Source organism: Apodemus sylvaticus, chromosome 3 (assembly GCF_947179515.1).
Source record: "Apodemus sylvaticus chromosome 3, mApoSyl1.1, whole genome shotgun sequence".
NCBI classification, from domain to species: Eukaryota; Metazoa; Chordata; class Mammalia; order Rodentia; family Muridae; genus Apodemus; species Apodemus sylvaticus.
In genome coordinates, this window is record NC_067474.1 from 145,085,738 (window position 1) to 145,157,826 (window position 72,089).

The 72,089-nt window shown below is 49.0% G+C and overlaps 1 long non-coding RNA gene across 1 annotated transcript; it reads left to right on the forward strand.

The window, feature by feature from the left end:
• The first annotated feature begins 15,300 nt into the window (after nucleotides 1-15,300).
• Nucleotides 15,301-40,442, forward strand: LOC127680121 (uncharacterized). The gene is made up of 3 exons (XR_007976937.1): nucleotides 15,301-15,396; nucleotides 15,657-15,838; nucleotides 37,984-40,442. It is a non-coding gene; the product is annotated as an uncharacterized LOC127680121 (long non-coding RNA).
• The last annotated feature ends 31,647 nt before the right edge of the window (nucleotides 40,443-72,089 follow it).

Sequence of the window (72,089 nt, forward strand, 5' to 3'; positions counted from 1 at the left end):
CTTTTCCACTTGGGGGCACTGTCTCCTGAGCCACCTGCACAAGACCCCTGCAGCGGCTTCCTGGCCATTGGTGGGAGGTGTGTTCCCGGGATGGCCACGCCCTCCCAAAGAGAGGCTGGAATTGGGCCCTGGGAAGGCATTCTCTCTGGCAGCTTCCGCTTCTCCTCTCAGCCTCTCAGCCTCTCAGCCTCAGTGGTCACAGGTGCGCTGCATTTGCTCCCTCCGAACCCTTCATCGTCCAGATCCTTAATGAACTTAACAGTTAACCACTTCAAATTAAAACTTCCATGTTTGCCGGGCAGTGGTGGCACACGTCTTTAATCCCAGCACTTTGGAGGCAGAGGCAGGTGGATTTCTGAGTTCGAGGCCAGCCTGGTCTACAGAGTGAGTTCCAGGACAGCTAGGGCTACACAGAGAAACCCTGTCTCAAAAAACAAAAACAGAAAAACAGAAAAACTCTCCATGTGTAAACTTCCAAAGTGGTATACATCTCCTGGCTATACAGAGTTAACCCCAGGGCGGTCCCAGGGGACAGACCCTTGACATTGATCCGTCACAGTCTTGGACTGGAGCCTACCTAGCGAGGAGTCCTTCGTAGCTGGAAGTGGGATGTTGGTTCCACCAGTGGGATCATAAGTAATCAGGTCTTCTCGGGTGTCAGATGGCAATAAACGGCCAACCAAAGCAAGTACCCTGGAGCAAAGGGGTTTTACACAGGGGCAAGAGATGGTAACAATAACTTCATAACCTGTGGCATTTGACAGCTTCTCTCAAGGGTCTAGGGAGACTCAGTAACCTCAGCTCTGCCCACCACCTGCTGAGACTGCAGTATGCGAACCTGAGAGTCCCTGATAGTTGGAAAGAACACAGAATCATATTTGTTCTTCGGTCTCATGGATTCGAGAATGACAGTGTCAGCTATATCCTCAACAGTCTAGTCCCTTCTCATCCCTCAAAGAGGAGCCAATTATTGGTAGACACTAAGACACAAGCTTCCGGATCCCATTGCCAAAACGTTGGTGTCTCCTCCTCCTCCAAGGGCTCGCCACTAGCTGCAAGTGAGACATAAAAACGATGGGGTGGTGTGTAGTGGGCTATGCTGAGATGGAGTGGTCACTGGCTGCAGGTGTAATTCCCATATCCTATACCCAGAAAAGAGGGGAGGAGACAGGAGGCTGACAGTGTCTGCCAGGGTCCCGGGAGGGCACACCCCAGACCACGCCAGAGTAGGAGGCAGTGAATTCCCAAAGGGAGAAGCTCTTCATGTCTTTGCGCCCTGGAAGGATTCATCTTCTTCTTGCCAAGACACAAACTACCAAACTGCACCCATAGAGACTCGCTGTGGTTAGTCAGGAGTGAACTCAGCAAGGTTAATGGTGACTGAGGGAAGCCTGGGGCTGTCAAGGGTTGAGGTTCTCAGGCTCTGATCCTGAAGGCTGAAGCCCACCACGGCCAGCACCTTGCTCCGGATCGTCTGGATTCTTGAGCTGCTGTGAATCAGATGCTCACCCAAACCCAGACTTATGGAAAACGCAACAGATTGTGAGGATCAACCATCCTCACCCGAGGTAACAGGTGCAGTTCTGATGGGGACCCAGAGAATCCCAATGGCCTCCTGGAGTGAGAAATCTCTCCCTGGGGTGAAGAAGGCCTAAGCAGCATCTACCCCTCCCCCACAAGGTCCCAACAACAAACGGAAGTTCCCTTCCACCAGGGTTCACCCTGGAGAACCAGGGGGCTCATTAGTCTCACTTACAAAGCACAGGTGGCTAGGGGTTTGCAAACAGGAATGTGGCTGACTCCGAAGTATCTGTCCTGGAAGGTTAGCACCCAACATGGGGAAGGCTTCCCACAGCTACATGGATAGAGCCTTTTCCTTCCCTAGAACATATATTCTACCGCTCCCTGAGACCCATGCAGTTAGGGTAGAATTGCATACAAGTGGCTGGTATCAGTGACTGGATACTCAGGGATACCCCCTTCCCCCACCTCCTCTTTCTATGAGGGAATGTCAACAGACAACAGCCCCGTGAGATGCTCTTTGCAAGCAGCCCCCTCTGGTCTTATGATGGTGGTTGCATGAGTCTCCAGAGCAGGCAAGGCGAAGGATGGACCATTCTGAAACTATGGATGGGGATAACAGCTAGGAGAAGCTATGGTCCACAGCATGGAGTCCAGGGCGAGTGAGTAGGAACGTCCTCTCTCTTACTGCAGGACATTCTCCTGCTTTACCACCAAGTCTCATAGAGAGATCAAATCCATCCAACTTTTTATGTGGATGTCACATAAGCATAATCGTATGTGACTTTAAGAAGTCAATATGCTTCCCTGAGATTTGGTGATAATAAATCACCAAAATGACCAGCTGGTTCCAGATAAACACAGCCAAAGGCCTGATTACGCTGTCCTGACAGGATGCACAAGTCCCCATGCAGGCAAACCGTTGATCATATTGATGGCCACATTCAGAAGCCTCCGTACTAACCACTCCTCCGGAGTCACTCAATAGAACACTATTTTGATTTTTGTCTAGATTGAAGAGCTTCTCTGTCACCCTGAGTGGGGAAGTGGGTTCCATGCCATGCAATGCAGCTGAATAGTGATATCTCTTCCATTATCAATTGATTTAAGACAATGCTTGCAGCCCCCCCCCCCATACACACACACACATACACACACTTTAGGGAGATAGCCCTATCTGACAGAAAATAAAATGTGCTTAATTTGACCCAAGAATTTGGGTAATGTTCTTTACTATTATTTGGTGGACGTAACACATATCCATGAGAAATTTTCTAGATTAGGTTCACAAAAGTGCAAAAATCCACGCTGAATGTGAGTGGCACCATTCTATGGGCTATCTTAGGGCTATCTTAGGGCTATCTTAGGGCTATCTTAGGGCTATCTTAGGGCTAGGGCCATAAGAAAGGGAATAAGAAGGAGATACAGAAACTAGAAGAGAAATTTCCGTCCCCCGGGTGAACCATCTGGTTTGCAACTTACAGAGACTTCCATGACATGCTCTATTCATGTCCCAAGGGCAGCATAGCCATTGGTGTCACACCAGGAAAACAGAAAAGCCTCCACTTCCTCAACTGTAAAGCCAAACTGATCTCCTCCTCACAGTTTAGCTTTATGACACAGGCATAGCACCGAGCGAATAGACAGCAGGCTCAGAAAGTGGCCACTGAAGTCACCCTGCCTGGTATTTACTTCCATCTGAGCTCTGGCTGTTCTCCGTCTGGCCATCTCAGCCCCAGGACAGCCTCTGTGCCTAGCACATAGTGGACACTGAGGGTGAACTTGGAGCAATGCCTTCCCTGATGCTGCCCAGGCTGCTGTGTCTCACACACTACTCTGCTTCAAAGCCAATCTCTTCACTGCCCAGCGTGCTGAGGTCACCTTCTGAGCCTGAACCTCAGACTATGTGTGAGTCCTTTGCATCCAGCAGACTCCCAGGCTGTGCTGTTGACTGCCACCCCGATGCATGAGAGTCAGAATCCCGCCTCTGTGAAGCCCCTGATCCAGCATCCTTGTCTATTCATCTGGAGCCTCCCAGATAACTGGACACAGAGCTCACTGCACATCTGGGCTTGACCCAGCTGCTCAGCCTCCCGTCTGTCCTGTTTGCCTCCCACTGCCCCTACCCCAGGTTCCTTTCTCCAAACAGAAGGCAAAGGATGAGAAGAGAAATAGGCTCAAGGCAAGTGCCAGTGCTTGGCCCTCCTGACATCCTAGTTCTTCTGAAGCTGTTTCAAGGGACCAGAAGTCTAGAGTAGAGCCGCAAACTTCACTGATCTAAAGCAAAACACACATACACAGCTGCAACACGAACAAGAAAACACTCAGCAATAAACTGACAAAAAAGGACAAGATTTGGATGCTGGAAAGTCCAGTCTTGGTGTACTCAATTAAAGGAGACCCAAACACGCAGAGAGAGTCTCTCCGTAGTCACCACGTGCTAATAGACACCACATTATCTCAGCTTTCTCCAACTGATCTACCCGTGTAAATGCAGCACCAACAATAGCCCGGAAAGGTTGGTTTTGTTTTCTTTAGAAATTGACAAAGTGACCCTAAAATTTATGTGGGAATGCAAGCAATTTTGAAAAACAAGCAGAGTCAGAGGAGTAATACTACCTGATTTAAAAATGCTTCATAGAAGCCCACTAATGAAGGCAGCTCAGCGTTGGTGCAAAGACAAGTGGGTAGATCACATGCAAGAGCTCCAGGCCAGGCAAGCTGTGTGTTCACGGTCAATTGATTCTCAGCAAGCACACAGCCAGGGCAACACAGTGGTAGGGTACAAAGGTTGTGTGCAAATGAACGGGGTATTTGCATATAAGAGCCAAAGCCTTGACACGTCGAGAACAAAATAGAGGAGTCAATTTTCATGATCTTGTGCCAGGCAGAGTTCTTATAAATGTCATCAAAAGCGTGGCCCATGACCACGAAGTCATGGCACCAATGACCCTGCTGAAATTAAAACCTTTTGCCCAGAGCCTGGGGCTGTGTGTAGCTTAGCAGTACAGGGCTTGCCTCATACGTCCAAGGCCGTGGTTAATACCCAGCACCCAAACTGATGGTTAATATTAATCCTTAGTTTGACAGGATTTAATAGCATCTTGGAGACAAGCCTGTGGGCATATGATAGACCTGTCGGACTCCATTTTAAGGATGGAAGCCATTTTGTTATAAGGCCAGAACAAGTTCATTTCTATTTGCTGAAAAATTCCAAGTTGACCATACTTTAACCTGTTTCTAGAATTTGACATGCTCCCTACGGAGTCTGGTACTCCTTGAATATACTCTGATAAGAAAAGATGTTCTGCCGAATAACTTTGAAATGTTCAGACCAGTTTCTATATACCCTAAATCCCCCAAACCTTGAAAACCCCCTAGTCTTGCAGTTTGTGGCGGGGTGCTATATAAGCCCCACTTTTTTCTAAGTTCAACGCTAGTTTCTCAACCCCCACTTTAGGACAGATAGTCCTGTCTGACAGAAAATAAAGCTTGCTTAATTTGACCAAAGAATTTGGGTAATGATCTTTACTCTCATTTGGTAAAATTAACACGTATCCATGAGGAAATTTCCAGATTAGGTTCACAATAGTAAAAAGATCCACCCTGAATGTGAGTGGCACCATTCTATGGGCTAGGGCCCAGATAGATTAAGAGGGAGAAGCAAACTGAACATCACTACTCATCTCCCTGCCTACTGACTCTGGACACAAGGTAACCAGCAGCCTTCAGTTCCATGATCCATCATGATGAACCATACCCTTAAATTGTGGAGGCAGAATGAACCCTTCTGTGATGGTTACCTTTAATTGACACATCTTGACATAGCCTAGAATGACCAAGAAGAGAGATTTAATGAGGAATTTCCTACATTGGTTTGGCCTGTGAGCGTTGCCTTAAGTCAGCCAATAATAGAAGACCCAGCTTACTATGGGTGGCACCATTCCCTAGGCAGGGGTTCCTGAACTGTATAAGAGAATAAAAATCACGCTGAGTGCACACAAGGAGCACATGTGTATCTACTTCTCTCTTCTCTTCATGTGAGTGTCATGTGACCAGCATTCTTGCCACTGTGACTCCCCAAAGTAATAGACTGTGGCCTAGAATTGTGAGTTGCTTTGTTTGGGGATTGGAGGTAATTCTACAACCAAAATGAAACTGGAATACTTTGGTTTCTTGAGTTGCTTTTGCCTGGCATTTTGTCATAGCTAGAAAAGCAACTAATAACACCTCCCTCCTGAGTGGGGGAAAAAGAATCTTCTTTTGTTCCACAGGGAACATTAAGAAAATAAAAAGACAAGGCACAAGCTTGGGACACCCTTAAACAAAGAATTGCAGGCAACCAAGGGATGCTGGAAGCAGGGGAAGTCTTCCCCATGGATGAACTCCCTAACTGGTTATCTAAAACCAAGTGGTCAGCCCTCAAATCATGCCAACGCTAAGTGGACTGAGTGGGGTGACAATTAAATAAAAACGGGTCAAGAATTAGAGAGGGACCAGGGGGAGGGTAGGAGGAGTTAGAAAAGTAGAAATGATGTAATTACATTTTAATTACAAAAATTAAAATTAACTTGAAACGAAAAACAAAAAGTTCCCTGAAACTTGGGAGATACTACACAGAAGCAAACATGCAGTTGCTAAGAAGCTGCAGAAACCTGCTCAAGAGTGACATTCGTAAGGCTTGCTATACCACAGTGAGACACAATGGCCATATACACTTAAAGCCACAGCCCCAAGGGCTGTGAAGAGTTGTGGAAAAGCAGGACCTGCCATCCAAGGAAGGGATAGAAATCACACAGCTGCCCTGGCACAATGGCATGACAGCTTCCTTTGTGTTGATATTGGTTTGGTTTGATTTAGAGACAGGGTCTGGCGTGGTCCAAGCTGTCCTTGAACTGAAAAATAGAGCTTGAACTTCCAATCTTACCACCTCTGCAATGCCTTGGATTGTAGGCATGCACCACACACACACACACACACACACACACGTTTTGTATGGTGCTGGGACTAAAAGTCAAGGACTTGTGCATGCTGGCTGGCCAAGCATCTGCTCACTGGGCTACGCTTCCAGCCGTGGTATGGCAGTTTCTCCAAAAGACAAACAATGTTCTTACTGTAAGACTCAGCAGCTCCATGGCCAGTAGTCTTCCTGAGAGAACTAGAAATATATGTGAACAAAGATTCCTACCCAACCTGTAGCAGCACGACTCAAACCCTGAACCGACCCCAGCGTCCATCAGCAACTATACACATGACTTGTGTCTAAGTCGGCGTTTCTGTCGCTGTGAAGAGGCACCATGCCCACAGCACCTCTTACCACAGAAAGCATTAAATGAGGCTGGCTTGCAGTTTTGGAGGTTTAGGCCATTATCATCATGGTGGGGCGCATGGTGGCAGACAGGCAGACACGGTAACTGAGAGTTCTACATCTGGATTTGTGAAAGGGTAAGTGGGCCTAGCTTGGGTTTCTGAAACCCCAATGCCCACCTCCAGGGACACATATTCTCTAAAAATCACACTCCCACTTCAACAAGGCCCCACTTGTAATCCTTGTCAAATATCAACACTCCCTAATGACCAAACATTCATGCACATGAACCTACAGGGGGCATTGCTATTGAAACAACCGCAGTCTGTCCATCCAGGATGCCTCAGCCTTAGAAAGGAGTGGGCCACTGCCGTGACTCTCACACAAGCATATCTGCAGGAAGTTATGCCGGGAGGTCAGACACTAGAGACTTCCTTTATGTGATCTGTCCTCCAAAAAGCAAATGTATAGGGGCAGACATCAATCCAATGAGTTCTGGGTGTTGGAGCGGATAACTGTACAATAGCTTTGCGATGTAAATCTCCCTGTTTGTCCAAAAACAACCAAGCTTGCAGATTCTGTCTGTGTGGAGCGTCTGTAATTGCTCGAGCTGTGTGGGGCCTGGAGGAGGATTGCAAATGGAAGCATATGAAGAAATACGACGATATTTCTCAAACCTGTGCAAACTGCAGAGAGTCTTTGTTCAGGCCTGGTCTCTCCTTGGGCACTAGCCAGAACTGGACACACACTATCGTTAAAGAGGTTTTTACCATACTATCCCCTGAGAGCTTTGAATAAATTCTCATGGTGGTGCTGCCTCTTGACATAACATCAGGAGACTAAAGATGAAGGCGCGAAATAGTACCCATGGGTGTAGAAAGTGCATTTCACAAAATCCAGTGCCCAGAAATTAGGGGAAAATGAACCCAGCTCTCAGAAATCTGGGAGTCAGGATACATTTTTCCCTACTTAATCAGAATGGGTTACAAAGGAAGAGAGTCCAGAGCTAACATCATGAGACTAACATGAAGAATAAGCCAAGTACAGCCTCGTCACCATGCGTGCTCTACTCCACACTGGAAGTCCTTCCCAGGACAGTGAGACAAAGACACACGGTGTATGTGTCCTCAAAAAGAGGAAGGAAGCTGTCCTTGCTAGAGGTGACATCGTGGCCTAGAAAGTCCTAAGAAGTCATGCAAAACAAAAGAACAAAACAAACTAAAGTCCTTCTAGAACTAGGATGCTAGTACAGCAAAGTCACAGAATACAAGATTCATATAAAAAACAATTATTTTCTGTATGCCAGGAATGAATTAGTTGGAATTTTAAACATACACAAGCATGCACACATACACACACATGTGTGCATGCACACACAAGCATACTTATGTATACTTAAATATCATTTATAGTAGCAACAAAAATGAAATACCTAGATATAACTCTAACAAAACATCTATAGCAACCACACATAGAAAATAGAAAACATGAGGGAAATTCTCAATTATCTAAATGGAAAAGACCTTCCATATTTGTAGATTGAAAGATTCAATATGGTTAGGCACTATTTTCTCCCAACTTGAGATATAGATTTCACGCCACCCCAAAGTCTCTGTAAAATACTGTGTAGCTATTGACCAACTGATTTTAAAATTTATGTGGAAGGGCAGAGGACCTAGAGTGGCCAGCACAGAGACAAAAAAAAGCCAGAAAAGGAAAATTGAATAGAGGATGGGGCTGAGCCAATCTCAAGGCTGACTATAAAGCTACAGTAATCAAGACAGCAAAGTTAGACACACAGATCGATGAACCAGGACAGAGAGCCCAGAAATAGACACACAAATATAGTCGGTGCATTGTGGTTTTTTTAAACAGAGGAGAGAGGCAATTTAACAGAGGAAAGATGGTCTTATCAACCGGCTGCTGGGAGAGCTGGACCCTGGTGTAAATAAAACAGAAGAGAGCCTCGGTCTAAAGTTTAGATCTTTCACAGAAATTAATCAAAACTGAGTGCAGAATTAAACATCTTAAGTACAAAATGCAAAACTATAAGAGTTTTAAAAGGAAATGTGGAAGAGAGGTCAAGGTGATCTTGGATCTAGTATTATATTTATAGATACAACACTCAAAATGGGGCAAAATGGAGCATAGTTGGGGGCTGGGCAAGTTGGAACCTATCTAAATGAAAAGCTTCGGGCTGGGAGCACAGCTGGGGCAGAGCAGTTAGCTGGGAGCACATGTCCCTGACCCCAGTCCCATCCTCAGCAGTGGGAACTAACAAACAAAACTGCTGTGCAAAGATGGTTAAAAAAATAAACATCAGCTGGGCATGCTGGGGCTTGCCTTTAATCTCAGCAATCAGAAGGCAGAGACAGGAGGATCTCTGTGAGTTCCAGGCCAGCTTCTGCATAATGAGTTCTAAGCCAGCCAGGGCTACATACATAGTGAGACCCTGTCTCAAAAACAAAGAAAGAAAAAAAATCTGGAATAACAGAAAAAGATATTGTAAAAATATTTATAAAATATAGATTCAGTATAAGGCATCCATAGCCAAAATATACAAAGAATCCTTCAAATTCAATGGTAAGAAAATAACTCAGTTGAAGTTTAAGTAACTTATTCAGTTGTGTTTGCATGTGTGATCATGGCTGCACGCATGCCACCACACTTGTGTGGAGGTCAGAGGTCAACTCTCAGGAGTCATTTCTCCCCTGCTACCTGGTGGGCTCTGGGAATCAAACTCACATCACCAGGGTTGTGTTCAAGTACCTCTCCCTTCTGCGCCCTCTTGCCTGCCCTGCCCCTGCCCCAGAAAGGAATTGAAAAAATCTGAACAAACTCTTCACCAGATGTTGATGGCCAGCAAGTTGGTTTTTGTTTTTGTTTTGTTTTGTTTTGTTTTTGTTGTTGTTGTTTTTCAGAGCTAACATAGAATATTACAATAGGACTAGGTAGTTGAGCTGTTATGAAGCAAATTTTTTAAGGCTCAAGGATCCTGAAGAGTCGGGAATCTCTAAAGGGATGTCCCAGGATATGAGCTGGGTGTGGTGACACAAAGCCTTTAATCCCAGCTCTCAAGATGCTAAAGCAGGTGAATCTCTATGTGTTCTGCACTACCCTGATCTACAGAGTAAGTTCCAGGACAGCCAGAGCTACATAATAGAGAGCCTGTATTTAAAAAAGACTCAGGCTGTTCTAAAAGGAGATTCTTTAGGATTCAGGAAGGAACAACTCAGAAGGCTCAGGAAGTCCCTTAAACTGAGCAGATGCACAAGGCTTCCCCTTCTCCAAAGTTATTAATTAAGGAGTGCCGAGAGTTCCTCCCGAACCAGTGAAGCACTCTAACCTGTTAAGCTGCTTGAGAGTTGTGCAGTGAACTCCAGAATTCCCAGCTATGTGAACTGCCAGCCATGCTGGGGAAGGCTTTAGTGACACAGCTGTCTCCGAGTCATTTCTGCTCCTGGGAGTGATCCCGTACCATAGTCCCATAAGTAATTCCAATAAACTTCATTGGTGATATGCATACTCGCCTGTCTGAGGCGAGTAGGATTTGTTCACATGTCCCAGGAAAAGAGTCACACAATATCTCCTCAGGGGTGTTTACCTGACTGGCCTCAAAACAGATGTCTGTACAAAAATATCCGTGCAGATGTCAGTAGCCACTTATTCGTAATTTTCCAAATGGCAAGCCCTTAAGATGGACAATGAGGTACCTATACAATGGAGTATTACTCAATAATAAATATATACGAGTGGGTGTGGTATAAAGTTCTATAAGAACAATGGTGCATTTTAACACATTTGAAGAAATAAAAAAGGAAAGTCAAGATCATTACTGGTCCTGGATTTTGGCAGCAAATGAAAAGAGGAAAGGAAAAGAAAGGAGAGGAGAGGAGAGGACAGGAACATGACTGGTCCCAGGCATGGCAGAGGAGAGGTATTATAGAATGTGGGGGAGCATAGCCACAGGCAGGGACACTTGGGAGTGTCCAGGGTGGACATGGGCAGACTGAGCTGTGCCCTATGAGAAGAGTGGGGGAGGGGTGGAGTTAGGCAGAGGGGAGAGAAGGGAACCAGGTACAGCAGCCCAGGGAGGCAAAGTTACAAAGAGGGCAGGCACCAGAAATGGTTGAATTATATAGGGAAGAGCAGCCCAGCCTCTCGGGCTGGAGAATTCAAGAAGGGGGTGGGGGCAGGGTACAGCAGACAGAAAGGTTCTATAACAGGTAGGGACTGAAATATAAGGAGAACCTGGTGGCCAGATCTGCTTTGGTATGTTAAATAGGCACCTCAGCCATTTGTCCCAGATTTGAAACCTTAACAGCACTGCTAAGAGGAAGAGGAACAGTGTACTCTCTGACTCCGTTTTTGAGATGTTCTGGAACACATGAGACCTTAGAGATGGTAAACAGCTCGACTTCCTGATCAGACACACCTGTGCATCTCAAAGGCCTGCCAGACTCACCCAGATGAGGGTGCGGTGTCCCAGCTTCATACCTGCTCCTCTGTTAGCACCGTGTCCTTAGATGGCTCTGCTGGTTTCCATTCAGTGACCCAAACTGGAAACGAGATATCCTCACCTCGACACTTCTCTCCCATTTACCCAGAACACTTGGCCTTGTTAACAAAGCAGGCCAACACAGTAGCAGTCCCGAAGTATCTCTACTGCCTGTCCCCTGCTGTACATTGGTGTCCACTTGCCAGGAAGCTTCATAATTTCCTGTCATGTCATAACTGTAGTCTCTCTGCCCACCCCCTGCGTGTGTTTCTGTTTCCCATGAACGTAAGAAATCGTCTCTAATCATGACATCACCAATACCAGCATCTCACGTTTCCTGTGCTGGAAAAAGAGCTCCTGGCATCTGGGACCTCACAGTGCCCAGCCCAGAACTTTCCTGGTCCTCACTAGCCACAGTGGCCTACCTTCTGTTACTTAAGCATGCTGTGTTCTGTATCACCCCATAGCCTTTGTGCCTGGAGTTTCCTCCTCCATGGCTAGCTGTTCCTAAGTTCCCACCAAGCACAGTTTGTATTCAGAAAAATAAAAGAACCCAGCAACTGGAACACTGCAGCTCTTTCCCAAGGATCCTACTCCACACTAGACACAGCTTCCAAAACAAGGAGGACAGGGCTGGGGGACTTAGCTCGATTGGTAGAGTACTTGTTTAGCATACAGAAAGCCCTGGGTTCAAGCCTAGTGCCACACAAAAACCAGGCAAGGTGCCACACATCTGTAATCCTACACTTGGTAGAGCCAGGAGATATAAAATTTCACGGTTCTAATCCCCGCTACATGGTGGATTGAAAACCAGCCAGGAGACAGGAGACCCTATCTCAATGAATTAGTTAATTAATTAGGGAGAACGACCTTGGGTGAAATAAATGTTGTGAGGAAAATCGGTGTCCTCTCTCTTCAGGTTATTGGCCTTGTTAACAAGAGAATTTAAGAGTGGGCTCCAAAGGAAGTTCGAGGACAATTTACTAAAGTTTTAAAGAAAAGCTGCGGAGCAGGCAAGCTGTCATCTCAGTAGCTGCTGGAGAGGAAGATGGAGAAGAGGAAGAGAGAAAGCAGTGCCATTTAAGTCAGTATGCTTCCACCACTGAAATCAGCCCAGTGGTAGACATGGAAAAGGTGAGGGGCTTCAGAGAAAAGAGTAAGGAAACCCAGTGCGTCTGGGGAACCATGATTAGGAAAGAGCTAGATGAAGAGAAAGGAAACACTATGGCTTTATGAATAAGGGCCAAGAAGCAAACGTGGGCGGACATAACACAGCTACACACCTGGGGCTCCATAACCAAATGCCCCAAGGACAGACGCCTGGGAGGAGAGTACAATATCTCTCTAAAGCGATCAAGCAGTAACCACTTGGCTCTTCCCTTTAGCAGGGCGGTCCTGAGGGGCGGGTCCTTGGCCAGTGATTGGCTGAGCCCAACAGGAGTGCAAATAGGTCTCCAAACCCAAGTGGGTTTTATTCCTTTGGCTAGGAGGAAATAGCTTTGCCCAATGGGCCTTCAGTGCTGTGTGTTGGGGTGGTGTGGACGCCTGCTGAGGCTACTGAAAACTGTAACATGCGTGGCACTGCCCTCTCTTTGCCTGTGGTCTCTGGGTGCACCTGTAGCTTGTTTCCATTCGTATTTTATGGGCTGTAGTTTCAAAGACCAACATATCCACGTGTTACCCAACAGTGCCCACAAAGCTCCGTTCTATGGTATATGTCCAGTGGTAGAGGAAGTTGGGCAGAATGGCTGAGCCACCCCCATCTCTTAGCACCCCATTTCTGTGCCCTTGCTTCAGAGCCCTAGTCAGATCTTCTCAGGGGGTGTAGATGTTCCTCACACTGCCCAAGGTGTCTGCTCTCCGCAACACTCTGGAAGACTGGCTCTCTGGGAGAGCCGGTGGTTCCTTTCCTTCTGAGCGGGCCCCTTGTCAGCGTTTGTCCCCACAGCACTGAGTGCACACAGCTTCTTACAGAAACTTGGAAAATGCTCACGGGATTGTGCAGAGCCTGGAAGGAAAACAGAGGCTGTTTTGAAGAGTTGCACTGGAGCATGAAAGAAACGTGTTTATAAATCAAAATCAACTGCCCAGGCACTGGAGAGCACAGCATTTCAGGGAAGGGACCGCAGACTCTCTGGGATTTTAGGGGCCTTTTCCACATCGCAAATAGTTCTTATTTGCAGGTTGTTTCACACACACCCCTATGCGTGTATAGGGCTAGATATGATATGGATCGGCAGGAGGGGAAAGAAGGGAAAGGGAGAGAGAAAAGAAGCCGGAGACAGAGACAAGTGCTAGGAGAAGGGGAGGTGTGGTGGGGAGGGAGGGAGGGAGGGAGGGAAGGAGGAAGAGAGGGAGGGAAAGAGGGAGAGAGGGAGGGAAGGAGGAAGAGAGGGAGGGAAAGAAGGAGAGAGGGAGGGAAGGAGGAAGAGAGGGAGGGAAAGAGGAAGAGAGGGAGGGAAGGGGGAGGGAGGGAAGGAGGGAGGGAGGGAAGGAGGAAGGGAGGGGGAAGGAGGGAGGATAGCAATTGGAAGTTAGAATCAGGTTAGGGTTGGGATGAGATGTAATTTTGTTTTTTTGTTTGTTTGTTTTATTCTGCGGTTTGCCCCCCCACACTCACACTAGTTATTAACTCTAAAGCACCCACCACGCTGGTGACTCCTCCATGAGTTTTATCCACAGCTCCAGCCCCTTCCCCTCCTTCCTTTCTTTCCTCCTTGTCTCCCTCATCTCTTCTTTCTGTCTCCCCCACCCCAGCATCTCTGTCTGACAGGAGTTCTCCCCAACTTCCTTCCTCAACCTTCCCACTCTCTGGAGTCACAGGCCAACACCACCAGGCCCAGCTTGAGTCCTGAATTTGAGAGTTGCGAACAAGTGACAGAAGAGAAGCTGTGGGCCTGGGGAAATCTCCCAAAGAACTGGGGCCGGCAGGGGCAGGCCCGCACATGGAGGAGCCAGAAGGAGGGAGGAGGAGGGGGTGTGGGGGACACAGGACACTGGAAGGTCTAGGTGGTGAGAGGGGAACAGACCTCAGACCGGAGGGATGTGACGCCATGCTAGTAGGGCCACATGCCACTAAATGTTGTTGGTGACCTCGCAGAGGGGAGGGAGGGAGAAAAAGGGGGAGAGGGAGACATTAGAAGGGGCAGCAGGGTGGTGCTTTTGTGTTGTTGGCAAAGGAAACCAGGGAGCCTTGCAGTTTGCTGTGGACTTGCTTGGAGTAAATGATTAGAGCATTAGCAGTGTGCCTGGCTACCAACGGAAACAATGCAGAGAGGAAGGAACACTGATCACCAGGCATGAAGGGGCAGGACCCTGTGTCCATGTGGCCTTGGACAAGGCCCTGGGAAATCCGTGAGGGCAGACTGACTCAGCCCTTGAAACATGTCCCTGAGCATCTCCCAGTACAAGTGTCCATCTTCCCAGGATTCATTTCTGTACAAACAGTACCGCGGGCATCTTTATTGCACTGTCTGTATCCTCCCAAGAGCGGCTTCCGTTATTTAAAAACACATCACGGGCATTCTCCCAAGACTGAGCCTAGAGGCCAAACTCAATCATTCTAATGGCTGCTTAGTATGAGATAGTTCAGATGTGCCAACATTTAGGCAACTAATCTAAATGATGGACATGTAGACAGGTTGGGTTTCAAGTTGCTAGTAACACGAGATGAAGATCCTTGGGGAATTGTATACAGTATTTTTGAATGATCGACTATTTCTACAAGCTAGGGCATGCATTGCTCACAGTTTGTATTTGGATAGACTGTCCTCCACCAAGGTTACCCTAATGAGCATCCCAGAAGCCAGAAGCCAGAGAGGAAAAGGAAGCAGGAGGAGGGGTGGCTGGACTGTGGACTTCTAACAGGAGGCTGGTTAAAGCAGGTCTGTCCGAAATACAATGATCCCACCCGCCCTCCTGGTGTCGCTAGGATGTGTTCATCCAGCCAGACTGGGCACTGGAGAGGCAGACAGGGGACATGGAGGAGAGAGGCAAGCAGAGGGGACAGGAGAACATATGTGGGGACCTGCAGGGTGTGCGAGGGGCCCCGAATTCAGGTGCTGGAGAGGTGAGGTAAACCATATGCTTCCGGGTCCTGGGCAAGGACTCTTCTTGTTACTTCCTGGTCACAACAGGAAATGTGTTCTTGCGCAGATCTGAGGGCGCAAGGGAAACAGGAAAATAAAACTGGAAATGATGGGTGGGCCGAGGCTGGTGGTGCCCTGCTGACAGTTACCTCCATGTTTTACAACCAATGAACCCCTATTTTGTTGACGATAACACTCTTTCTTTCTGCTTTAAAATGTTCCATTCCTTGCTCCTCTACAGGCAGTCATGTGACATAGTGTAACCAATGAGATGTGAGAACACTAGACAGTCCAACCCTATGCCTCCAGGCCCAGAAGTGGAAGCAGGCCATTCTGGAAAAGCCCAGTTAGACTGGAACCTACAGGACTGGATGTTGGGTGAGCTGCTGCTCATGTTGACCTGGGACAGGATGCTCAGTGCAGGTATGGCTATGGGATCCCAGAATGGTCCACACACCCTGAAGGTACAGAGGGATGGAGGAAGGACAGACGGATGTGACCCTAACCACTTGAAATGAAAGCTTCTGTCCTGTGTGGAGGGAGACCTGAGGCTGGTCCTGATCTCCAGCGAGTCAGCAACAGGACCTTCGAGGAGCCCTGGCCACTCTCTGACAACTGCCTGTGCCTTGGGGAGAGCAAATTTCACCCTGTACAGGACAACTCTATTCAAGGGAGGGACTCTTACTGTGTGATTATTGGGTTTCAGGATGTTAATGGTCCCACCCAGGATGGCTGCTCAGGAATCTATAACCAGCAAGGACCGTGGTGTGGTTGGAGAACTTAGGCTAGGAGGCAGAAGCCCTGTCTGCCCTGGAAGGCCTCTGCTGGGCCTCGCTCTCCAGCCATACAGTGCAGGGCTCCATCTTCATAGATCTAGGATTTGCTTTCCTGACATCAGAGACCAGGAAGAAGGCTTGCAGCTAGAGGGGGCAGAGGTTGGGACCACCTATAAACCAGCAATATGAAGGGCAAAGAGCCATAGACCCTCCAGGAGACATCTCAAGCTCTGCTAAACAGTTACTGAGATAACATCTACCCATACACAGAAGTCAGTGGAAAAGCCCAGGGAGGGGCCCAGGTGACTCAAGCCAAGGTAGACTCGGGTCACACAGGCTATCCTGCCTGAGTTCAGCAACAGACCTCCTTGCATTTTTTCTAAGTCTACAAAGGCTCTAGACAGACAGACATCCACTGGAATGGACTTTGGGAAGACATGAGTCTCCCAGGAATGGGCTTTGTGAGCACAAGATAGTTGCTTAAGGCCCCTGGGTCTCTGGGGCCTTGTCTAAAATCACGATGGCTTTGGACCACGTGCCTGTGAAGGTCCCTCCTGCTCAGCAGTGCAGGATTCTGGAACTAAGAGAGTGCCAGCCAGCATCTCATCGAAGGACTGGGGAGATAAAACACGGCAGCCAGGCACTTTAGATCTTGGTTTCATTTCAAGGGCTTGTTTTTCTTCTTCCTTAAAAAAAAAAAAAAGATCTTTTATTTAATCTTTTGAGAATTTCACACCTGCAAACAATTTATCTCAATCATATCCACCCCCAGCATCTCCCTCCCACCCTTCAGGGACCCTCAATACATCCCCCTCCACCTACCTGTCTTCCTTCCTTCCTTCCTTCCTTCCTTCCTTCCTTCCTTCCTTCCTTCCTTCCTTCCTTCCTTTCTTTCTTAACTCTCTGACTCTATCACTGCTTCTGGCTGGAATGTTGGCTTGATTTTGTGTACAGGTAACTTCATTTACAGTGAGTTCATGAGTGCAAACAACCACGTCATATCCCAATGTTTCACAGTGTTTCACAATACACACACACACACACACACACACACACACACAAATGCACACGCACACACACTCACTCACTCACGCACTGCCTCTTACCTTCTTCTCAACATCTCTTCTGCTAATACCCCTCAACACTGGGGCTTAGGGGTTTGATACAGGGATATCACTTATTCCTAAACCTTGGACAAGTTGTGAATCTCTGACTTAACTCCTGCCCACTGCAAAAACAAGCTTCTCTGACTAAAACTGAGGGCATCCCTGATCTGTAAGTATAAACATGAATATTTACAAGGTAATCTGGCAACATGTCATTTAGCAAAACAACCATTAGAGGCTCCCCTCTAGAGCCTTCGGCCTTCTGAGCCTGGGGTCTTTTGGCCAAGTTTACAGTACCAGACATGAATGACCTCCTGTGGAGCAGGTCACAAATCTAATCTCAAAAGCAGTTGAGTGTTTGCAAAACCTTCGTGCCACTGTCACAACCGTGGGCACATCCTGCCTGGCAGGTCAGTATTGTAGTGTGACACTGGGAAAGGCCAGTGATGGCTTTTCTGATCCAGCAGCCTATATAGAGCCTTCCAGCTCTTTGCTAGCTGTCCAGCAAAAGTGAAGTTTACAGATCAGTTCTAGCTTAATTTCTCTGTGTCCTAGAGTCAAAGCATGCTGTGTCCTCACAGTAGAGTCTGACCATCTAGTTATAAGGCATTGGCTGTGCCTGATGCTGTTGTCTGGGGGCTTCTGGGGCTTCACTGGCCAATAACTGTACACATCTACCTCTGAGATTTTCATTCGATAACACAGAGCTTCTGAGAGAGGCATTGTTTGTCCATGTGTAACATCTGTATGGAGAGAATATCTTGTGTGTTGTATGGATGCATCACCTGTCAATTAAAAAGCCTATGGTCTATGGCTTGAGCAGGAATGGAAGGTGGAATATTTAGGAAGAGAAAGAATTCTAGGACAGAACGAGTTGTGAAAGAATGGCCCCGGAAGATGTGAGCACAGGTGACCAGCCAGCCATGTGGCAGGATGTACGCTACAATAAATGGAATATTTAATATATCTAGTCAGAAAAGACCCTAGCTACATGGCCAAGGTATTTATAAATATATTTTGAGGCTGAGTCTTATTTCTGGGAGCATGGGGCTGGGAGGAAAAATGGGGCCTAACTTCTGCACATCTGTGTTCAAACTCCTTTTTAATATATGTATATATTTAATATATGGCACATATAAAATATATATTATATGTCTAATGAATATATTATATGCCTAATGAATAAATTATATATTTAATGAATATATTATATACCTAATGAATACATTATATACCTAATGAATATATTATATACCTCATGAATATATAAGATAAATATATGTTTAATATAATATATGTACTTTTGAAAATTAGCTTATGAAGTAGTAGGTACCCATAAGTTCCTCACACTTTGGTAACCCACTGGCACACTTTTCTTCCCTTATTCCTTATCCCCATTCTTTCTTCCACCTTCAGCCCAGAAGAAGCTGACTGTGGTTTTTGCCTCCCAGAACTCTCACTGAGAACTTTCTCTCTCCTATTGTCAGCCTGCTCTGCTCAGGCATGGTGAACCCTGAGTTCCCAGGATGGCCCAGGATTGCCCTATTTATCCGTCTCTCTTTAGCCACCCATATCGTCTCAGGGGTAGGGCATGGCCAGTGGGAACTGGTGTAGCATCTTTGGTCTCTCTACTCATCCCTGATCCTTGAAATACAGGAAGAGCAATCTCTCCCAGAACCATCATCCACCTCACAAGTCAGAGACAACTCCCTTGAAGGTGAGTCTGTTCATTGATTAACTTAACCACGTTGTCAGACCACCTTGTAGGACAGACCTGAGCTGATACCATCATGGGCCCCGCATTGGTGGGACCGCATCTGAACCAGGTCTGCTCAGGTGCTTGCACCTCTTGCCCCTATTTAAACACACCCTGAAGATGAACTCAGCTTCCCTTCATCTGTCCCTCTTCCCACTGAAGCCACCCTGAGTAAAACTCTCTCTGTTTTTCACTGTCTCTTTAACGGGATAGGTGTGGAAGTCTGGCCTGTTGGGGCAGCCAGGGTCTTAAAAGTGTGCTGATAGCTCTGGTCCTTGATCATGAGCTGAGCCCAGCACAAAACTTTGCTGTCTCAGCCTCTCCTCTCATCCGTGGGTCAGGGTCACATCCTGTTACCCATTTTCTTCCCACAGGAGAAGCTGCTGGAACTGCCCATAATGACACCTCCCAGGGCAAGGGCACATTAGTGCCAGACTCTAATGGACCAAGCAGCCCTGTCACCACCAGACCCAGAATAACAAGGGCTCCGGAAGGCTGCTGAGTCAGCTCCAGGGCTCCTGCTGCTGCCTTGCCTTTCTCAGGCAGAAGGCAGCTGGAACTGGAAGGCCACTGGCTCCCTTTAAAGGGGACCAGGCAATGAAGCGGCAAGTGTCACACGGAATGATTTAAGAGTCCAAGCCAAATGTAGAGAGGGTTTTTTAAGTAGACCTGTTCTGATGATGTGCAGATTAAGAGAGTAGGTGACTCAGCCAGGATTATACAGCAGTTTAGCGAGTGTTAGACTTAGTATTGCCCAAGGCTGAGTTCAGTGGCTCCTTTTCCCTTGTTAGTCTGGCCTCTAGGTCTTTCTTCAGAGAGCCTTTGACTTTCTCTCAGCCTTCCCAGTTGTTCTTAGTCAGTCATGGGCAGGCCATCCCACAGACTCTCTGTTGCCTCCAATCTGATCATGCTGAGGTATAAGTTACCAGTACAGATATGAGTTACAGCCAGTACCTGTCACTTTTCCACCATTAGCCTGTCCTTCTGCTGCAGACAGAGGACATGTAGGTTGGGCATTAAGGCATCACCACTGCACTCTGATGCCCAGGGCCCTCTGAGCCCTGCAGCTGATTCTGCCCCTCTACTCAGAACTAAGAGACTCATCTACCCCCCACTCAAGATCTGCGCCCCCCACCAGCTTACCAGACATATCTTACTTCCTCTGTTTGGTTGATGGAACCATGGATAAATCTGTCTGTCACACACCTGTTACCAATGTCTATAAAATAGAGTCCAGTTTCCTCTCATCTCCAGCAGGGCTAGCACCACAGCCATCTGGTCTACCCACCATGATGCTGCCTCATGGGCCCAAGGCATCTTCTGAAATGAATAGCAACAGGAAGGCTAGAAGTTTAGGGTATCAAATCATCACTCACCTCTGTCTCACTCCAACTTCTAAGCCCCCAGCTGAAGTCACCAATAGTTGTCTGATACAAGTATCTGAAACAAGGCAGACATATGCTGCCAGTCCCCTGGAGGCATCCTGGACCCTTGGGTCATCATCTCTGTCTTCCAGGTGGGAATAGAACAGCAACAGATGCATGTATTCCCATCTCCCTAGGAAACCTAAGCATCTCCCTAGAGATGCCCTATAAAAAGGCCTCTACCCCCTCCATCTCCAGCTCAAATCCCAGCCACTAAAGAGCAGAAGACACAATATATCAACCCCCCCCATCCTATCTGCAGAGACATGGATGGATTGCCATGCCCTCCAGCCACATCCACATCAATCCTCATCATCTCCTCCTGGTCCACATCTACCTAACCCATACCATTGGTCCCACCACATACATGTCAGAGATTGTCTCCTGGAACCAGAGGCCATGGTGGCCACATGCAGACATTCTGTGGTAGCCCAGCCATGTTCTTCAAGGGGCTTGTCTGGACACAGCTATGGGGCACAATCTGCAGAGAGCTCTGTCTACTTGGAGCAGTCTAGCTATCAAATATGCCTGATTACGAAGAATCCTTCACAGAGGCTGGCATGACTTAGGATCTCCACACAGGGGTTGCTGGGTGCAGGCAAAAACATATGACCATCAGTTAGCAATTTGGGTAACATGCCATGACTGTCAGGAGAACTTAATTAAACACTTACTTTGGTTAGTAATTGTGCATGGAATTCAAATGAGCATGCTTTCTGGACCACCTAGGAAGGGAAGCTGAAGGGCCTTGCTTCAGGTGCAGTATGTGGAAGGAATCTGGTCCACGCCCCGGCTACCCAGATGGAGGTGGCCCATCTCTGCACACCAGCATGACTTCTGATAGCCTGCTATGTTTGGGATATGAATTTTGTCCTGCCAAATGCTCATGGGGACAATGGACAGGCAGCAGTGGCAGCCTCGGGGAACTTGTTAGTGGCATGAATCTGAAGCTTCTAGATCTTTCAGATTACCCTCAGCACCTACCTGAGTCTCTGGCCGCCCCACCAGGTCCTACATACTCTGTAGTCTGGACGTCCCTCCACATTTGTCTGTTGATTGGCCTCCCCAGGCTTCCACCTTCCCAGATACATCAGCAACCAAGTGGCATTGCGGTTTGCCACACAGACTCTCTTGAGTTGATCTATGTACAGCCACTAAACAGTGTAGTAGAGCAGCTGACTTTTTCTACCTATACTGTGTTCCTTCCAGAGGACTCCCCAGGGACCCCTATGCACATCCTTCGGGCCATTCCCTGTGAGAAAGATCTTCTACTCCTTGCTGCCAAGCTGCCTTATCCAACTCTGTCCCTGCTACCACCAGCTCTTGGTATTGAGCCCATACTGTCTCCCTAGAACCTTCCTCGGCCTTGGGCTTCTCTGTGGTCTGGGTCTGTCGAGCTACCTACCAAACTGTGAGGCAGGCAGTGCTGTCGCTCTGGGATCTGTGGTGATGGTCTTTCCTCTGTGGCTGCCCTCCATCCTCGGCTTGTGGTATTCATCTATCTTCCATTTACCCACTTCCATTCCCATATTACAGTGTGCTGGTCTACCAAGACAATGCCCACACAGAGAGAGCCAAAGGTCATGATGGTGACAAAGTGACAGAAGCCCCTGCCCAGCTCACTCCCCACCCACAGATGAGGGCTCTGGTGGATGGTGGCCATGCTGGGTCCTTGCAGCTTCTTATGCTGTGAAAACATATCTGCCTCTGTCAGAGCCGAAGTGATGTCTCACTCAGGACATAGCTGGGAAGGGCAGGGCAAGCCCTTTCCTTGGGAGCTGACTCTCTCTGGGGTAATAGAAACTGATACCCAGGCTTATGCTGAGAACCCACAAAAGTGATATGTCACAACATGGCCTCGCTAATCATGGGATGAGGGTGGGGTCCAGATATCACCCTTTTCACATATCCAGCCATCCACAGAGGGAGTACACTAGCAAACATAGATGGATAAGGCCCTGGGTCAATGGAGCCTTCCTTGGGTTTGTGGGTGACTGGATGTGAGTTTGGGAGGAGTCAACTCAGTTCCATAGCTGTGTCTATGAGACATATGAACTAGCCACATTTCCTGCCGGTCGTGGGTCCCTGCACCCTCTAGACCTCACCATCTCCTCTCTGGGTCAGTTTCTCTGGAGATGTGTGAAGGGAAGAGTGAACACAGCATGGAAGCCTACACCCTTCTCCAAGAAAGGAGCTGAACAGGAGAAAGGAGAGGTGCAAGAAGTACCACCTCAGCATGGCACAGTGAGGGCAGAGGTCCAGGACATCACACTGCCCTGGGGAATGGAGAGGCAGACACCGGTGAGATGGCGGCCGGAGGAACAGGGCACAGGCCTCTGACTCAGACTTGGCCTGTGTTGCTTCTCTGCTTGATAACACGCATTTCAGTTAAGGCTCTCTGGTGGTTGCTTCTGGTCTCCAAAGAGTGCTTTTCACAGGAAGATCCATTCCAAGAAAGTACTTAAAGTCTGTGCAATTAACCAGAACTAAGTGGCCCTTTGTTCACAGAGAGGCCTTTACCTGTGACCCAGATGGTATGATACTGCCTGGCCACCCTGTGGGGAGCCCTGCAGCCACACACGCACAGCAAGAAGCCTGAGCCCTTTAGAGGGCTTTCTCTGTTTGAAATTCAAGTTCATTTTGGAGTCTAAAAGGTCAAAGGTGGAAAGTCACCCCAACCCTTTTCAGGGGTTTCTCTGTTTGAAACTCAAGTTCATTTTGGAGTCTTAAAGGTCAAGTGTGGAAGGTCACCTCAGGTGTGATGAACAAAATACACACTGCCCACAGATCGCCCACTGGAGAAGGGTGCTTCCTCCTTAAAGTGTGACTGTGCTGGGGCACCGAGCACCCCAGATCCTCCTATGGTGTGACTCAGTTGTCCTCACAAGCGTAAGGAAGCCTGGGATGTCACCGCGTGCTACAGGTCTCTGGTAAAGGCAGGTCAGGAAGGGGACTCTAATGTGGCAGAGACCCTTTCTGGAGGAAGAGCCCCAGTGGAAAGGAAGGGGAAGGGCTGAATCACTCACCCTGAGATGAATGGCGGAGAGAGGATTCCAAGACTTGAAAGTGATGGCGGAGAATGGCTACCAAGGCCCTATCTTATAGCAATGTCCGCAATAAATATACTGACACTAGCCCCTTCCCCCAGGACATCATCTGTGCCTAGCCCAGATGTGTATTACTTCATTTAAGCTCTACAAACTCAGTGAGTTGGTGTTGGGATCAGCTTCGGCTGTCAACCTGACACCAACCTAGGGTTATCTGTGACAAGAGAACCCCAACTGAAGAACTAACTGCTCTGATGGTCCTATGGGGAAGTGTCCTGATTGCTGATTGATATAGGAGGACCCAGACCATGGTGGGTGAGACCATTCTTAGGCAGGTGGGCCTGGCCTATATAAGAAAAGTAGCTGAGCAAACCAGAGGACTCCAGCTTCTCTCTAGAGTTCCTGCCTCTGTTTCTGCTTCAGTTCGTGCTCTATCTTTCCTCAAAGGTAGACAGTTATCTGGGAATGTAAGATCATGGTCATGGTGTATATCACAGTAATGCAAAGCAAACTAGAACAATGAAACTACAACCATTTCACAGATGGGTAAACTGAGACTCTGAAAGGAGACATCCTTTACTCTGCAATACCCACCTTGTAATTCAAATCCAAGTCCCTTTGATGACAGAGTCTTAGCCCAGCACAATTGTGACTCCTTCTGTCTGGTCTTGAACACCTTCCAGGATGGAGAACCCAATACCTCTCAGGGCATCTGAGGCCCACTGCCCATCTCAGGCAGCCTTGGCCACTGGAAAGCCCCTCCTTCCTTAAGCTATAGTAGAGATACCTAGTTTTAAAAGAATCTATGTATTTCAGAGGAAAAATCAAAAACCTATTGAGATTCAGAGTTTGGACGAGTTGAGGTTACGTACCAATTGAGGAAGGGCTGGTCTCTTCTCAGTATTACACCACTGACTTGTGAATGATGTCCATCCCTCTCTGGTGGTTTGCATGAGAAAATACACCAGAAGCTTAGAGATTTGAATATTTAGTCTCCAGGTAGTGGCACTATTTGCGAAGGTTTAGGAGGTGTGGCCTCACAACAGGAAGTATCTCACTAGGGACAGGCTTTGAGCTTTTAAAGCCTCAAGCCATTTCCAATGTGCTCTCTTCTGTTTCCTGACTGCAGTTCAGGATGGGAGCTCTCACCTTGCTGCTCCCACTGCCTAGTGATTTGCCATCATGAGCTCTCACCGTTTGACACAGGAAAGCCAAATAAACCCTTTCTTCTATAAGCTGCCTTGTTCAGAAAGTTTCACTACAACAATAGGAAAGTAACTACGATATATTCCTAGATTTGTCTCTAAAATCTTTCATTTGGACACAGTTGTAAATACTTTCCTGCAGTGCTGACTGTTCTTTAGTCATGTAGAGAAACACAGCTTTCTTCTGTTGACACTGCAGCCTCCAACCTTCCTAAGCTACTTTAATTCTAGTAACTCACAGACTGCATTGGATTTTCAACACAGACAATCACTTTCCCAGAAGCTGCATGTTTGGCTATGCATTCACTTCTTCTTTAAAAGTGCCTCTTTATACTTATTTTCTATGCATAGATGTTTTGCCTGCGTGTATGTCTATACACCACATACATGCCTGATGCCTATGGAGGCCAGAAGATAGCATCGGGCCCCCTGGAACTAGAGTTACACATGGTGGTTAGCTGCCATGTGGGTGTGGGAATTGATCCTAGGACCTCTAGAAGAACAGCCAGCATTCTTAACCACTGAGTCCTTATTTTTCTGTTCTTATAGCACGAGCTAGAGCCTTAGGCACAAGGTTAAAGAGAAGTAGATACAGCAAAGGCTAGGGATATAGCAAAGGTTAGGATGTAGCAAAGGCTGGGCTGTAGCAAAAGTGAGGATGTAGCAAAGCTGGGCAGTAGCAAAGGTTAGGATGTAGCAAAGGTTAGGATGTAGCAAAGGTTAGGATGTAGCAAAGGTTGGGATGTAGCAAAGGTTGGGATGTAGCAAAGGTTGGGATGTAGCAAAGGTTGGGATGTAGCAAAGGCTGGGATGTAGCAAAGGTTGGGATGTAGCAAAGGTTAGGATGTAGCAAAGGTTAGGATGTAGCAAAGGCTGGGAGGTGTAGCTCAGTGATGGAACATGTACAAGGCCCTGGTTTTGATCCGTAGAACCCATTGTAGGGAAAACAAAGCATATATACTTATCTTGTTACTTATTTTTATTTTAACTATGTTTATATGGGGGGGGGGCATGATGTACATGTGAGCTCGGTGCCTGCCAATGTCAGAAGAGAGCAACAATTCCCTTGGAAATGGAGTTACAGGCAATTGTGAGCTAGCCACTCAATGTGGGTACTGGACCCTGAACTCGGCCCCTCCGAAACAGTGGGAACCAGGGATCTATCTCTGCAGCCACTTGTTCTGACTTTTCCGGACTATTAAATGTTATGTAGCCACTGATTCATTTTGTGGTGTCCTTTATCAGTTGGCAGGATCTCTCCCTCCCCTGCCTGGTTTGTTGAGAGGTTTTATGAGTGATCTAAATGGTGAATCACCACTTTAACATTATAGCCCTTCCTGATCTCTATCTGCACCCAACCCTTTGGAAGAGGGCCTTGCTGCTTTTCTCCTAGGAGGCAAAAGAGCCTTGTTCCACAACCCTTAAGCCTGGTGTGACTCTGTGGTTTGCTTTGGCCCATAAAACAGAAGCAATGTTCCAATTCTTAGTCATTTTTAAATATGCTCAATAGTTGCTTGAAGTATGGTAATTGATAGAAATGATTGGCATGGAGTAGGAAGTGATCTTCCTCCCTTCCCTCCCCACAAGCACAGATCTTAGGGGACAGCCTGGTATGTCCCACAGGCCCACAGGTGAAGCACTGGGGTTGGGGAGGAGTGGTAATGTGGAGGGGAAGAATTGGCCCTGAGCCCTTACTAAGGTTTCCATGGGGAGGACAGGACAAAGTGGGTAGCTATGATAAGTAAGCTTAGAATCAGATAGAGAAAGCTTAATGCCTTTGCCTCAGAGGGCTGGTCTCTAGACATTAGTACCCAGCCCCAGCGAGAGAGGTTAGGACAAGAGAAATGTTGGCTTGATGTGTCAGAGTCAGATGAAGGAGGCCATTGCTGTCTGGGCTCTCAGCTGGTTGTTTTATGTATCAAAGATGGGCTCATGGTGAGCTATGTGCTGTTTCTGAATTAGCTAACCCTGGGAGGAGCTGTTTCCCCAGAATAGAGTTCCTGAATTCTAGAGCGCCACTGAGCCCCGTGGCACAGCACTCACCTTGCATTCCCGGGGCCCCAGGTTCAATCCCCAGCACTGCAGGAAAAAATAAATACACAGATTGGAGAGATGACTCAGTGGTAAGATTCATGCAAGCAGGAGGGCCTGGTTATAAATTCTAAGAGTCTCTAACCTCAGCATGCCAATAAAAATAGAAGATGGAGACAGGAGACTCCCTGGAAGCACCTGGGTTAGCCTGGAGTACACAGCAGCAATCGACAAAGAGACTCTGCCTCAAACAAGGTGGAAGGTTATCTAACCCTGACATGTACACACACACACACACACACACTCACACACACACACACACACACACACACGCGCACACAGATATATACAGAAACACACACAGAGACACACACAGAAAGACACACACAGATGCATACTGATACACAGATATACACAGAGACACACACAGAGATGCATACACATACACACACAGACACACATAGACACACAGATGTATACACATACACACAGAACACACAGACACACAGATTCAAACAGACACACACAGAGACACATACAGATGCATACACATAGACACATTGAACACACAGGCACACACATACATACACAGAGACACATAGAGGAAAACAGACTCAGCCTTACATACACAGACACACACAGAGAACACACACGTGCCAACATCCACACAGACACACATACTAGCACACAGACACACAGACATACAGAGAGAACACAGAGACACACACAGATACAGGCATACACTAGCGCGCACGCGCGCGCACACACACACACACACACGCACACGCACACGCACACGCACACGCACACACACACACTATAGAAAGCACAATTACCCCCTTAGCTTCAGTGTTCTTATTTCCCCATCTGAAGGAACTTTGGGAAGATGGCAGTGGAGACTTTTAGAGATTAGGGCACAAATCGCCTCGAGCATTGTAGAAAACTTATTATGTTTGAAAGAATAACACAAATAGGAATATAAGGAGTTCTTGGAAGTCAGCCCACCCCTAAGTTTTCCATTTATACAGCATTAGCCAAGAAAATAGATAAAGACAGTGGAGATCTCCTAACAATAGCTCAGCACCAATGAGAGTTTTACAGAAACATGTTGTTGTGTTTGTCTGGTCGAGGTGGCAGACTCCGCAGCTGGGCTGGAGGGGGAGGCGCTGGGATTTGGTGAAGTCTACCTGAGGGTTAGGGACACTTGTCTCTAACAGAGGCAAGGAGTTACTAGAGTAGGTAGTATTGGAGCTTTGAGGTGGGAGATCCTGGGGAGAGCGGCAGGTGAGCAGGAGACGTGGGTGGTCTTTTCCCTGTGGGTAGATAGAGGGTTCACTGCTGTGCCATGCGATGCGGCAGACACCTCTCAGAGGGAGCAAGAATCTTCCCCCACCTTTCGGTTGTTAGTGATTGCAGTAACCTCTAACAGACTGTCCCTTGAGTGTGGGAGTGCAGGGGTGGACTTCTGGGCAGAGAGGAAGCAATACACCAGAATTCAGGACCAAGCAGATGGCAAGCAGAGAAACGGAATCCAATCTCTAATAGGAAAGAAAGAAAAACAAAACTGCCCCAGTCCTGTGAGAGCGTCTGGTGAAGCGGGCTTGGCTGGCAGAGGGTGGGGGTGAGGAGTGGATAAAAGACATCACAGATGGTGAAGTTGGGATGACATCATGAGCTCCTGAGCTGGAGCAGACTTATCTGAAATATACTAGTTGAGAAATTCTTTTTTGTTGTTTGGTTGGTTGGGTTTGGGTTTGTTTTGTTTTGTTTTGTTTTGTTTTGTTGGGGGTGGTTTGTTTGTATTGAGACAGGGTCTTACTATGTAGTCTTAGCTAGCCTAGAACTCACAGACAACCTCCTGCCTCCGCTTCAGTGCTGCTGGGATTAAAGGCAAACACTACCATACCAGCTTCAGAGAATCCTTTTTGAGTGGATGCCTGTTCTGGTTACTGTAGGTCTCAGTGCTTGTCACGTTTCATCGAAACAATGACTCACATGGAGGATTCCAACCTGCCACTTATACAAACACAAAAGCCAGAAGTGGCAGCTCATATCTCTGAGAGACTGAGGCAGGAGGACTGCCATTTGTTTTAGACCAGTCTGAATTCCATGATGAGTTCCTTGGCCTTCCCCGCTTGGGCTAAGGGGTGAGACTGGCTTAAATACTGAAGCAAAATAATTTTATACATAAATAAATAAAACGAAGACGCCATTCAGACCAACACTTGACGGAAGGCATGCAGCTACACTTGACACTCTTGGTTTCATGGAAGCGTGGCAGCCTGCGGGATGACCCCTGGATGACATTGTGTGTCATCCTTCCAGCCTTTACAAGACAGTGGCAGTGGCAGTGGGGAGGGGGACTGATATGTGTATGGGTGTGTTAAAGCCTGTTACAGAACACTCCGGGCTCTGGAAGTTACTTAACAGGTTATGTCTCTCAATGAAACAGGTGATCCGACAGGGGCGGGAGTGCCATGGGCCTCTCTGGAAAGCTAAGTGTATGTCTTGGATTTCACCAGCAGAATCTTTCTGCTCCTTAGGAGGAAAGGGACATTATCTTAAGATCTGACATAGCGACATCAGCAAGCACAAAAACCCATGGGGCAATTTATTCCCAGATTGTTTTTTCCTTGAAGGAGACAATTTTTAGGCAGTGACCCAGTGGTTTATAATACATTAACGATGGGACCGTTCGTTGGCCTCGGCATGCAGTGCTAAGGTAGCCATCTGATATTTGGTCAACGAGTGTGGTTCATTCAGTGTTGTCCTGCATCGGGGATGACCCGGCTAAGGCAAAGGGAAACTAGAACATTCTGTAGGGTTAGGGTTCCCTCAGTCAGGACTGTCACGTGATCTGGATCCTCTCATGGCTGTTCACTGGGTAACCCCAAGGAGCTCCCCAGGTAGCTTAGGATTCTGGGGCGGTACCTGGCATCTGACAAGAGACTGAGGATGGACTGACATTGGATTTCCCCCCAGCCACTACCAGTAGAATCCAGATGTGGTGCCCTGCCTTATGAAGAAGGCCTCAGTAGCTATGAACAGCTGTGAGTGCTGTCCCCACGGTCGGATCTTCTTGAACCCTTGCTCCATGAAGACTCCACCCAGTCAGCCAGTCGCTATTTCAGTGTTGTACAAGAAGGCTAAGAAGGACCAGGAACTCTGGCAGCAGAAAAAGAGGTGGCCCAAGTCTCTAATGAGGCAGGCCACCAGAGTCTGTTGACTTGAACTTGGAAGCCATACTTGTAATAAGAGGCACCTCCACACCAGCATCCTCACAGGACCGGGATGTTGGTGCTGTGCCCTTAAAATGAGTCTCCTCCATACACCATGCCCGTGCCTCCTCAGGACAGGTAGAGCCAATAAAGAGCCCATCTGTAGAGTCAGGGAGAAGTGAGAGAGATGCCAAGACCCCGCCCCCCATGCACATCCTGGAAGAGGTGTACCGTGTCACTTCAGAGGTGAAGGCCACAGTCACATGGCTGTTGTCATCAGAACCTGGCAGAGCTCAGCAGCAGCAGCAGCAGGGCCCGCCCCGGAGTTTTCTCTGAATGACAGCATGAGGCATTGACTGTGACAATGACAGCTGTTGGCTGGGACCCCTAATGGTTGGACAAAAGCTTCAGATTGTAATAATCCTCTGTGAGGGGCTCTTTATTTTTCTATGTCTAAAAAGAGGCAAAATTAACTGAGATGGGGGACCACTGGAAACAGTCCCTAACTTATAAATAACTTATTAGCATTTATACAGATGTTTTAATCACGAAAGGACCTCTACTAACTTACCTTGGGCCACATTAACTATTTTAATTGGGTGAGTGGAGTTTGTGGGATCTATTTATATCAAGTCAGCCTGTAAATGCCAAAGCCTTATTTATTTACTCTTATTTATTTTTCTTTTTCATTTTTTTCTTGTTTACCACACTGAGGATTGGACTGAGGGCTTCACACACTCAAGGCATGTTCCATACATTACATGTTCTGTACATGTTCAGCCCCATGGAGTCCTATCCACAGACTTCTTTCTACATGTTATTTTGAAACAGTGTTTTACAACAATGCCTGGGCTGGCTTCAAACTCATTCCACGGCTCAAGGAGGCTTTCAACTTTCAATTCCCCTGCCTCTACTACCTAAGTAACTGGGCTTCTGGGCCCTGAGTCATACCTGTCTCTATGAGTAGAGTCATATTGACTAAGTCACATGATGTGGAGCTGCCAGTTCCCCACCACTAACAAAACCCAGGCTATGTCTTTGTCTGGGGGATTTCCTGAGGGCTCCTCTGTGGACTCCCTGGCATGCTGTCTAACCTGGCTTCAAGCTGTCTCTTTTAATGAACTTTCTCTCCAGGCTTAAAGGGAAGTCTCTCTCTCTCTCTCTCTCTCTCTGTTTCTCTCTCTCCCTCTCTCCCTCCCTCCCTCCCTCCCTCCCTCCCTCCCTTCTTTAAGGCCCACCATGCTGCCTTTGCTATGATGCATGGCTCCTTCTAACTTCTCCCACCTCAGGACCCCATCATGTGGCCCAGCATGGTCACCCCGAGGCTCTCTCTCCTAATAAAGCTGACCCTGAAGAGTTATTTCATAGCATCTTCTTTCCCAAAACCACTACTCTGATTCTAACATAGTATACACAGTTCTTATGTATTCTACCCATGCATCTTAGTTCATTTTCTCCTTGTGTTGATATTACTTCTTTTCTTTTTCCTTCCTGTTTTAGTCTTTAGCTATGTTAGTTTTTACCACTGACTAAGCAGAGGAAAAAGAATGAGGACAAGAGGCCTCCTGGCTTCTTTGGGACAGCACTCGCTCCATGAGATGTCCCTGTGCTCAGCATGATGGGCATGCAACCCCATCCCACGCACATGCTCTTCCTCACACATCCCCATCCACCTGTCACACACACCACACACCACATACACACACAGCACACCACATACATACTATATACATACCACACGCACATCACATACACACAACCACACTACATACACACCACACACACCACATGCATACTGTATACATACCACACACATACACACCACACACCACATGCATACTGTATACATACCACACACATACACACCACACACCACATACATACATATACCACAGACTACATACCATATACACCATGCACACCACACATACCACACATACCACATACACAACACACAATACATACTCACACCAAACATATCACATATACAACACGCACAACACATAACACACAATACATACACATATACACCACATACACAACACATAATACATATACACACCAAACATATCACATATACAACATGCACAACACATAACACACAATACATACACATACAAACCAAACACAACACACATACCATATACACATACCACACATCACACACACACATATACTATAGAACACACACACTACATACACACACATACCACATACACACCATACACATATACACACACCACACATATACACACACCATATCACAAATACCACACACACACAAACACATACACCAAACATGTATGCGCATAGCACACACCACATATACACACACCATACCACACCACACACCACATATACACACACCGTACCACACACACACCCCATATATACACACCACACACACACACCACATACATACAACACAGACCACACCACTCACATATGCACACACATACACACAAAAACACACGCACACACCGTCCCTCCACACTCATACAACTATTTCAACCTTAAACAGAATCTCAATTCTTCTCTTCTCTAAAATATGCCTTATATCTGTGGGTAAGTAAATGTGTAAATATCTTTCCTTTTTCTTTCCTTACCTATCCCCATATCTGCCTATCACTAAAGATACCTTAAATGCATTTGTCATCATCTCTGGGACCTGTCCCAGATTCATTGCTGTTGGTGTGATAAAACACCCTGACAAACTTAGGAGGAGAATGGGGATGTCTGAGCTCATAGTCCATCCGTGGGGGACATCACAGAGACAAACGTTTAAGGTGGCTGTCCCATCACATACTAGCCACGAGCAGAGTGCGGATGCTTGCACTTCTCTGAGCAGAGTGTGCATGCTTCTCTGCTTGCCCTCCTGTGCTCAGCGTGATGTCTGTTTCCACCACAGTCCAAGACCCATTGCCTAGGAAACAGTGCTTCCCACAGTAACTGGGGTCTTTCCACATCGAGTAACCTCATTAAGATAATTCCCCATACAGCTGGAATGGTAATAGCTCAACAGTCAGGAGTCCATACTGCTCCTGGAAATGACCTGAGTTCAGTTTCCAGCACTAAAGCTGGGCAGCTCAAAACCACACAGAACTCCAGCTCCAGCCGCACGCCTTCTCCTGGCTTCTATTGGTAACTGCAACCATGAGCACATAGCAGGAACAGACACACATGCATCCACATAATTAAAGATAAATATTTGATTTAACAGAAAGGTAATTCCCCATCAATATGCCCACAGGCCAACCCAATATAAACAATCTCTCAGTGACTCTCCTCCCAAGTGAGTCTAGGTTGTATCAAATGGGCAATAAAGCTAACCATCACAGGGCCTTTATCTTTGCCCATGAAGACATGTCGGGACTGGCTGCTGTCTGTTGAGTGCACATGAAACAGAAGGGAACCAACTCAGCTGGGGCCATGCTCAGCCAGCCAGCTCCAGCTGAGCCACAAGCTGAAGAGCCCTGTGTAGACCCAGCCAAGTCCAAACAAACCCACCACAGACGGGCGACGCTGGGCTTACCTACACACTCCCAAGCTAAATAAAGGCATATGGCAGTGAGCGGGCGACCTGAGGATCCAGAGCCATTTCCCAGCATGCGCTATGGATGGGTTTGTCATGTACCAGCAGCTAACAAGTTCTCTCTCTCTCTCTCTCTCTCTCTCACACACACACACACACACACACATATTCTCTCTCTCCCTCCCTCCGTCCCTCCCTTCTTCCCTCCCTCTGTCCCTCCCTCCCTCTCTCTCTCTTGTGTGTGTGTATGCGTGTGTCCGCACGCGCGCATGTGTCTGTGTGTGTGTGTGTATGTGTGTGTGTGTGTATGTGTGTCCCCAAAAACTAGACGGGTAGCTCTGCATACCAGTCTAGGTTCATAGAGTACCTAGGCTCTCCCAAGTCTCTCTTTACCCCAACCTTTTATCCTAAAATTCCACAGCCGTCCCTTCCATGTTTAAAGGTTACTGTCCTCCAAGGACAGAGGGATACACCACATCACCAATGAAGTGAGCCCAGGACCTGCCATCAGAGAACTTACAGGCGCTTTGAGAATTAATTGATTGGCTTGACTGATTGGTTGACCGATTGGTTGATGGCTGCAATGGACTGAAATATAGTGTTGCACCATTCAGCAGATGAACTACCCAGCCTGCAATTGGCCTACAGCCTCCACACACAGCCCGAATACACAGAGCCCACACTGTGAAAGAACAGGTGTTTCTCAGCCAGGAGTGAACGGCCAGGCTCGTGCCACGAGGGAGGGATGTCACCTCTGAGTCACAGAAACTGTCACAGAGCTGTGCCTGGTCCTCAGGGGGCTTGCGCTAGCATGCAGTGTGGCAGGACCTGACATTCTGCAGACTAGGCTCAGGGGGAGCCCATGGGTCCTAGGTCTCTCACCCACTACAGGCTTCTTGCCTGAGAGGCAGGGCAGGACAGTGGCTGGCAGCAGATTGCTTCCAGACGCCTACAGTTTACAAGGGAGCAAACATTTCCCTGCCTGTTGCCTTGCTAAGCACTGCGGCCAGTAGGGTTATCCTGGTCCAATCCTGTTATGAATCCTGACCTTAGGGAGCTGGGTGACCCTAGCTGGTCACTCAGCTGCCCTGGGTCTCAGTTTGGTCACCTGACAAGTACATAAATAGTACATCTCTCAGAGTGACAGACACCAGGGGGAAAGTCTGCATAAACGTTGTTACTTCAACTTGAGGCAACCCATTAGAATGCTGGACTTGTTGGCATAGTCCTCCACTTCTGTCCCTAGGAGGAGGTTGGCACTCCCTCCATGCTGGTCTCAGACTCCCTCCTGGGATCTTTCTAGGGATCCCTGCTCCTGTCTCATGTCCTTCCCACTCTTCTCTGGCCCTTCCCATACCGACTCTTCAGTGCTGTGGTATCATTTCAAACTGGGTGTTGTGTTTTACGGAAAGATTAGGAGAAAAGGAACATGTTTGGTGGGTGTGTGGTAAAGTGTGGGGGAAGGGTGCCTCTGTGGGCCCACGCCTAGGCATCCCTTGCCCCTGAGGGACCAGCCACAGGGCATGAGGAGGGGAGTTGAGAGGGTAGTAGAGACAGAGAAGGGGAGAGAAAGAGAGAAAGAAGAAGAGGAGGAGGGGGGAGGAGGGGGAGGAGGGGAAGGGGGAGGAGAGGGAGGAGGAGGGGAAGGAGGAGGAGAGGGAGGGGGAGGAGGAGGGGGAGGAGGAGGGGGAGGAGGGGGAAGAGAGGCCAGCCAGAGCCCATGAGCACGTGGAGAGAGAAGGGAGAGAGAAATGGAGGGGGAAACAGGTGAGAGGACAAAGCAATAGCAGGAAAGCAAGAGAGAGAGAGAGGAGGGGCAAGCAGCCCCTTTTATAGTGAGGCAGGCACACCTGGCTGTTGCCAGGTAACTGTAGGGCGGAGCCTAGACAAAATACTAACACTGGGTATGAGGGCTGGAGAAAGAGTACCGAGATACAGCACTCACCTAGCTGATGGAGGTCCTAGGTTCAGTCTACACACACACACACACACACACACACACACACACACACACACACACGGAGAGAGACAGACAGACAGACAGACAGACAGACAGAGACGGAGAGACCAATGGACAGACAGACAGAAAGACAGAGACCCCCATTGCTGTCCTTTCATGGGTCTGGGAGTTCTCCTACCTGCCAGGCTGAACTTGAGAAGAGTGGTCTACACCTCATCCCCCCTGGGCCTCCTACACCCCTGCTGTGGAGACGCTATCATCTCATTTGAACAATGCAAAGGAAGAAAGTGAAACCTAGTGGTGACAGCCAGGGCTCCTGGCCAGAGTGTCCTGAGGCGAGCTTAACTCTCTCTATAGCTCCTGATATGTTTGAATCTAAAAATGTCCCCCGAGGGGTCATTGGTAAAGGCTCAGTAGCCAGCTGATGGGCTTTTGGAAGGCAACTGACTGGGGGGGGGGGGGGAGGAATTTAACTCCATCACTGAGTTCATCCTCTGGAGCCTCATTTGAGGAAGTAGTTCTCTGGGTGAAATGAAGAAGGCAGTCACCCATTGTGGCCAGGTTATCTATCCCACAGGACCACAGACAGGCCACTGTCCTGAGTCCTTTGCACAGCACGGGGGGGGGGGAGGGGTGCAAATCATAAAGGACAGGAGAGCCCCCTGGATCAGACTTGTTTCCTGGAGCAAGGCGAAGAAAGACAGGCTCAGTAGAGGGAAGGTGGGGCTGAGGAAGGGTATACCTCATCCCTAGTCTCTCTACTTTCTCTGCTTCCAGACAGCCACGAGGTGAGCGGCTTCGCTCCATCCTGGCCTCCTGCAACCATGATGCTCTGTCCCACCACAGAGCCAATAGATTCAGCGGGGCTGGCCATGATTTGAAACCTGAAGCCGAGAATAGTCGTCTTCTCCTTGTAAGCTCTTTTCTCCAGCACTTTGTCATCACACAGAAAATTGATGAGCACAACCAAGCCTGTGCTGCCTTGCACCGTGTTGCTCCTGGAAATGGACGGAGCTCTCCCCGCGAGGCATTTATGATTCCGGGGTTCCCAGAGGAAAGGCTCCTTGGACTCTGAGGATAGGGCATCAGGCGGCAGAGGTGTGTTGTAGCGTGTAATTTTAAAACAAACAAACAAACAGCACTATCCCGCCTTTTCTCCCAGCTTAGCTCCGAGATCTGCTGCCGCCTGGCCCCAATCCCAGCATGCCCCGGAGCTGCTGCACTCCAGGGCTCGCTCTCTTTTGTTCCTCCAGGCTTAGCTCCACCAAGCCGCCATCACCGACCAGCTTCTTTCTCTACCCACCTTTGCTCCGAGGATGAAAAACACTCAGACAGTTTTATTACTGTAGAACTTGCCAGCTAGCACGAATTGCTGAGCACAGAATCTCCTGCCCTAAACGTAACAGCTACTCTGTATGAGCTAGCCTGTATGAGCTAGCCTGTATGAGCTAGCCTGTATGAGCTAGCCTGTATGAGCTAGCCTCCACTGACCTCCTTGGCTATCCGCAGATGGCAGAGACCGCTGGTTCTAGCTTCCCTGAGATCTTACACAGTTGTTTTGTGCTTCTCCTTCCAAAGCCTAGCCAGAAAAAGCCCCTTCTCTTTCCCTGTGTCTTCTTTTCGTCCCGGGACCCGGAAGTCCCACCTGTCCCTTCCGTCCACCAATTGGCTCCTGGCCTCCTTTATTGACCAAATCAAGAACCAATTAGGGAACCGGGTCTTAATATCAGCGCCTCCTCCTAAGGTGTGTGAAGTCTAGGAGCCTCCACCTGGGCCAGCCGCCGGTCTTGTCTCCCCTATCCCCATAAGCTAATGGTCTCAGGGAAGTCACTTACCTCCCCCTAACCCTCAGTTTCCCCACCTGTAAAGCCTGGGCTGGAAACACCCACCTGCTCAGGGTTTCCATGTTTTGATGAACTCTGTGTTCTCAAAAGTGACAGGTGTGAGTCTGGGTGTGGTGGGAGGGCCTGGGCTAGACATTGTCTACTGGGATATGGAGAGGTCTGAATCTGGACCCCGAGTTCTAAGGCCAGGCTCAACCCACCTTTCTCCTTTATCCATTAGGGAGGGCATCACACACAGCTCCTCCCTCGGCAACATATTCTTCACAAACATTCAAAGACTCTGGCGTTGACCAGGGTGCTCACCAGAGGAAAGACTGTGACCTTGGCTCTAGACAAGGACTCCTCCCATCTCCCTCTCCACCACCCCCACCCCCAAAAGAAATACCACCTCCATCCTACAACAGCCAATGCATTTTCAGAGCCGCTGATGGTGGGCTGGGTCCCTCTAAGGACTATTGTGCCTTCTCTATAACGACATTCATTATGCTGTCCGACATCAATACTGCTCTCGGGTTAATCTGTTTAACTTAATGAGGCATTTGTTCTCAGTTAGAAAACTCCTGAAGAAGCATGTTTGCTCCTGATGGGCTGAGCCCGTGAATAGATTAACACAAGGCTTGAAAAGGCAACCAGGAAAATGAATCTAACTGGCCCCTTTTTCTATTTCAGGTGTGGGCTAAGGCTGGGCTAACTTTCATTCAGATGATCATTTCTCGGAGGAAGGAATGGGTCGACCAAGTGACTTCTCCACACTGACTTGTCAGCCTTCTGCTTCTGATTTTCAGTTATGAAAAAAAATGTGTGTAATTGGGAGGAAATGTTCCCAGAACTGAGCGTCAAGGGAACAGAGTGTGAACTGGAAGTTCCCATATGACAGCCGGGCCAGTCCATGGGTCACTGTCAGAGCCCTCACACTCAGCACCCAGTGGGTGCTCGTGGATGTTCTCTGAAGGTGTGAAGAAGGTGTGAAAGTTTGAGATTAGCCATGGCAGACCCTGTCACCTGAAGAGTCCCTTGGGGTACAAAGGCAGATGATACTTGAGATCCTGGACACATCTGGAAGTAAACTATGGTCCCTGATTCCTGGCCCAAAGAAAAAGACAATCCTTGAGCCAATTCCCTCTAAAGACATCCTATGGATCCTCACAAATCAGTTTTCCCACAAGCACTTAGAGCCACTGCTGGCTGGGAGTCTGGCCAGTACACCCTGTGTCCTCCAGGAACATCCTGTGGGCTGTCTCAAGTCAGGGAAGTCAGGCAGTGGAAGAGATTCCTCCCCACCTCCACTGGTTCTGCTTGCGAGTGACCAAAGCTCACTGGTCATTGGGTGGGTTCATTCTGCCTTCCGAGTCCAGGGAGGCAGCTTCTGCCAAGTAGGCAAGTAGGCAGCTTCTTCAAACCTTACTCCTGTCCTTTGCCAGCTGCCAGCATTTGCAGAAGTTCCTCCACCACACTGGGACAACATTTACTTAGTTGTAAAATAAATGACAACGATGTCATATTCTTTACAAAGACATTAGAATGAATCAAGGGAAGCTGGACGTGGTGGTGCTGCTGCCACCGCAGAGCACGGGAGGATTACAAGTTTAAACCCGGCCTGTGCTGCATGAGCAGTGTGAGGCCAGTGAGCTGTCTACGTAAAATTTAAATTACAAACTAACTCTGTTTGTAAGCTGAAGAGTGGGCATGTGTGCGGGATCTTTCCCAGTGTGTGTGCAGTGACTTACAGAAGGGTCTGCAGGGTGCCCTCCTCGGTCTGTGTGGCTTTTACCCTCCAGCTTCTTCAGCGCTACTTTCTCCGATGCTCATCTTGTTTCCAGAGTGACTTATTCCATGAGATGCATTTGAGCCTCGAGGCTCGCCTGTCCTCCCTCTCCCAGCCCCTCCCACCCTGTGCACATATGGAGTCATGACAGTGATCTGACAATGACTTGGAGGAGAACCTTGGCCACCACTGGCAAATGCTGTCTCCATTCGGTCAGTGGTTGTATGGAGGCCTGGAGACGTGGCTCTGTGAGCAGAATGCTTGCCCTGCACTCCAAAGTCCTGAGTTCAATCCCCAGCCCCACAATAAATAGGAGGGTGGTGGATGGCTCAGTAGGTAAAGATACTTGCCCCAAAGTCTGATGAACTGAGTTCAGTCCTGAAACCCACATGTAGAAGAGCATGAATTCCTACAAATTGTTCTCTGATCTCTTCATGAACACTGTGACACACATGTATGCATGTGCATAAACACAAACACATATATACACATACATAACATATATGCATACATACCTTCAGACATATATACACATACACGTATACAAGCATATACACACAGATTTCAAACATACATACCTACACATATAAACATATACATACACATACACATTCACACATGCACATACACACATACACTCACACACACAAACACACAAAATGCACATCATACATATACATACATACATATACACATACATTCACACACACATCCACTCACACACATAAGCACATGCATACATACAAACATATACACACACACACCATAAATAACATTTTAAGAGAGTGGTGCTTTGTGCATGTAATCTCAACACTCGGGAGCTGGATGGACGTAGGGGTCAGAAGCTCAAGGTCATCCTCTACAATAGAGTGAACCTGAGTCCATCCTGGAACTCATTAGACACTTACAGAGGAAGCCAGGTAGATGGTGTGGTTCAGAAATCCTCTCTGCTAGGCAGTTCAAGACCACAGTAGGCACATCTTAGTCAGGAAGCCCTCACTGAACTGTCCTTTCCCAAAGGTTCATGTCATTGTAGTTTCCAAAGTGGGAGGCACCAGGAGCCTGGCACCCTGATGATTCTGTGATGGATATAACATGAGTTATATATAACAGAGTGTGCCCTCTGTTACTTGGCTATGAGGTCTAGAGATGGTCACCAATCTCCTCTTCTTCAGGACCTCGGACAGCGGGGTTTCCCCTTAAGAGTCAGTCCTAGTTTCTGTGTTTCCAGTACTTGGGAGCTGTGTGCTTTAATGCGGTGGGAAGCGCCTCTGCATCCGTCTATGTTAACGGCCTTGCTCTTCATTTTACAAGCCAGGAAATGTCAGAAGAGTTGAACCCAATAGCGACACCATCTAATAAAAATGTCACTGGACGAGAAACCTTGAATCTTGGCTCAGCTGTGTGTTCATTCAAGTAAAATGACTCCCTCCTCTCCGTGAGCCATGGAACTGCATGGCCCCCTGTCTTCAGGACGCTTTCTGAGAAATAACACTTTGGATTTCATTCCCCAATTCCGCCCCCACAAACTTGGGAGGCTCCTCACCAATGTCCACCAAGTATTCTGTCATTTCTTCCTTCCTAGGTAGGAGATTCTTAATGAGTAGCTAAGCAGTGTAGCCAAATTTATGAGCAGTAAACTGATTAAAACTAGTCTAGAAGCTAGTAAAAACATCAGGAAACACTGAGATGGTATTAAGTTAAAAACCTAACTCCCAGTCTTAGATAACATTCCACGAGAATGTTTTACACACACACACACACACACACACACACACGTGTAGATGAGGAAGCTGGGACGTGGAGAGAGCACAGGGCCTTTGAGGCTCTGCTTAGGGAGTAGCAGAGTTAGCACCGGAACCAAGAGCTATCTCCAGCAAGTCACCATCTACAGATGTTCATCCCTGGGCTGTAGATCAGGAGTCAGTCCTGCCTGAGGTGACAGCTGACAGCAGCAATGACTCTGTTAACTGAGTCACCGTGCACTGGCTACCTAGCACTCATTCACTGTTCCCCTGACTCCATCATTACTCCACGAAGTGCAGCACCCCCAACACACACACACACACACACACACACACACACTCAGATCTGTGTTAAAGGTGAAGAAATGGAAAGAGGGAGAGAGGAAAAGAAAACAGGTCAAAAAAATAATAAATGACTGGTGGCACAGTTCGGGGCCTGATCGCCCACCAAGGCTGTCACAGAGAGAGATCAAGGTTTAGACGTATGTGGTGAAGACCACATCCCCAGCTTCACTGAGTGACTTGAGTCTGAGTAATTTTAAGGAGACGGTAACCTTTAAAATGGATTTTCTGTTTGTAGTTTTTTAAAGGACATTAAAAACTTGGGAGAAAGAGATGGGGGAAGAAAAGGGAGGAGGAGGGGGAGGAGGAGAAGGAGAAGAAGAAGGAGAGAAGGAGGAGAGGAACAAGAAGAAGAAGAAGAACAACAACAACAACAACAACGAGAACAAGAACAGGAAGAAAAGAAAAAGGGGGGAAGGAAAGAAGAAGGAGAGAGAGACTTGAGATTTTCCAAATCAAACCCCTCCTTCAGTAAACATTTCCAGTGGAATTTGTAAGCTGGCGGTAATTACGTTTACCTGGGCAATAGATCAGCAGAATTTATTCTGAGTGAAACTGAAAATCAGTTTGGATCTAGAAAACTAGCTTTGGTGGAATCCAAAGAGACAACTCAGCCTGAGATGGGTTGCAGAGTTGATGCCTGTTGGCTTTTGCTCTTGCTGAGAACATCAGGAAGAAGGCCCCGGACGTGGTGGCTCCTCCAGCCAAGCACAAGGTGGGAACCCCAGTCAAGCCAGGCCATCGTTCTGGGGCCGAAGTTCCTGAGAGCTAGCTGCATGGCTTTGAGCCCACTGCTGCCCTGCTCTGTAACTCAGCTTCCTCCGTGTGCAAGGCGAGTGTCCAGTCTCCCTGGTCTAAGACAGTACATGACAACGAAGCTGAGAGGTGAGAAGGCAGATGAGGATGCACGCCCGGGAGAGCACAGGGAACACCTCCACGAAGCTGTGATGCTCAGCCCTGGTGGCAGAGGCTCAGAGCCTGAGACCTTCACCTCCAGCAGCTCCATCTACCCTGGGACCATGAGCAACATTATCCCTGTCTCGTGAATGTAGTACCCGAGACTCCCAAGTGACAGGGTCTACCCGAGGTCACACTGTGAGTCAGAGAAGGAAAACATGTTAAAATGGACTCCAGTAGTTGCATACCACAAAGGTACATAGAGATGAGGCTTCCCCCAAGTGTTCATTCTACCTCTGGGTCTTTCCCAGTGGCCTTGGTTTCTAACAATTTGTTGATGTGTGGATATACATGTCCATTGTCTTGATGTGTCCTACTCATGGAGATTGGGCTAGTATCCTCCAGTCACTAAATTGTTTGCTGCCACATCAACTCTGAATGCTCATCTTTGTTTTCTCCTCTGTATGTCCTCCATCTTTCCTCTCAAGTCCAACTGCCCTTATTTCGTTCCTCAGAATAAAAAGCGCCACTCTCTCTATCTCCAACATTAGTCTGTGAACCCCACAAGGGTAGTACTGTGATTCATCAAAGACTGAAGCTCTCTGAAGAATTCCTGACAGAGAGACAAGGTCCACAGTAAGTAGTTCACATGAATGAGCAACTCTTCTGGCAAGGAAGGTCCCATGTGGGCAGCAATTCCATGCTAGGCCCTGATGACATCACAGGGCAGCTTGAGTGTGCATCTCTGAGGCCAGGCCCTGAAAGGACCCAAAGTCAGCACTTAGGAACAAGGTATCCTACATCAGTGTTCCAGGGGTGAAGACTCAAAGAACTGAGCATCTGGACTAGAAGGAGCTGATCCAGCCGAACAGGCAAAGGAGATGTGGAGTAGGCAATCTGGGAGCAACGTTGGGTCTAAACACTGCTAATGGGAGTGTAAACTGCAGAGGCAACTCTACAGACCATTGGCAGTGTCTGCTGATGATCCTGTGTGTGAGCTGGACACAATGTCGCGATTCCACATGTGGATGATACTGTATATGACAGGGATACAATGTAGCAATTCCACATCAGTGCCCATGCCAGTGCTTACATCAGCCCAGCCCTGGAATGCACAGGATGGCAAATGATTTGCATACTTGTCAAATACACAATACCCCACAGGGACAGGAATGAACAAAGTCGTGTTGTGCACGGCAGCCTGTGAACATTGCCAGGTCTAATGCTGGAGCCACAGGAAATGGGGTGCAGAGGAACTCGGGGCAGTGTGTTTGTATGACACTCATGTATCACAGTGCTAAAAGCCAGGAAACTGATTACTGCCCTGGCTTGAGAGCAGAATTAGTGACACTCAGGAGATGAAGGCACTTCTAGGGGACTGAGGACAGTCTCATTATTGACCTGTGTGCACTTAGCCCTGCAGATATGTTCACTTTCAGAAAATTCTAAAATTCCCCACAAGGACTTATGTAGTTTCTTCTAGGTAAGTCCTCTGTTAAATTATGGTGCCACAAAAAGTAGGCTGTAAAAAAAGCCCATATACCCAGGGATAGAGCAATGGCTCGGTGGCTAAGAGCACTCACTGCTCTTCCGGAGGACCTGAAGTCATTCCTAACACCATGTTGAGGCGTTCACAATCACCTAAAAATCCAGCTCCAGGGATATAATACCCTCTTCTGGACTCTGTGGCCACCTATCACGTGTACACATGCGAGTGTGTGCATGTACACACACACACACACACACACACACACACGTACTTTTTTCTCAAAGGACTAATAAAGAACTAAAATGGTGGCCAGCAAGATGGATCAGCTGGTGAAGGTACTTTCCACCAAGGCTGATTCACGAAACCAACACGATGAAAAGAGAGAATCTAATTCCTTACGTTGTCCTCTGGTCTCCAGCCACACAGAAGGCATGGCACCCACTCACCAACATACACACAGGATGAAGGAGGGAGAGAGGAAGGAGGAAGGGAGGGAATGGAGGGAGGGAGGGAGGGAGAGAGGAGAGAGAGAGAAAGAGAGAGTGAGAGAGAGAGAAAGAGAGAGAGAACAAGAGAGAGAGAGAGAGGGAGGGGGGAGAGAGAGAGAGCGCGAAGAGAAGGGAGGGAATGGAGGGAGGGAGGGAGGGAGGGAGAGAGGAGAGAGAGAGAAAGAGAGAGTGAGAGAGAGAGAAAGAGAGAGAGAACAAGAGAGAGTGTGAGAGAGAGAGAGAGAGAGAGAGAGAGAGAGAGAAGGGAGAGAGAGGGGAGGGAGGAAATCTAAGTAACTAAAACTCCCAGAGGCAATGAGGCTGGCTTGTAGTCACAGCAGACAGACTCACCCAGCACACTGTGTGACAATGAAGCACCTAGCACCGAACAAACTGACAAGGGACTGAGACACCGAGCAGATGAATGAGCCAAGGAATAAAGAATGAGTGAGCAAAGGAAAAGATGACTGAATGCACGCTGAAGTGTGGATGAGTGAATGACCGGAAGGCTGCAGGGCTGAAGCAGCCACTGGGCCCTGAGGAACGGAGAGTGTAGAGGAGCACGGGGAGAAGGAATGACGTACATGGAAGAGGGGATGAGCAGGCCAGGGTGTGGAGTAGGGAGTGAGCTAGCATCGCGGAGCACGACAAGGAAAACCACACTGCCCAAGACACAAACGGATGGAGATAGGGCGCGAGACTCCATGTCTCCCTGCTTTCCTGTTGCTGTAATGAATACCCTGACAAAGGCAGCCTAAGGGAGAAAGAGTTTACTTTAGCTCAGAGACTCAGAGAGGAAGGCTTGGCAGCAGCATGAGGAGACATAGGAGAAGAAGCCAGGGTGTGCTTGTCAGTCCTTATTGCCAACGTGATACAAGTCGGGGTGATCTGGGAAGCAGGACTTCATCTGAGGAATTGCTTAGGTCAGAAGGCCTGGGGCCATTGCTGTTACAGTTCATCTTGTTGATGATTGAGGCGGGAGGCCTCTGCCCACTGTGGGCGGCACCATGCCCGGCAGCCAGGTCTGGAGTGCATCAACAAGCTAGCCAAGCATGAACCAATGAGAAGGCCAGTAGGCAGAATTCCTCCCGTCTGCTTCAAGTCTGTTTGAGTTTCTGCACAGACTTCCCTCAACAATGGCCTGTGATCTGAACATGTCAGCTGAAATAAACTCTTTCCTGCCTGAAGTGGAAACGCATGGTTTCCTTGGAAAGCTAGTTGTGTCGGGTGGCGTTTTGCTGGGGCAGACACATGAAGGAGTGTTTTCCTGAAGCGGACACAGGTGAAAGGATGTTTTACTAAAGCAGACTCGTGAAAGGACATGTGATGAAGGATTCTTCCTTACCAATACACATGAATTGGTTCACCTTACATTGCATAGCTGAGCTCCATTTGTCATGACTGAATATAGAGAAATGCACCAAAAGCCTTCTGGTGGTGTGCTGGCGACTTCTGAACAATTCCACAGACTCGGGCTGATTGTCAGAGTGATGTCAGCTGATACAGACCCAAGGAGAGTTTTGTTAAGACAACTCATGTGTTGAGGCACGACCTAATAATGCCTTGAGTCTTCCTTCCAGCCCGGAGTCTCCTCTGAGGGCAGTTGGTGAGAAGGCACAGAATCAGGGACTCAGACTCTGGGAGCAAGTGAGAATTTGGAAGCAAGCTCATTTATTAAGTCTCTGGAAGCCTATATACCCTCCACCCATGTCCCATTGGTCCCAAGCAAGCATGTCCTCCAAGTGGCAGTTTCTGATTGGCTGTCACTGTCTGCATCACCAATCTCTAGGCTCTCAGGCAGGCTTCAGTTTGGCCCTTATGCAGAAGTTGCACGGGCCCCACTCTTTATCAATGTTTATGTGGAAGCACCACTGCACTGGCAACAGGGCCTTTCTGTTCCTCCTACAAAGACCCGTGGAGGACCCATGATGTTTGGAGGGAGTATGAATAGAACCAACGGATAGTGACAGAGGCAGGCTTGCATAGCTAGCTTTGCAATGCTTCTTGGTCTCGAATCTTCCCTTTGTTGAAGAGGCATGGCAAAGAACTTCTCCTGGCGTCCCTGGTGGTCTTGCTGATGAGAGCCGATTCGGCTGAGGCCTGGCGGTTTCTGCTAGGTCATGCCATCGCTGCTAATTTGTGTTTGCTATCCTGACACTACTTAACTGAAACTCTGGTGTATTCGTGAAGTGTTTGCGAATGGATCGAGCTGCCGCTGCTGACTCCTGTGAACTGATCTGCTGATTTCCTGACAACTCAGATGGGATTTGCTCCAAAGAATAATTTATAAACGGGTCCACTTCCCCCGTATACTAATAATCTTTCTTTTTCACTCCCTCCAGTGGGTGGGGGCTAGAAGGGAGGTTAAAGCATTTAAGAACCCATAGTAAAAGTTTTGAAAAAATCAAAGCTTACACCTGCCTTCAGTTTTGCTTTTTTTTTTGTTTTTGTCACAGCAACAGAAAAGTAAACTGGAATAAGTAGGCTGGCTGATCATGTCGCATCCACTCACAGGAAAAAGAGAAAGAACAGGAAGTAGGACTAATCTCTGCATTCCCCACCCAGGAACTCACTACTTCCAGCAAGGCCCCACTTCCTGAAGGGGTCACAACCTTCCCACACAGGGCCACCGGCAAAGGACCGAGTGCTCAAACAAGTGAGCCTGAACCTTTGGGGACATTTCACCCTCAAACCACAGCACACAGGAAGCAGGTGGATTTCTGTACAAATCAATGGAGGACAAATGGCGCCGTGTATCCTGGGAGAATGTGAGGAAGGGAGGGTATGCGGAGGAAGCCCTGCTTCTCGCCAAAGGAGCATTAGCCAACAGAGAAGGTCTCTCCAGGGACAACACCTTGGAGATAAGAATGTGATTGAACAAATACCACAGGGACAAGGAGGGCACCACCCGCTCGTCAGGATTAACTCTGAAGCTAAACAGAACCAAATGTATTGTTTTCCCAATTAGGTCGCAGATAATTAGCTATTATATAGTAACCCCTCAGCACGATTTTAATAATCGCTATTTAAATAACACACTTCCACTGTCTCCTCACAAATTAACTTCAGAGGGATGCAATGAATACAGACATAGAAAGGCTTGTGGGTGGCCTGGGATGGAAAAGAGCCAGATGCTTTCTCTGTGGTCAAGCAAGAAGAGCCCAAGGTCGGAGACAGAGCTCAGGTTGGGAGAATTCAGGTTGGGGAAGACTGGGGTCCAGGAGACCAGGGAAATCCTTCTCTACTTGGTCGCCCCCCCTTAATAAAGTAGGATACTCCCCATGATGTGAGGAGGAGCCTTGGGATGGAGTCAGGATTACCCCAGATGGAGGTTAGGAATCATCAAGGCTCCCTCTCTGAACCTTCTTGTTGTGTCTTTGGTGCAGCATCTGACTTCAAAGTAGGCACCAGGAGAACACGGTTGAGTGTGTCTGGATCCAAGGCTCAGGGAATATCATGGAAGGATGAACAGAAAGATTCTAAGAGCTGGAGCCAGACAGTAGGGAGGCAGAGGCAGGCAGATCTGAGTTCAAGGCTACCCTGGTCTACAGAGTGAATTCTAGGACAGCCAGGGCTACACAGAGAAACCCTGTCTCAAACCCTGCCCCCTCCATAAGAAGAATCTAGGCACACGTGGCTATAGAACAGCTGCTCTCCGGCAATGGCATGGCTGGCACACTCATAAGTTGCCAGAAGCTCCAGTTACCTGCATAAGATCAAGCCCAAGGGCCAGTTACCTGCATAAGATCAAGCTGGTTGTAACCCAGCATGGATGGAGGAGGGGTGCCTGGGAGGTTTCACCCCTATCTGAGGAGATCTTGATAACTGATAGTTGTTGAGAGAAGGAGTCTCATTTTCTCTGGAGAATGTGGCCACTGGTGAGTCACCAGTGAATGACCTCAGCCCCATTTGCACATGGCCATCCCTGACTGGACTTAGCAGGTAGATCGGTGGGTCCTGTAGTGGGGGGAGGGACTACAGTGAGGAAGTTGGGAGTGGATAAGACCAATAAATACTGTATACATGCATGGGATTCTCAAATCATAAATACAAATAGTATTTTTATTGAGGGAGTAGAGTTCATTCCTGTCTTATGTGGTTTTTTGTTTGTTTTTTTGGTTTGGTTTGGTTTTTCAAGACAGGGTTTCTCTGTGTGGCTCCGGCTGTCCTGGAACTCACTCTGTAGACCAGGCTGGCCTCAAACTCAGAAATCCACCTGCCTCTGTCTCCCAGAGAGCTGGGATTACAGGCGTGCGCCACCACTGCTCGGCTTCTTAAACTGCCTTTAAGCTCAGCTTCGCTTGAGAGACAAGCCACATTCCTCCTGCACCCGATCCCCTGGCATCCATGGTCACTCTACCTGTCTGGTTCATGGGCAGCCTAGTTCCACTGTACCCTCATGTCTGCCTGACTTTCTGTCTCCATTTGATGCCTTAAGACTATAGAAAACTACTACCCTGTGCGGAATAGGGCTTGGTGGGCTCCTGGAGGCAAGATACTGCTAAATCAGACCCTGAAGAAATGGCACCCTACTGCAAGAAGGTCATGAGGAGGCTAACCGTGCTCCCTGACAGGACCTGGTCTCATGGACACCTGACCGCTGAGCTCCCTGGCAGTGTCCGCAGAGAGAAACACCTGCTGCTTGCAGAGACAGGGCAGGCTGGAGATAGGCTGGTGCCGGGCAGGGAGGAGGGAAGTCCTCTTGACTTGGCTGTGTGCTTCAAAGCGGCCTTGATCTGCACAAACTGCTCTTAAAGCAAAGAGCTCTAAAAACCAATGAGAAAGGCATGGAGGTGGGGCCTCTGACATGTGAGCCAGCTTCCTTTAAAGGGAGAGTGTGTGCAGGCGTCGTGCATGGTCTGCCGTGGTCTGCTGGGGGCGGGGGGTGCGTGATGTGCTTTTCCCACTGGCAGAATGGAAACCCTGGTTAAGGGATTGGAGGCTTGAGACTATCACCATGGCACCAGAAGCTTGGGTTTGCAGAGGTCTGTCCTCAGAAGGATGTAACCTTCAGGGGGTCTGGAAACAAATCTTCACTCAGTGTCATGGAGTCCCCTTCATGGACAGAGCCTAGACAGGGCATGGCTGACTACAGAGGAGCAGACAGCTGGTCTCATGAAAAGGAAGGATGAAGAGGACCTAATATTATTTATGAACTGTGACAGTTCATTTATGATCAGTTTGGTGAATGTGACAACTAATAGAGTTGTGCGAGTTCTTTTCTTTCCTTCCGTCCTTCCCCTTCCTCTTCCCTTTCTTCCTCTTCTTCCTCCTCTTCCTTCTCTTCCTCCTCCTCTTCCTCTTCTTCCTCTTCCTCCTCTTCTTTCTCCTCTTTGAACTAGTGATAGCTATGTAGCCAGGGCTGACCCTGAGCTTTTTTCTCTCATTCTGAGATTACAGGCCTGCAGCACCACGCCTGCTTTATGTACTACCAGGGACCAAACTCCAGGCTTCATGCAAGACAGGCCATGACTCCACTCACACGGCCATGCCCCAGTTGAGAGATTTCAATCTCACAGCCACAGCCTTGCCCATTAACTGACTTCACCCTCACGGTGGTTGATGAAAAGGGTGGAAAACTCGAAGTACCTGAAGGTAGGTGCCTGGTCCCTTGGGGTTCTCCACAGTCTTCACCATATGCTGTGTTCCCAGAAACATCACATGTCATGGTTGAAATTGTCAGCTGGACAGGACCTAAAATTGCCTAGAAGACCAGGCTTTATTTGTGCCTGGGAGGGGTTATCCAGATGAGGTTAACTGAGCAGGAAAACCTTCCTTAGCTGCTGGGGAGGCTCAATGTATGAAAAGGAAGGAGCTCTAGTCTTCACCTCTGTCTGTTTACTAACAATGAATACAATGTGGCAGTCACCCTATGCCTTTGCCACCATGACGTCCCTGCCATGATGAACGGCACCCCTGAACTGTGAGTCAGAATAAACTTGTCCTCTCTTAAGTTGTTTTGGTCAGGTGTTCCATCCAGCAACAGGAAAAGTAACTAAGGTACCACTTGACGGTTCAGTCTGTGTCCTCGCCAGCACTTGTTATCTTTAGTCTTTCTAATTTTAGCCTTGTAGCAAGGACCTGATGGCATCACCTGGTGGTTCTCATCACATTCCTTTGATGACGAAGGGTATGGAGAGCCTCCTCCAGCACTCTCGGGCCATTCATACATCTTCTTCCTTGATGACTTTTTAATGAAAAACACATTTGCATCCAAACTGAAATTATATTGTCAGTAGTTAATTATCACTTGTCAAACAAGCGTGTGCCCAGATTGCGGGTTTAATTTCCACACCGCTTTGCAAACGCCTCGCTCCTCTCATTTGACAAGGCCTCTCCAAGCAGACACACTCATTGTTGAAAAGGGTGCTTTTTAAAAAAGTGGTTTTAAAAATAAATAGGTTTCCTGGGTGTCTGAGTCAGAACTCAGCAAGTAGCAGAGACCCCTTCCTTCATTTCAGTATGGTGAAGAGACTGCACATAGAGAGAGAGAGGTGTTTCAGTGGGGGTGGGGGAGTGACCCATGAAACTCCTAGAACTAGGGCTTCTGCAAAGCTGGACCCTCCTCAGGTATCCCAGAGAGCCCCTCATCTGTCTCCCTACCCTGAACTCAAGGCATTCTTTCTGTGCATCTCTTCTTCTGGTTGTCCACCGTCCCCCCGACCCCTGCTGGTAAGACTTGTAACTGACCTGGCAGGATAGAATATATTCTAAAGAAACACTCAAAACAGAGGACCTTAAGAAACTGGAATCTCCCCAGGAATCTCATGCTGAAATCTCAAGCCTGGGTCAGCCACAGCTTCTCCTCAGAATGCTTGTCCGAAGGGAAGAGATTCACAATTTAAGCAATCACTTGACAATACCAGGTCTGGGGCCACTCCTTGACCAAGACTGCTTGGTTACCTCCTCATTCCTCTGGTTAAACCTTAAACTCACTCAGGACTCTGAAGATGGACTTAGGAGGGCCAATGGATCTCTGTGGGCTCCTTCCCAATTTGACCGAGTTGCAAAATTCTTTTAAAAAAAAATGACAACCATTGTCAAGGATAGGAGGCTAAACCTGGCTTCTTGGGGTACAGACTGTAGCCCCAGGTTAGGCAAGGGAATGAGAGGCACTCCTCCATTGCACTCACACATACTCAAGTCACGGGCAGCAGAGACAGGGCTGCCTGATGGGCTTTCTTCTTTGTCTCCTAACTGGCCCCTGCCCTGGCAAATCCCTCATCACCCAGATCTCAGCCTGCCGCAGAAGCTGAGTTCTCTGCCAAAGGTTGTGGTCAAGTGATGTCACAGGTGCCCTTTGCTCTTGGACTATGGGCATAGGGCGATTGGGGAAGGAGAGGGACAGAGATGAGGAAGGGCGGTGTGGGCAGGGGCTAGAACATTATATTTCAGATTTCTGGAAGGACTGAATACCAGGCTCTGAAGGTGATGATCAAAGGTGACACTGGTCTTGGCCTGCAGGGGACCTGGCTAACTTTACCTCCTGAGGGACAAGAGGACAAGAGGTCAAGGTTGTTCTGCTCTTCCTCTGGCTCGCCTCCTGCTTCTCCTGGCTGCTGACCGCCCTCACCCACCCTCTCTCAGAAGACAGGTGACTTTTCTTACCTTTACTCTTGTTTTCAACCTAGAAGTCCTACACGAATGATTTTTCCCAACCTCTACCCTGGCCTGCCAGACTTCTGGAAATCAAGTGTAATCTTAGGAAGGACCCAGCTCTTTTTCTGTGCCCCTGCAAGCTGCAACTACATGGGGTGAGTGCATGCCTGCCTTGTGTCCTGCTGCCTCCTGCCTCAGTCTTGTGGATGGGGTTGCCCTGGTAACAGTCACACCCACACCTCCCAGTACTGCTCACTGATGATTGAGTAGAATGAGGTCATCTTTCCACTTTCCACAAGGGTGAGATTGTGACCAAGAAGGGAGGACCCATAGCACACCCGTGCAGGGTGTCCCTGACCCGAGACCTAGGTGTCATTGATTGTGCTTCTTATGGGCACATCTGTGACCCCAGTGACTGTGCCGAGTGACCAATGACCCAGTCATTCACAACTGCTCCCCCGCCAACCACAGTTACTCACTGTACAAACTCCAGGGGTGAGCAGCTTTTAGGACTCAGAGCTGTCTCTCCCAATGTTTCCCTGGAGACAATTCTAACAAGAATAGAAACCTAGAGGACAATTAAAGAATAAAACAGTAATCGTGGTATTACTTACAACAGTAAAAAGTGAAGCCATCTGAATTGTACCAATAGAATATTCATTAAATAAATTAGAAGCCATTAATGAAATGGATATTTCCCAAAGGACGTCAGGAAACAGGGCTGGTCACAGTACAGTGTGAGGTTGGAAGTCTCAAGTCTCAGGTGCAGGACCAGGGTCCAGTCCTCCTTCGGGCACACAAAAGGACACACCTCTCCTGGGCCTTTGTCTCAAGGGTGGCCAGGAACTCTGCATTGGCCAAGGATATGGAGGTAAGTGGAAGTGAAGCGTCCCCTCCAGGTGGGAGCACCTGGGAGTCAGAGCCCAGTGCTTCTGTCCCCCCTTCCCCGTGACATGCTTCTATACACACTGAGATGGTGACACCACAAGCACCTACCACAGGGAGAGCTTCTGTGCTGCTGAGAAGCCAGTGCCCCCTCCCCCTGTGACTGCAGGGACTGAGGACAGGCCTCCTGTCTGGGGACCCAGCGGGTCAGGCACTGTTTTACATCCATGTTTACATTCTGTAGTCACTTCCTGATACAGATGTGTCATTAGCATTGAGATTGGAGGACTTCCATCCTCCATCCCGCCACATCCTCCCTCCTCCTCCTTGGCTCCTGGGACACTCCCCTCTGTCCCGCCCCATTAGCTCTTTATTATACGTCGTTTCTTCCCTAATGGTCCGCCCTGCATAATTTAGTACAGCCATGAATTATCTTGTTCCCAAATGCCTCATGCAATCATGTCTTTGGCCAGCTTCAGCTCCAAAGGAGGCGGTGGCAGAAAGGGTGGCTTCAGGGGCGCTCTGTGGCCGGGCTTTTGCTTCCATATACCTATATATCCCAAAGACAGCGTTCCCAGTCTTCCCATCAAGTCCCAGCAAAGAAATGAAGTGTGGGGGCTGACAACAGGGTTATTTCAGCATCCCCGGGAAGCAGGTGCTGCAGTGACTCTCCTGTGTCACTGACAATGCTGAAGTTCAGAAAGGTTGGTGCACTCATTGGCAGTCACGCAGCTCAGAAGTGGTGATGGTTTCTAATGCAGACAGCACATTGGCAAGTTCCCGTTCACTTTGCTCAATCCAGTGTCAGGCCTCCACTGTGCTGGGGACTGGACCTGTGCTGGGCCCTGGACCCATGCTGAGGACTCAGTACTCTAACACAGGACACAGAAGAAAAATAGCAGCAAGAGCAAGCATGCCAGTTTGCTGTTCCCGTGTGCCACAGCTCACTGTGCCTAGACAGTTCATACTCAGCAGGTCCTGGAGTCCACACAGCATCCTGCACAGTACAGACTGTCACTGACTCCCTAAAGCACCGCCCCCAACATGGAGGAGTGTCGCGCCCGGCCTCGACCCGCAAGGAAAGACACGACACGACCAGGTTCTTCTCTGCAACACGCTTTATTCAGGTTTCCTTTCTTCTGCTTCTACCCAGGGCCGGAGCCGAGTCCCTGCCGCCCTTATATAGCCCTCAAGCCCTCACTTAGGTGCGTGTCGCTTTCTGATTGGAGCATACTGGTGCACTTCATTAGCATGGCCGTGCAGAGTCACGGCCCGGTTCTACTGTGCATGCGTCAGAATTGTTTACCAATCCTGTGAGCGCGGTCTTGTACTGGCGCACGGTGTTAGCGGCCCGCCACAGAGGAGAATCAGAGGCTCATGGCGACCATACTTTGTGAAGTTCCTGCCACAGTTCAGAGTTCACAATTCACTTCCATGTGAGCAGGAGGGTTTGGGGTGGCTCTCAAAGATGATGCCACCTGCTTGTGCCAGTACAGCTGGCTGCAGAACCATGACTCTACTAGTAAGAAGTCGTGGTATGGAGTCACCTACTCAGGTACTCCTTGGACAGAGAAACCACTGGGCCCAACGGAGAGAATAGTAGCTAACTTAATCCCTCTTCCAACTTACAACACACAGCTTCCCACATTAAACCCTTGGCCCTGCCCCCATAGAAATCTTCAACTCACGTGTTAAGGGACTACACTCAGAGAAGTTAAGCAACCTTCTCAAGGTGTCCCAGCCAAAATGTGGGTGAATCAGAGAGAGTTACCAAAGACTGTGGTCTAACCATTGGGTCACACTGCCTTCCTCCATTATGCCTGGGATTTGGAGACCATAAGCTAGGGCTTGCAAGGCCTCTGTTCATATTCTAAATCAGATTAGAAAACAAGGCAGGAGAGGCCAGAGGTCAAGTACTATCCTGAGAGTATGAACAGGGAGAGCTGGGGGCTCATGGGAGGAAGGGGTGGGTGGATTTGATTCCCAAACAGCAGCCTCCTCACTGGGCAGGGCCCTGCCTCACTGTGTCAAGAAGGAGTTTATCACCCGTTCAGCTTCCTACCATCCCGGCTGACAACACTATGATACTGTAGTCTCAGAGAATCCATAGCAAGCCCCCCAGAGTGGGTGTTGTCTACTTATGGTTTAAAAAGGAAGTATTGGGATAAGTGACCCACAAATTTGCAGATACATAGGATGTGGACTTGGATCTTGTAGCGGTAGTTTAACTGACTGCTCTGTGCCCCCAAGGGGTCACATACATGCACACACCCACCCAAGAGCTATCTGGATTCACAAATGAAAGACACACACACACACACACACTCCAGCTAATAGTGGTGAGTTTAGTTAAGTAACTTTGTATTCCTTGCGGGTTTCACTCCCAGCTCCCGCCAGAGCCCTATGGATTTGTGAACGAATGGCACACACATGCCAGTTGATTTTAATACACCTTGACTATCTCAAAGGCTGGCCAGCCCTTATCCTTCCCACTGCTAGCAAACACTCCCCTCTGGTACTTCTGAGTTAACATCTTTTAAAATCTGTTATTTCATCTCTGCCACACCAAACACAACTGGCGACATGGCCTGCGTAGCCACCTTCCCTAATTCTCACATGTCGGCAGGCCTTTAGGTCTGGTCTTTCTTCTTCGTCATCATGGCGATCTCTGCCCCTTCCTCTCTTCCAGTCCCTAGCCTCCGCGTATCCGAAGGTCCCGCCTCAGCCTACCTGCCCAGCCATTGGTTGTTGGCTCTTTATTGACCAATCAAAAACCAATTGAGGACAAGGACCTTCAGTGTTTGGACATGCAGATTCCAGATTTTGGGGGACAGGTTGATTCAAGCATAAGAACCAATCCCCAACAGATCTCTATGCTGATATGGGGCGTATGCTGAGCGGGAGAGTTAGGGTCACAGCTTTAGTCTAGGGGGTTAAACAAAGCTGGATAAAAGATGCTACCACCCTGAAGTGGCAGAAAAACCAGCCAGAAAGATGGTCTGTGGTCTGAAGAAACCTTTCTCCCCTTAAGGTTTTTGGGTTTGTTTTTATTGTTGTTGTTTGTTTATTTGTTTTGCTGGTAATGGTTTTTGGTTTTTGGATGGGTTTGGGTTTCAAGACAGGGTTTCTCTGTGTATCCCTGGCTGTCCTGGAATTCACTCGGTAGACCAGGCTGGTCTGGAATTCAGAGATTCATGTGCACCTCTCTGCTGGGATTAGAGGAGTGAGCCGCCACCACCACCCAGCAAGTTGTGACAAATACTTGGTCACATCCACGTAAAACTAAAATAGGAAATTGGTATCAGGAGTGGGGTTGCTGAAAGTAAACCTGACCATGTGGTTCATAAGCCTTTGGAACTAGTTCTGTGAGAAATTTGGAACAGTTTGGAGACCCAGACTAGAGATGCCCCAGGATGCTATAAGCAAAATGTAGTGGGTGAGTCTGTTGGTCGCTCAGAAGACCATAATACGTTGAGTCGGGTGGACAGTGAGGATGTAGCCATGAGACTTCCGATGGAAATGAGTGTAAGCAGAGGCCATTAACATTACATTGGGGCAAAGAACCCATCTAACTCTGTCTGTGCCCTAAGATCTCACATGGGGTTGACTTTAAAGATGAAAAACTGATTTGGTAGAGAAAAAGGTGAAGGAAACTCAGCGGGATCCTGACTTTTTCATGGTTATTGCTAGCTGGTTTTAGCCACATTTACAGGGAGAATTCAGAGCAAAAAGTAGAACAGAAATATTTGAGAAAGTACATTTTGGTCAGAAAAGAAATGTATTGAAGCTGTGGACAATAAAGCTTGGTCTCTAAAGATGTTAGATCTATGCATGATGGTGCACACTGGAGGCTGGGGCCAGAGGAGCTAGCCTGGGCTACCGTAAAGACCTGCCAAGAAAATAAGCCAAAAATTTTGCACAGGGACAGAATGATGTCTTAAGAACACCTCAGAAGCCAGGCAGTGGTGGTACACACCTTTAATCCCAGCACTTGGGAGGCAGAGGCAGGAGGATATTTGAGTTTGAGGCCAGCCTGGTCTACAGAGTGAGTTCCAGGACAGCCAGAGCTACACAGAGAAACTCTGTCTCAAACAAGCAAAAAAACAAAACAAAAAGAACACTTCAGGAATCTGTGACACTCCACTTGCTGCAGGTTGGGGGAGAGGACAACAGGAATGTGTTTAATGGGTTTTCCGTTAAAAAAAAATCACTGAGGAATGCAGCTTCTTTCTCCTGGATTTGCTTCCCTGTGCTCACTGCCTGCTCAGAGGTTTCTCCAACCACAGTCCAAGGAGGCTCAGCTTCTGCTCAAGCTAGCACAGACCTCAACACCCACTTGATGCTGATTTTGCAAGAGTCGGGGAGGCTTCCACTGGGATTTCAAAGGACAGCCTGGGAATACAGACAATGTCTGCCAGATCAGAATCTCTGTGGGGAAACCCCGAGAGGTATTTACATGAAGCTATGAAAACAGAATTAAAATATGATAGAGATCCCCGGAATGAGAAGACGCCAGGAACACGGAACACCCTGAGTCCTGTGGAATCCGCACCATGCACACTTTCCGTGAGTGCCCCACACGGAGCTAAGGGGTTGATGTTGAAGTTTAGTCTCACTTTGGTCCCATCCCTGCTTTCTGTGTCTCACCACTTGCCTTTGTAATGTGAATGTTTACTCTATGCCACTGGGTACGGAAGTGTGGGACTTCCTTTTGTGCTTCATGGGGTCTCATAGCTAAGAGATGGCTAAGGCAAGGCTTGGACTTGAACTCTGAAACAATGCTCAAAGTGTTGAGATTACAGGAAATCTTAGAGATGGGCCAAATGAATTCTGAGTTATGGGGTAGACAGAAGCCATTATGGAAGATGTGTTTTCAGATGTGTTTGGGCGTTAGGACAGGGATGGACTTGTGATGGTTAATCTTGATGGTCAACTTGATTATACAGAGAAGTTCTGAGGATATGAGCAAGAAGAAACTCCCTGGTGCGTCTCTGAGAGCCTTTGCTGAGAGGATAAACTAAGGGGGGAGGGGGGACAACCGAGAGGGATGCTATCCTATAGGACATGGGGATGAGTGGGCTAAAAGGGGTAAAGCTTACTAGTGCCCATTCTCTCTCTCTCTCTCTCTCTCTCTCTCTCTCTCTCCCTGCTTCCTGCTTCCTGCTTCCTGGCTTTCTGGTCATCCTGAGATGAGCTGCTGTGAGCTGCCACACCCATCTTCATTTTGATTGACAGATGTTTGGAGCACATAAGCCAGACCATAAATCTTCCTTTCCCCTCTGTTGTTTTCATAGGGTAATTGGTCATCAATCTGCTAGACACAGGTACCATGGACCAAGCAGGCGGGTCAGCCCTTTGTCTGGAATGAGCCTCTTCCACCAACCCTGGATCCCTAGAGGACAGTTGTAGTATGTGATGGGCTGTGCCGAGAGCTCACAGGCGGCACAGCGCAGGGTCAGACGCTGTGCCCACTGAATGCCCTGAGCAGAGCACTCAGGAGAGCCCATCACAAGAGCGTGCACAACAGGCCGAGCGAATAGACCGTCTGCGGGCAGGTGGAGAGCAGGGCCTTGAAAGCTGCAGGACACCAGGCTGAGAGGCAGCACTGAACTCTGGCCTGAGCCGTGATTCTCTGTGGAGTATTCTGCAAGCAACAGAGGATAAGGAGCCAGGAGGGGGCAGTGGGGGAGTGCAGGGGACAAACGGCCTCCCAGGGATCAGACCCCAGTGTAGCAGGGCACCAGACTAAGTAAGAATTGCTACCTCTGTGAAGGCACAGAATTGCTGTGCGTCCATGAAGGACTTCCACCTGACAGTTGGCTTTGGAACGTTTGACAGACTCATTTTATAGGCAGATGGGATGAAGGAGGGAAACCAGCCCGGGGCTCTGAGAACTCTGTTAGCCCCTTGTCAGAACTGTATCACAATCAGATTCTGGTTTGCAGGGAAACTACATAACCCTCTTCTTCCCAGAGACATGTCACACAGAGGGAGGTCAAAGTGGAGGTGGTCAAGACCCCTGCCCTGCCTTTCCTCCATTGCCCTCTGACCCCTGGAGTCCCCGGGGAAAGTGGCTTTAGACCATGAAAGCCCTGAGACCTGCTCTGCTGCCCTAGCCTTGGAGCCCACATATCCCCAACATCCATCTCTGGGCCACAAGGGGCAGAACATCCCGTTCCTGTCATGCTTTCCTAAGCACACCATCCTTCTCCTCAACCATCCATGGCGCCCCAGCATCAGCCTGATAGAAATCAAACTGAGGTCTGCTGTGTTATGACCCCACCCACCATCCCGCCAGCCTCCATTGGACCCCACAGTCCTCAGGCTTCAGAACCAGCCTGACCACCCTCAGGCAGATCATCCCCACTCCTCACATGGCCCTGCTCTTCCTGCCAGCCCCTCGCTTGGAATGTCCCCCTGTCCCCCTCTGGAGCTCATGTCCCTCCAGGCTCAGATCAGGCTCCGCCTTCTCCCTGAGCATCCCTGACTCCATCGGTACCCCGCCCACATCCCATGCGCATGCGCACCTCTGTTCCTGTAAACACAGCAGTGGTCCCTGCAGAGCTGGCCTCAGTCTCTCACCAGGCTGCCAGCTATTGAGTGACAGGTGAGCTTGTTCTCGGATGCTGGGTATGGTGTGCACGCACAGGTACTCAGAGACGAGACAATAGATGAACAGCGAGGAGAATGACTGTTGTAGCCTCTGGACCTGCACCCAGTTGATCATTTTATAGAAACCATTTCATTTGATACACTAGCCAACTGAAGATGGAGAAACTGAGGTCCTGGGAGCCTGGGTCCCTTGCCTCATGTTACCAGTGAAGGAGAAGCACCCAGAACCTTTCTTGCCTCCCCCTCTGCTTCTCTGTCCCCTCTAAGCTAAGCTCACATGTGCCCGGGATGTGCCTGCTGGTCCCGTCACTCAGTGCCAGGACCAGGAATGCACAGCCACAGACAGCATGAAGGGCCCACCCCAGGGTGTACTCCCAGAGATGTACCTGCAGGAGGCCCATCCAGCCCTCTCTTTCATCCAAGGAGATTCCTCCTGGATACTCTCAGAAGCCGGCCAGGCCATTCGCTGGCCCAGAGGACGAGGCTTAACCACCACAGCGTCAGGCTGCACAGTGAGGGACACTGCCCATTCAGATCCCAGAGTCAGTGGAGGGAGGGCTGATCTCAGACCTTTCCCTCAGGAGAAGGAAGGAGATGACAGGAGATGAATCTGCCTCTTGGACTGAGAGAAATATGCTCAATTGTTCTTGGTTGCATTTTGTTCAAACGTGCGGTACGGGCATAGATGCCTGCAAGCCTCAGATTGCAAGACAGAAAACCCAACAGGAGGCAAGGCGATGAAAGCAGTCTGAAGCCTTCCCCAAAATGAGGAGTGCTGAGAGAGAAACAGAGCCAAGCATGGGACAAAAGCTTCTCCCTCCCACACCTCCGCTGGCACCGAGGCTGGCCCAGCGCGGATGCCAGACTCCAGCCATACTGCAGCCCAGCACTCAGTGCCTGCCAGCCCAGCTGTCCTGGAGGCCGCAGCCCAGGGAGAGTCCTAGACCACACCCAGGACTCCACTGTGCTCGAGAGTCACCTGCTTGTGCAGAGAGAGGCGCCAGAGCCCCTGAGGGGACACACTGGGAGAAGTGTGGAGGGACAGGGAGAACAGCAGGATGGACGATGGATGGGCCCTGACATCCATCCTGCCGTCTGGCAGGTGCAGCTGGGAAAGGTGCCAATGAGAAGCCCCTCCTTTTAGCACCGTCCCCCCCAACTCCACCCCCACCCCACACTGACTCCTGCTCCGACAGCTTCTCTGGGAAGGCTCTGGAAGACCTGCTCACTTCAACTATAAAGATGTAAGGGAAAGGGCCTTATAGGGAATGGGGCTTCTCAGAGGGACCAGGGAAGATGCGCAGGGCAGAACCCAGGAAGGGGTCTTTACTCAGTATCCAACTTCAGGGTGTGCCTATTAGCATGTGAGTGCTTGTACATGTGTATGCATGTGTATATGTGTGTGCATGTGTATATGTACATGTATATGTGCATGTGTATATATGTGAGGGAGAGGGAGGGAAAGAGAGAGAGAGAGAGAGCAATGAGTTCTCTGCCAGAGACTGATTTTGCTCCACAGAAGCCACTCAGTCCCACCCAGGCTGGGTTCAAGTCCTCAGTTCCTGCTGTGTAGCCACAGACAAATTGCTGCACCCCTGATTACAGCGTGGTCCCTATGACTTGGGACTGCACCTCTGGAAAGAGTGTGAAGTGGTACTGCACTGGTTTGTGGAGCTTGGAGGCTCATCTGCAGAGGCCCACACAGGTCACGGGTGCCATTCCTGCCTTCGTGCCATCTTGGCCATCAGCTGTTTACCTTGAAGGAGCCCTGGAGGTCTGCAAAGCTGGTAACTGCAGACCTTGGCTGCTCCCTGGAGTCCTGGGGGGGAGGCTGGGAAGCCCTGTCTCTCCCTGCCAACCCCAAGCACCTCAATTGGTCTTTCATGGGCTCTGAGGATGGGCGGAAGGTGATGGGGACCTTCCTAGGTGCAGACAGTAAACAGACAGTCCTGGGTCTGATTCTATGGGTCTCTTCCTGTTCTTGGAGATGGGGAGCTTGGGAGACACCCATGCTCACCTGTACACAAGACCCACACACTGCACTCTGGGAGGCAAATATTTCCCTCCAGGGACTTTGATGAGGTGGGTGCAAAACAGGGTACATATCACTCGGTATATGTTTAGGAATATGAGACCTACACAGGAACAGGTACCAAGCCATGAGCTGTGTGCCATTCAGAGTCACCTACGGGACCCCAGGCACTGGCCTCTGCCCCCCCAAAGCCCCCAGATTGTTCCTGAGAGCAGTGGGAATAACCTGGTCTCGGGATTAGCTGCATCAGCCCCATGAGGGCAGGGCTGGGCTCACTGGGTGCTTTTCCATCTTCCCAGAGGAGATGTCATGTTGGTAGAGGCTATGAGCCCTCCCTGCCCTCAGGATCTTGAGCCAGGTTCCTCACACCCATGCCCCTCAGCTGGGAGACAACCTCATAGCTGTGCTGTGAAGAAGGAGCCACGGCACTGTGTCTGGATCCCAGCCCGGCAACTCACCTACCTTCTCTCCTCAACTTCTTCTCTAAGGACAAGGAAGATGCAGAACTCTGACCTGGCGGAGAGACTTCTTCTAACTGTTCTTTATGCCTTAGAATAACCCCATAGGAGGATAGAGTCAGTCCCATTTTACAGGTAAGGAAACTGAGGCACACACGGGCTATACCAGACCCAGAGTCAACTAGGAAACAGTGGAGGTGGGATTTGACCCTAGTGATGCTGAAGGCTCTGCCCCTTAGGTGGTTCTAGGGGATTCCATAAGGTCCTGCAAACTGTCATGGTCACCTGCTATCCAAGAGAAAACAGAAACCTAGCAGACCTAACTAAGCTCTGCAATCCGCTAAGATACATTTCTTTTTCTGGGCCCAGTGCTGCCTTTGGAAGAACCTGAGGTCAAAGTTCTGGAACTGTGGGGCCTACATTGAGTAGGACAGACCTCCTGGGGTGAGTGGACCTGGCAGAGAGGGTGAAGGGGGTAGGTAGCCTTGACAACCTCTGTGGGTCTGTGTTTTGCCCCATCACTGGGGTGAGGAAAGGCCACTGGGCAGGTGGAATGAAGATACTAGATAGTGTTTACCCTGCACCGCTGGGTGCTGGGCTTTGGGGAAGTGCCAATGCAGGAGCCAGGGGTTGGGAAAATGCAGCCTTAGATGTGGGGGGGGGTGCAAATCTGGGGTTCCCTAACTCCGGGGCATCCAGCCACCACTGGAAAACTGCACAGAGGAGTCAGGAATGGAGGGTCAGGGGTCCTGGAGCCTGTGATGAGGAACCTGCGGCCAGGGACTCTCAGACTCCTGGACATCCAGACACCACTGGAAGCTGCAAAGGAGGTAAGAATGAGAGTCCCTTGGGCTCAGGGCCTTCTGTGGGAGACTTAGGCAGTGGCTTTCTAGGTGAAGGTCTTCTCAATGCTCCCCATGGTGGTTCTTGATGAAAGAGACAGTCCACGTTTATCCATACAGTTTATTCATCATGGAAATGGGTTCATACCACCTTTTCAATTGGACCAGAGATATAATATCTTTTGCAGTGAGTAATGTCCAGAAAGGGAATCTTGTTGGCTAAACCCTCAAGATACCTCATTAGCATGAAGAACTCTATTCTGGGCTGTGATCTACGTCGGGATTTGTAGTCACATGTTCTGGGCCAGGAATCTAGTAGGGAGCAGGGAGACCATCTCAGGTGTGTGCCTGGGTGCAGGGTCTCAGAACCCATTCAAACTTACTAAGTTTCCTGGCACAATCCAGTCCCACAAACTTCTGAGCTGGGAAATGTGCTCAGGAACCTGTGTGGGTCATGAACCCAAGGCTCATTAGGAACAGTAGAGGAGCCTCCAGAGCAGTTTCCCAACCTGTGGGCCGCAGTCCCTTTGGGGAATCAAATGAGCCTTTCACAGGGGTCACCTAAGAAAATCAGAACACACAAATATCTACTTACAATTCATAACAGTAGCAAAATTATAGTTATGGAGTAACAATAAAACTAATTTTATTGCTGATGGTCACCACAACACGAGGAACTGAATTAAAGAGCCATGCACTGGGCTTTGGGAAGGCTGGGGACCATTGCCCCAGAGTTACTAGAGTGACTAGAAAAGCACGCAGTCCAGGAAGCCTGTCTGTCATCACCTCGGCAGGCTCTTGCCTCCCTTGTTAGGAAGTCGTGTGTTTTCTCGCTGTTCTGTGTTACTGTGTTATTTTCCCTGGCATCTCGTTTCTTCTAATCAGGGGTGAGTTGCGGAGACTTCTCCACAGTTCACTCGGGTCTATCGACCCAGCAGCCCTCACCATTTAGCTGGTCATTCTTTCCAGAGACTTCCATCGATTTCCACAGGGACCTTTTCCCCCCTACATGCTGTGGGCTGTGAGTCCTGCTCAGCAGGAAGGAGAACCAGGTTAGCGATCTCCATCGTGGGGTCTATGAAGTCAGTGTTAGCAATCTCCATCCTGGCGTCTATGAAGTCAGTGTCAGTCTCACTCCCGAGACATCCGTGTACCTACCTGCCTTGTGCATGCTGGGGATGCTTTGTGCATGCTCCTGGCCCTCGCTGAGGGCACATGAACTAGCCTGTGAGAAGCCCCCAAACCCTCCCCTGCCCAGCACAGCAGCAGCTGCACAGACACCATTCCATCCTGCATAGACAATGAGCCCAGGACCAGTATCAGAGTCTCTCCTTCCCTCACGTGACATCATTGCCAGCAAGTATTCTGTATGCCAGCACCATGCTAAGCACGTTCTGGGCTCACAGAGTGTTCTGGTCATATCCTCCCTTCCTGATGCTTCCATGCCTTCTCTTTGACCCACAGTCTCATGCAATGTCCTCTTCCAGAACACAGGCCAGCGTAGGCTAGCCGTTATCCTCCTCTACCCAATTGTTCATCCCTGCCTCCTTCTCTGCTCTCTTCTGCTTTTCCTGTTGATCTTGTCAAGATCCTTCCTGCTTCAGAGCTTTCCATGTACAGCTCCAAGGAACTAAAATACCGTCTTTCACTTAGAGGGTCCTTTTCTTTGGAGATTTCCACTTCAATGTGAGTCCTCCCAAGCTGTCCTCCCCTGCTATGGTTGGAACCTGAGGGTCCCACACAGACTCCTGCTATGAATACTTGTTCCTCAGGTGGTGGTACCATTCTAGGGGCCATGATGCCTTTAGGAGGTGAGGTCCATCTGGAAAAAGTGAGTTCCTAGAGGTCAGACTTTGATGGCTACAGTCTAGCTTTGGGATGTAGCATTCTCTGCTTCCTAGCCCACTCAGATGTGCAGGCCCCCCAGCACATGTCTCTTCTACTCCTGATCAATAGGGAGTTCCAGCAATGATGCTTTCCATGCTGGGGTGCATTTTGAGTGTTGCAACCGCCTTTGAGTCAGCCACACCACCACTCAGCAGTGTCTGTCAATCAACACCCAAACCCCTTGGTTCTCCAAGTTGGATTGTGATTGAATCCTACTTTGCCCTGTCACTGGTGCCCTTACCACTGGGGAAAGCAGATGTTTGATTGCAATCTCCCCAGGAAAAATTCACACAGCACAGCTGGACTGAGAATTCTCGAAAGAGGAACACAAATGGACAGTAAATATGTTTTAAAAACGTGTTAAGTATCAAGAGCATTCAAATGAAAACTACACCGAACCCCCACCTCACCCCTTCAGAATGGCTGTCATGAAGATGACAGCTAGAAGACTCTGGCAAGGCTGTGCAGAAAGAGGAACTCATGGGGTGAAAGGGATAGGTCAGAGGGTGAAGTGCTTACTACAAAACCATGAGGGCCTGTGTTTGGTCCCCAGCACCTACATCAAAACCAGGCACAGCAAGGATGGAGAGATAGCTTAAGATTGCTGTTCTTGCAGAGACCCTGGGTCCAGTTCCCAGCATTCACCATAGGTGGCTTAAAATGACATGTAACTCAAGTTCCAGGGGACCTGATGCCCTCTTCTGATTTCCACATACATACATGTAGATCCACACATGTACACATAGTATAATAACATAACTTTAAAGGAAAAAACTGGGTACAGCAGCACATATTTGTAACTCCAGAGGTGGGGTGTGGAGCAGGGACAAGAAGTGGTGTGCACCAGGCTCAGCAAGAGATGCTAGCATGAAGAAGAAGAAGGAGGAAGAGGAGGAGGAGGAGGGGGAGGAGGAGGAGGAGGGGGGAAGGAGGAGGAGGGGGGAAGGAGGAGGAGGGGGAGTAGGAAGGGGAGGGGAGGGGGGGAGGAGGAAGAAGAAGAACAACAAGAAAAACAAGAACAAGAACAAGATGAACAAGAAGAAGAAGAAGAAGAAGAAGAAGAAGAAGAAGAAGAAGAAGAAGAAGAAGAAGAAAAATCTGAAGGTAGGTAAAGAGTGGTAGAAGAAGACACATGACATCAACATCTGTCCTCCACAGACATACACACATATATGTGCCTACATATACAAGTATATACATATACACAAATACATATGCATGCATACACATATATATACATACACATAATATACATATACATACACATATACACATGTACACACACATATACACATACACATATATACATATGCACATGTATGCACATACATGTACATGCATACACACATACATATATACACATATACACACATATGCACATGTACACATGTACAAATGTACACATATAGATATATACAACATAGACATATGTAGAGGAATCCTTACTTGTTATTGGTGCACATGTAAACTAGGGCAGACATGAAAACAACTATAGAAGTCTCTCAGGAAGCTAGAAGTAAAACTGCCGTGTGACCCACTTCCGGGCATGTTCCCAAAGCGCACTGTGTATCCTGCTGTAGAGACACGAGTCTGTTTGTGTTTATTGCTGCTCTTGTCACAGTAGCAAGGGCAAAGATTCAGCCTAGATGTCCATCAACAGGCAGCTGGGCAATGAAGGTGCGGCGCGTGCACGCAAAGAGACGCTGTTCATCTGGAAGGGAAACTGAAATTTCCAGGCAAGTGGACAGAAATGGGAAATCTTATGTGAAGTGAGATATCTCAGCCTCAGAAAGACAAGCTCTCCCTCACGTGCCAAGCTTAGCTTCTCATTTTTATACATGCACTCCCTTACAGGAGTAGGGAAGGGTAAGTGCTGGGGAATAGGAGGGAGCGCACAGGAGAAGGAAAACACTGAGGACTATAATAAACACATGAAATATGACCGGGGGCGGGGAAATAGTGTGGAAGGTTTAGGTGGGCACAGGGGATAAAGAGACGAGGGACCAAAGGAGGGAAGAGCCCACTAAACCCAAGAAGCTCTGAAATGCCACAAGGAGACCCACTACTTCACATTGGCTGAGATGAAAGTTAATGGTGGGGGTGGGGTGGGGATAGAGGGCATGTAAGCAGGATAAGCCTCGGGGTGGGGGAGGGGCGGGGGCAGGGCCGGGCAGGAAAAGGAACATCTGAGGTTCCGCTGAGGGTGCTGCCCTGGGTGGAGTGAGATGACCTTCCTGCACAGTGGATCTAAGACAGTCACACCGGGAACTGTGGTCACAAAATACCCTACACTGCGTGATCTAGCGGCAATAGGAACCCTTTACTCATGGCTCTGGAGGTTGGGAGGGGCATATTCTTAGGTGACACTTGCTGCTGTGCTCTCATAGGTCGGAAGAGGACACAGGCCCCGCCCCTCGCAGGCTGAATGTCAGCTTGAGTGCAGGGCAGACGTTGGGGTGCTACTAGCATTCAGCAGCCAAACCCTGAGAAGTAGGGCTCGTCCCCATCTTTCAGGGGTCTGCAGGCTGGTAACCAGGATGGCCTAGACTTAGACAGTGACAGGGACAGAGGACATGGGCAGATAGGATGTTGTGGCAGAGGGATCACACTGTCCTGTGAAAGAGAGATCAGGAAAGATCATGGTATCCATTTCGCAGATGAGGAAACTGAGGGATCTAAGATTGCACAGTGATTAGCCTAGGCTGCTATGCTTGGAACCCCTTCTCTAACCACTGGGTCACAGAGCAGAGCCTTGGCCCACAGACCGAGGTCAGGGGGGCAACAGGGCTCAGAGTCCCAGGGCAGGCTGGTGTTCTGACCAAACACCTGGCTGTGTGAGCATGTTCAGGGTGTGTGGGCTGAAGTGAGGGCCCATCTGGAAGCTTCCAATCCACAAAACCAAAGCCAGTGCCAGTAAATTACTCTAGATAATGAGTATGTTTGCTCAGGAAATCGAGGAGGCAGAGACAGTTGCCAGAGTCATTAAACACGAGGGTGGACGTGCCAGGCCTTGCAATGCCGCCAAGCCGCTCCTCGGTGCAGCCCCTCCCCTAGGCTGTGTCTGTGGAGCTGAGCAACTGGGCGACAGAAAAATCAAAGAAACTCCAGAGAGGAGTGGGGCCTGAGAAACCACCTGGTATTAGTTTAGAGATAAGAAAAAGCAAGGACCAGAGAAGTTGACAGACCTGCCCAAGAACACACAGCAAACAAAAGACCAAGGTGGGTCAGATTATTCAATTTATGTTAGTACAGTTGAGACATCATGGGAGGCTCAGAAGAGGTAGGTATCTTCCCCAAAGACTCCCAGCAAAGTTAGCCATCAATATAAGCATTGAGCTCAGGGCCTTTTATCTGTGTTACCCTGGGCTTGACTCCTCAGTTTCTGGGTTAAAATTAACATGAGGGATGCAGGTGTGAGGAAGAGGAGGTGCCAGGAGAAAGGGGGACGGCCTTGGTAGGGAAAAGAAGGAACGGAACGGGGCACAGTGTGCCCCTGACTCAGACCTACCAGTCAGTCCTATATGTGACAAGTGACAAAGTCTCCTCTCACTGCTCCCTCCTTCTGGGAGAGAGACTACTGTGGATGAATAGTAGGAGGTGGGGTCAACCCGGGGCATCCCCCATTTTTCATCCAACTCTGAGTCCATTTCTCCACCCTCCAGTCCCACCCACCCCCAACCTCCCTCCCATACAGATGGATTTCACCAACATCTCCTCCGACACAGACCTGAGAAGTACCAAAGAGTCCCTGGAGGGAGAGACAATGAGGTATTGTTTGTCTCTCTCCCAGCAGAGTCAACAGGAACTGTCACCTACGCTTGGCCCCATGGGTCCCATGGGAAGGTCTACCCTCTGTGTACTTCTCTCTCCTTGGGATGGCCAACCCTCTTCACACCCGTCTCTTCAGGTTCTGTCATGGCCATCGGAAGAAATGGGCCTCTGTAACCCTGCAACACACCCGACAATAACCCCTCCCTAGTGTCCTCGCTGTCTGTCACTGTCTAAAAATTAACTTAAGGAAGTAACTTAAGTCTGTGACAAATGCAACTTAAGGAAGAAAGGTTCTACTGTGGCTCACAGTTCAAGGTCAGGGTTTGAGGTTACAGAGGGGCAGCTGGTCACATCGCAGCCACAGTCAAAAGCAAGGAGTGAGGAACGCATGTGCTCCTCTTCACTTTTTCCATTTCACATAGTCCAGGATCCCAGCCTAGGGAATGGTGCCGCCCACGGTGGGCGGGTCTTCACACCTCAGTTAACCTAATCTAGATCATCTCCAACCCGCATACCCAGGCTCCTGGCTATAGGGCTTTTCAAGCTGCAACATGAGATTAACTATCACATCTTTATAAACATCAGTGGCTCTTTGCAAGTGTCTAGTCTTCTTCCCAGAGCACAGGGCTCACCAGATGGACTGTGGATCTGGCTGGAGCTGGTGAGTCAGATGGCAACAAGAGAGTCACAGGCTGTGACACTGGTTGATATCTGGTCCAACCTCACAAAGGCAGAGCAGCAACACCTGCCACACCCACATCTCTGTGGCACTCCACCCATGCTGTCCAAGTCCCATCATATTCCCCCAGCCTTTCTGGAGTTGGGAACCCTGAATGTAGAGCCTATGGTGCCACATGACATCAATCTGGCTCAAGGACATGTCTGACCCAATCAGTCACACTCCAGGGCTCACACTGCTCAGGCCATCGGGATGCACTGTGGACCCTTTAGAGCTTCCCTGGCCCACATGCCTGAGAATGGAGGAGCGGGTACAGGGAATGGCAGTGGTGGAGGGGCTGGGGCAGTGGTGCCAGGCAGCATGGGCAGGGCTGGGGCTGGGAGGCTGGGCACTGAGAGACTGAGAAAGGTGTGACCGTAGAGTGTAGACATCACCTCTCCATCAGTGGAGTGTAGACATCACCCCTCCATTCATAGCCAAGGGAGGAGATGAATTCAAGTTGGTACGTTACCCCTTCCTGCTTCAGGCCTTCCCAGTCCCTGTTGCTGTATAAACAGCAGCTGCAAGAAGACCAAGGGCCACAGTTCAGCAGCCGCCCATAGCACAGGCCCAGCCAACTGAGGAGACAAAGCCACTGATGGAATAAAAAATGAAACACAGATGGTCCCAAGACAGAGAATGAACTTCTAGAGGAGAAAGACCCACCATGCTCATGGAATGCAACCCCAGGCAAATTCCTGTTCTACGTAAGCCCGGAGTTCCTGGTTTGTGCGATGGCATTTGTCAAGGTAAATCCCAGGAACCCTGGAAGCAGGGGATAGCTCCAAGACTGAGCCCTGAGGCTAGAAGAAGACTCCTGCCCCAGCCTAGTGCCCAACCCATGCTCACGGGAAACAGGCACAGAACAATTGATTGGATCTAACGTGTGCATCGATGGGATCTGTGGAAAGGTGATCAGCAGATGTCCCGAGAGGCAGTCCATCAAAATCCCTGGGATCCCTGTCCTCAGGACTGTCAACCCCTCTGTTAGCTGTTGGCCAAAACCTCTGACCAAGGAGACAGTCCCCTAGCCAGTATGCCCTCCACACTCATATGGGAAATGGACTCTGGTGCTAAGGGGTGCTGTGAAGGCCAAGCACCTCATGGTTCTCAGAAAGCCCTTACCCCCTGTCCTGAACACAGCTCAGAAGCACCAAGCAGCACCAGGCATGCTAGGGGCGTTGGCTTCTCCTGGACTGCCCTAGGTCCGCAGACAGCGGCGTTTGCCATGTTACATTGGAGCCTGGTGCTCTGAAAGGCTATCGCTGGAGCATAGCAGGGCCCTGAGAAGCCCACATCGCTGTGCTCAGAGATATGAGACAGGTGACAGCAGCACTGGGAGCATCACCAGGTGGGGCACTGCTCTCCTGTCACTGTGACCCAGTGGGGTGCAAGCATGGGGTTCTGACTCAACAGTCAGGAAAGACAGTGGCACCTGCCAGCCAGGACGTCCCGCTCCTAGCAGGAGAAAACCTCACCTCCTATCATGCTATAGTGTCTACAGTGATGGGGGAGGGGATGAGGTGAACACTCGGGCCTGCTTCCCCTACTATCCTGCAACCACTGCTTGTGAAGTGTTCTGAGTCCACATAGGGATGGGAATGGGGGGCAGGGTGTGTGTGTGTGTGTGTGTGTGTGTGTGTGTGTGTGTGTGTGTGTGAGGGAGAGAGAGAGAGAGAGAGAGAGAGAGAGAGAGAGAGAGAGAGATTGAGAGAGATAACATGTATGTACAGGTGGCCACAGAAGCCAGAAGGGGACCTTTTTCAACACCACATAGATGGAGGGGTGTGTGTGTATGGAGGGGTGTGTGTGTGTATGTGTGTGTACATGTATGTGTATGTATGTGTGTGTATGTATGTGTATATGTATGTGTACATGTGTGTGTATGTGTGCATGTATGTGTATGTGTGTGCCTGATGCAGGTGTTGGGATCCAAGCTTGAGCTGCAAGCTCTCTTAATAAATGAGAGATCTTTCTAGCCTTGGACTTTTTTTCATTTTTATTTTCAAAGCAGGTGGTTAGAGCGATGGCTCAGCAGCTACAAGTACCTGTTGCTCTTGCCAAGGACCCAGGACCCAGCGCACACACAGCGGCTCACAACCGTCTGTAACTCCAGTTCTAAGGAATGCAGTGCCTTCTTCCGACCTCCATTGCACCAGGCACACACATGGTGCACATCAGTATATGCAGGCGAAACATACACTAAAATAAAATGAGTCTCAAAAAGATTTTAAGTAAGTATTGGGTCCCTGTAACCCCCAGACTCCTGCTCACAAGGTCTGTCAATCTCATTGATCCTAAAATCCTCATAGAGTAAGCTTAGGCTGAACCCTCTCAAGTCCCTTCTCTGGCATCCCTCAGACTCTGTCCCGGCATTGCCACACCAACCACTGTCACAGACCTAATCAGCTGGTGCCAGCCAGCATGTCTCCCCACAGGGCTCTGCCTAAGATGCATCCACCTGGTGCTGGGGGTGGGGCTGAGAAGCCATTTCCAGAGCATCTACCCCACTCTCCTGTGGTTCCCTGCCAATCTGGATGGGGCACGATTGGTTAGTGCAGAGAGAAGAAGGCTAAACGGTGTGGGGCTGAGCCAACCAGTGACCCACGGGGCTCCTCTGACAGTTCTGTAGACTTAGTTTTTCAAAACCTATAATAATAAGGGTTTTCAAATGTTTTGACCCGAACTTCTAGCCCACTGTCCAAAGGGAGGGGAGAAAAGATGATAAGTACGACAAGGGGATGTGGACCTGTTTAGAAGTAGATCTTTGGGGCAATTCCAATCTCTGTTACACAGGAAACCAGCAGTCCAGATCAAAAGTGTCACCAAATATGAATCAGCAATGGTGGCATGATCCATTAGAAACCTCCAAGCCTCTGCTGAATCAGCACAAGTCAGCGGCAGTGACCAGGACCAGCCGGAATACCAGGAACTCTCTGTTGTGTCTGTCTCAACAAAGTAACGATCAGCAAAGACACAAAACCAACAGAGAGTTACACAACTAGCTATGCAAGCCCCCTGCCACTTCCCGTCGAGTGCAAGTCCCACTTACACTCCTTCCAAACATCACGTGTCCTCCCACAGGTCTTGCCTGAACAAAACCCCATGTGAATCTGCATCACATGACACAACCAAAAACTTCCACCTCACAGTTCTGCATGTACAACAGCTCAGGGTCCCTGGGAGCTGTCTGAAGTCATAGCTACACCACACACACACACACACACACACACACACCACAGTTT